The following is a 72089-nucleotide window of genomic DNA, read 5'->3' on the forward strand; positions in this document are numbered from 1 at the left end:
TGACTTTGTTTGTGTATGTGGCAAGACAATAGCAGTCTCCAATGCCCCACCAAACCAAAATTCACAAAAAGGAAAACTAACTAATTAATGAAAAATAAAATGGAGGGGAAGGAGAATGAAAATCATAAATGTCTGGCATTATCAAGAATATATTTTAATGCCTCGTATTTGCCTGCACAATTATTATTAGCCTCGAAGTGCTCTCCTTATATAAGCATAGCCGTCACTTGTTTTATTGGCAACGCAAAGAAAAGAAGCACTCTTGTGTTTTGTCTCTCTACCTCTCTCACTACTCTATAGTACTCTCTCAATTTCTGTTCACATTCTACCAAAATGAGTGGCTTGAGTTTCAGGGGCTTCACATACATGCTCCTCATTGCATTTCTCATTTGGTCCTTCAATTTTGAAGCCTGCATTGCAAGAAGAGGCAAGCACTGGAGACAAAGCAGGGATGTCTCAGCTTCTGTGTACAAGAAAAAAGGCAAAAATTATGGCAATGCTCACAACAAGTACCATGGTGGAGGATCAAAATCAAAGCCTCCATCATCACACAAAGGCACACCAACATTACCAAAGCCTCCGCCACAACATAAAAACACTCCCTCACCACCATATCCAACACCACCAAGTGATGATACCCCCACAACTCCACCACCAAAGGCTTACAATGGTGGTGGCCATTCTTCCGCCACCACCTTCAATGTGCTAGATTTTGGAGCCAAGGGAGATGGAAAATCTGATGACACCAAGGTAAACTCTTCCTGAACCTCATTACACTCACTCAGCAAATGGTTTTAATGTACCTTCTGCTAACAAGTTTAACATGCAAGACCAAGAATTTTCAGTTTATCATAGAATTCATTGTTCCTTCTGCTAACAAGTTTAACATTGCAAAGGTATGATGAAATTTACTAGGAAAGTAAAGGGGAGAATATTTTATGATGTTTGACTGTTTGTGGCTATAATTTTTTCTAAAATATTATATTTTAAATTTTCAGTATTCCTATGAGAACTTTTGGGAGTGCACTTTTAGACAGCTTTTAAATTTACTTTTGTGCTCACAGTTTGGCTCATGCAATTACAAAGGTTACAAAAAAGTATAGCGGGGTCAAAATTATAATAATGTAGCAATTACATAAATCTTCAAAACTACAATATTGAGATTAGAATTAAGGTTATTGATTTCAGTTTATAACCCTGCCCATAAATAAGAAGTTAGAATTTTTCTTTTACTAACTTGAAATGATCTGGGTTCAGCTAACCAAGTTAATGGTAATTGGTAAAATATAGGCCATTAGGAGCATAAAGAATTGTTTTCTTCTGTCTTCTCTGTTTGGGATGTTGCTTATGCCATTAAAGAAAGTTTACCGTGACCATAGAGTAAGAGCAAAACAGGTAGTGAAAAATACAGAAAAGTGAAGACCCAAGAACAAGCCAGAGGGGTAGGACCCACTTGAAAAATGATTCTCGTTACGACAGTTAAGTCACACTTTCTACAACAATTTTTAGTTTATAGAACACAAAACGCTGGTAAGCTATGTTTTTCCAAATAGGACAAACCTAGTCTGGAATCAGTGATCTCTGCACCACCTAGTATTTAATATAGTATCTTTTTAACGTATAGAAAACGTATTTTAATTGTGAAGCTATTAAATATGCAAATAAATTATGTTTTTAAATTCAATACATTATATGCACACACATTTAAGTGTTAAAAAATTTATAATATCAATCAATTAGAAATCATCATAAATATAACTTTTAAAGTAATTATGATAAAAATTGATAAATTTGAATAAAAAAATGATAAATTTACTACACATAGCAACTTGTAATTGAATGACAGTAAATAATTCTAATTAAATTGTTATCTTAAGTTGGTACTTGGTATTGTATTTTTTTATTATACTTATTATTTTTTGTGGAAGTTGCCAAGTTGGTACTGTAATAGAAGCATCTGTATATACATTGAAATGCAATGCAGGCATTTCAAGAGGCTTGGGCTGAAGCTTGTAAAATTGAATCATCAACCATGCTCGTCCCAGCAGACTACGCATTCTTTGTAGGGCCCATTTCATTCTCGGGCCCATACTGTAAACCCAGCATCGTTTTCCAGGTAACATATCAAACCCAAAGAGAGAAAGTAGCAGGAATAAACAGAGAGAGAAAGAGAGAAAATAACAGGAAAAAAATGAAAAGAAACTAAATAACATGATAGCCCACAAGTGTGTTCATAAGCCAAATGTGATTTGGCATCAGAAAATAACGTCAACTTTTTTGTCATTCAGGTAAAGACAGAACACATGTCTGTCATTTTCGCATGAATCATTTTACATTTAGTTAAAATTTTAAAATATCAATTAAAATATTTCAGAAAATATTTATAGTTTATTTAAATAAAATATAAATAATAAATAAAATAATAGTATTTTAAATGATAATGAGAATAAATTTAATTTATTTAAAAGAATTTAAATTTTAGAAGTAAAGAAGTTAAAAATAACGCATCATTTTTAAGAGAAAAGAAATTAATAAATTAAGTATTTTCCAGGATAGTTATCTTGTTTTTCGGTGGACAAATTAACATATCGAGATGAATCTTCGAAAATATATTATAATTGTGAAAAAATTATAAAGACATATTGATTAAATAAATAAATAAAATCATGTAAACAATAAAGCAATTGATTAAGTGAACTTCACCAATTTAAAAATTATTTCAGTGAAGTTCATTTGGAATTATTGACAAAGATAAAAAAAATAAAAATAAAATGAGAGGGGGAGAAAGCGACTTGTAATGTGAAACGATAAAAGACAGTTAATCTTTAACCAAGAAATCGTACGTATGATGGAAAAATATGGTTAAATAAGTTTAGCATAAACGACAGGATTACGTGACCAAGGACAAACTCTTCTACACCACCACTTTAAGATAAAGTAAAATAAAATAAACAACCTATTCCTATTATCCTTTATATATTTTCACATATTTACCTCTACACGTGATTGTCCCTGTTCATTATGCATTCTGTAGCAATCGAGAATTCAGTTGAAGTGATGTTAATAAGGTTTATATTTGTGTCAGCTTGATGGCACCATTGTTGCACCAACAAGCCCCAAAGCTTGGGGCAAAGGACTTCTACAGTGGTTGGAATTTTCCAAGTTGGTAGGAATTACCATCCAAGGAAATGGCATCATTGATGGAAGAGGCTCAGTGTGGTGGCAAGATAATCAATATGATGATCCTATAGATGATGAAGAAAAGCTCATTGTCCCTTTAAACCACACAGTAGGGAGCCCAAGTCCCCCACTGCCGGTAATTGTTATTTTTTTCAAGCAACACACTCTTTAATGTACTTTTTTTTAATACTTTTTATTGTTGATTGAAATTAACTATTTGTAGATCTCACTTCTTATTTAACAAATCTTATTCATAATTTTGTAAGTTTTAATAAATTTTAATTATCACGGGCTATGTTGATAGTACTCCTGATTTCCTTATTGCTTAGAGTATCTTACATTGAAATTTTTTTACTCACCTGAGCCTAATTATTTTTATACCTATGTGATTGTACTAGATTCAAAGTGAGATGGGAGGAAAAATGCCATCCGTCAAGCCAACTGTGAGGACCTTTTGAAACCTTTAACAAAACCAATTTGATTCATGTTTGGGAGTTATTATTGGAACATAACGAAGGTGATTTTTATTTTTATTTTTATGCACAGGCATTGCGGTTCTATGGGAGTTTTAATCCAACAGTTACAGGCATTACAATTCAAAATAGTCCACAATGCCACCTCAAGTTTGACAACTGTAATGGGGTCATGGTCCATGATGTGACCATATCATCTCCTGGGGACAGTCCTAACACAGATGGAATTCACCTTCAGAACTCCAAAGATGTGTTGATATACAGCAGCTCTATGGCCTGCGGTAAGTTATGGAATATTTCCATTTCATTTGAACATTCATAGGGCAATGTAGGAGATAGAGACATTAGCTAAAATGAAAATGAAAGTTCAAGACAAGAAGAAAACTAAAAAACAAAGTTCTATGCATTTTCTATGATTCTCAAAATGGCATGGCATTATCTTATCTTATCCACAACCATGTTGGACACATATCAACAAAAGTACCTTCCAATGCCTGCAAGTCATATGCTACATGGCACGTGTCAACCGTAAAATCCACACTGCATCACCCAATTGAATAGTACTCTGTTAGTTCCATAAACAAGAGCTTTTGATTTTGTATTTCTCGCCATCAATCTTGTCTCATTAGAAGTTATAACTTCTGCCCCACATTTCTCGAGTCCTTCGCACCTTAGGCTGGATGAAAATGGCACAACCTGTGGTCCATTATAAGCTGAGCCAAAACTTTGGAGGGGGATGATTGCAAATGGACAAAAAATTAAAGTAAAACACATGATGTAGACTTACTGACATAAATGGTCCAAGTTGGCTCAATATATTTAAATTTCAATTATTTTGCAGGAGATGACTGTATTTCGATACAAACTGGATGCTCGAACATATATGTACACAATGTCAACTGTGGACCAGGGCATGGAATCAGCATTGGAAGTCTAGGAAAGGATAACACCAGAGCCTGTGTCTCCAACATTACTGTCAGGGATGTCAACATGCACAACACAATGAATGGTGTCAGAATCAAAACATGGCAGGTAAAATATGAGTAATGCAATGTCTTTCCCAAGTTACAAGATAAAGTATATGTTTTACGAGTTAACCAGAAAATTTGACTTCAAAATCAGTTTATACCATTAAGTGGTATTAGAATGATTAGCCATTACAATGACAAGATAATCTGTTCTGAATTGGTTGTGAAACTTCTGGGAGCTCAAATGAGTACATTTGAAGTCAATTTTTAACCTTGAACTGCTTTCTACATAATTTTTCAGGTAATGAGAAATTGCAAAACCGAGTAGCTATTCCAAAATGCAGTAAAAATTGTATTTTTCTAGTAGTCTTTAATCCAATTAATTCAACATTTCTGTGTTATCAATGCTAAATATGATTCAATCAGAAGTCCCAAACTTCATTTCCATTCTAAAACTTGATAGAAAATTATGATCTCTTACAAGTTAACATGTATATCTGCAGGGTGGATCAGGTTCTGTACAAGGAGTGCTATTCTCAAACATACAAGTTTCTGAAGTTGAACTCCCAATTGTGATTGATCAATTCTACTGCGACAAAAGAACCTGCAAAAACCAAACGTCAGCTGTGTCTCTTGCCGGAATCAACTATGAAAGGATAAGGGGGACATACACCGTTAAGCCAGTTCACTTTGCCTGCAGTGATAACCTACCTTGTGTAGATGTTTCTCTAACCTCTGTTGAGTTAAAACCAATTCAAGAACAATACCATCTATACAATCCTTTCTGCTGGCAGACTTATGGTGAATTGAAAACTCCAACTGTCCCACCAATTGATTGCCTACAAATTGGGAAGCCAACTAACAATCGGATTCAGACAGATCATGATTTATGTTGATCAGATATGAATTCAAGTGCTTAGCCTGCTAGATAAATATGTATATTGTAAAAATCCTACTATATAGGAAATTTTCTTCATTAGGGTGATACTGATTTATCATTGTGAGAATATACCGGCCCTGCTATTAGCAAGAGGTCGAGAATAGTATAATAGGCAGTCTTCTAGCTGTGGCATATTGCAAGAGTGTGAGATATTATACAAGTTTTAGCATCTATGAATAAAATATCTTTATTTATACAATGTCAGAACTATGGAATTTCAATTAAAGGAAAAGTCAAAAACAACATAATATGCTGCAGTCAGTCAGCATTTTAAGTTGCAGTCTGCAATGCTATTGTGGCTCACAGTTTGAGAGGTTACATTGGCCACATTTGCCTGTAATTTTTCACAAATTAAAACCAAGGCTGCAGTATATAGACAATGAGAAACATATTGTAAAGCAAATAAAAAGTAGCCACGCATAAACACACACACAGATGACATCAAACATAAGTAATGGATAGTGAGGAAAATTCAAAATACTTATTTTCAACTCCTAGGAAGCAAATAAGGTTAGTTGAGATAGATAAGAACTCGGTTTCCTACAAGAAAAGAGGAGGTATCTTTTCTAGTGTAAGATAGAAACTGGTTCAGGTTGAGCACACAAAGAACACACTGTTATTGATGAACAGAAAGAATGCACAATTTCCATGGATATTCAAGAGATCCAGGACTCTCCCTAGCCACAATACTAACTCTCCAATTGGCTAATTACTACTCTCAAGTGTTAACCCCTATTCCTATTTATAGGTAACATGCTTTATTTTTCTAATTATTCTAGCCCTCAACTAACTAACTAACTCCAACTATTCTAGTATCTAACTAATGGGTATCTGTTAGGAGCTAGGAAGAAAAAGCCTGGCTTCAAGGGCCAGTGGCCTCCTTAGAACAGAAAAAGAAGAAAAACAAGCTTTTTTTCATTCCTGCTTTATTACATGATTCTGCTATTTATACTAGTCTGTCTCTAACAGAATTTGGCATTTTGTGCTATTACAGAATCCTAGGAAATCCTAAATTGCAACAATGTGGCCGACAAGGACAGCTCAGCAGCAGAGGACCGTTAGACATAGTCCGCAAGTAGCCAGGTATGGTGACCTTTCTCGTTGATTTCTCCCTTGGTATTGCTGGTTCTGTATTCTTCTTATCATTCCCGCCAACTTCAAAAAGGACCTTGTCCTCAAGGTCGCAGGCTGACTTTAACTAGTCCCAATCCTCCCAAGTGGTGTCGTCCGGAGATAAGCCTTTCCATTGGACCAATACCTGCACTTTCGAGTCTGCACCCGAGGCTTCGTGGCGAGTTCCCATGATGACCAGGGGTGTAACTACTGGATGTATCTCTCAAACTTATCTCTACCAAAAAATTACAATTTAGAGCTGAAAACACATCAAAGATGTGGTTCTTGTTTTTGAAAGATGTGGTTCTTGTTTTTGAAGTAACTCGTACATAAACATATTGCGTCTTGAGTCTTGCCCCCATAATCATTGATCAAAGCACAAGAAGACTCCATGAACCTAAAATTTTGGCCCTCAACAACTTGTAGCCTTTATTTTCATTTTTCAAAAAAGAAGATAGCAAGACAGCATAACAAAAAATAACAATCCCTTATTGATTCCCTCTCACTTTTTATTGCTTTCCAAAAATCAGTTTAAAAATGTTGTGCTACCAGACACCTGCCTTCACTCTGGCACCTCAATCTTATGAAGAAATACATGAAGATGCAAAAGGAAATAAGAACCATAATGGCATGAAGAAAGCAATAATAGAGCCGCAAAGGAAGTCAATTCCATAACAGCATGGAATCCAGAGCAAGAATATCCAACTCTACTTTGTTTCTAGATATTTGAAAATTTACCTGAAAGATTTGTAAAATCACCTCCAAACCCTAAATCTATGGCTATGTCTAGATTGATAGAAAGGGAAAAAAAAATGGAATAGTCGTAGTAAAAGGGTACTGTCACCTATGTCATACTTTGGAAGGAGTTAGGTGAGGAACCTTTTCTGAATTTGTTGAATTTGTGGAAAACGGTATAGTGCCACCTGAAGTCAAAAGTTGTCATTTGTCAGGTCCCTTGTTTTCTGGTTTGCTAAATGCTCATTATGGTTTTATGCTTGGTGAAGTTGGTCAAGGTGAAACATTTTCAATCCCAAACTATTGATTGCCAAGAATTTTGGAGAATCCCTCATGTTGAAATTGAAGACCACTAATTATCAAACATCCCAAAATTGGAAATTTTAACGCAAACATACAATACATATTTATGTTCATAGTGTAAATTTTTTTAAAATGATAAAATAATATAAATAAAGGGAATTAATTAAAAATAAAAGTTAGAGAATATAAATAAGGATATTAATTCTAAGTAGTATTTTAACATGTGTATTTGCACATAATAATAACAATTTATTTTATACAATTAAAATTATAATACATAAATACTTTTATTATAAAATTATAATATAATGAAAGTGTGAGATAAAAAAAATATTATAAAATAAATTATATTTTATATGTATGATAAATATTTCATATTGTGATATAATTTTTTTTAACCATTGATGACTTATTTAAAAATATATTTAAAAAGAGATTAGAAATAAAAATGAAAATAATATATTAAAGAAGATAAGAAATTGAGAATATCCCTAAAATCACTCTAGTTAAAGAAAAATAGCTAAAAAGATCCCGTTAAAGAATTCTTTCTAAAAACAATCTCGTGTTAGATGATTTTTTCTAATTTATATATGTAGAGTGATTTATATAATTAAAGCATATAATTTCCAACAAAATTAAATACATTGATAACATAAATAGTAAACAAAAAAAAAAGAAAATTAAATTGTTTGACTAGAACTTCCAAGACGGTGAGAACATCTATTTTTTTAATGACCTACTAGTCGGTAGATTAAGCAATGTTTTGGTTGACCTCTTTCTCTCTCATCCATATTAGTCCGCATTCTTGTTGATATTGGTTGACATTTTTTATTTCTCCTTATGACTGGATTGACACATAATCATGGTCCTTCATATGGTAGTCAATAATTGTGATGACACATGCATGCTAACGAGACTTTGTACACACTTGACATGTAGTCCGATGTGTACACTGGATGTACATATTGCAAGTAATTTATATTGATGTGCTTACATGCAGCAATCACACGTGCACATGTCATGTGTAGCTTTTGAGGCTTCTCATAATCACATGTTCTTTGATCCTGCCTCAGAGGGAATTTTTACATGTGACACCTCTCTCTCGAATTCACCCTTTCTTCAACTTGAAACTCAAATCTTTGGCAGTCAAATTGCTGAACGAAATGAGTGTTATACTTAGTTTCTTCTTCATTGATGAACTTGGCCAGAATCAGTGTGTAAACTTGTCTGGAGGCAATCATTGCATCAGCTTGAGTCCCACGGTCGACGAAATATTTGTTCAAATTCTCATACGTGGCTTTGACCAAGGCATAGATTGAAAAATTTCTCATTTTTTTAGAACCGACTTCACTAGCTCTGCCAAATTAGTGGTCAAGTGTCCCCACTGCTTTCCATCATCCCATGCCAAAGTCCATTGCTCCCAGAATTTGATCATAATGCTATATGGGTTGTCTTATTGTAACAGGTAATAAGGACAAAATAACTCTGGTTGGGTCATGGCATACCCTGTTGTTTGAAAAAAATGTAAATATGATTGTCAATTTAATTTTAAATAATAAAATAATGTGAATTTAAATTTTAAAAAATATATTACTCATACTCAAGATGCTTTTCCTTTCGTCTTCACTTTTAAATTGTTTTTTGTAATTTTTCCCAATGTGTTGAATGCAGAACACATGCAATGAGTTTTCTGTTGTCCACCAACTATCTGGTTGTTTGTATGCACTTCTGATGGAATCGTACCTATCAAAGATTAGGCATATACCTTATTGTGGTATGATGTGGGTTCTCAAGTTTTGCAAAAAAAAAAAAAGTGTCTGTAACATCCCAATTTTTGTAATCTAGTTTAAAAAGAATTGTTATTTATAAATAAATAGAGTTTTAAAAAAATGATGAGATTTTATAAATAAATAAATAAGGAGATATAATTATTAATTAAAATAATGATTTGAGAGAAAATAAAAAGAATATTTCATTTATTTGTTAGGTAGAAAATAAAATAGAGTTTTTTTTATAAAATAAATAAATAAATAAATATAGAGCAAATAATAGGCTAAATACCCTAGGTATAAATAGTTATGTTAAGTCAGGTGTCTCTTTTTGGCCTCATTTTCGTTTTTCTCCGTCTCCTCTCAAAACCCTTTCTTTTTCCCGCAGCCCACCAAACCTGTCTCAGAAAAACGATGATCTCGGATACGTTCACCGTTGGATCGTTGTGAAATTTGAGTACCATGTTTGCAACCCAATTTCAAACATTCTCACCGTTGGGAATTTCAAGATCATTTCTGAGCTTAGAGCAAAACCCTTCGCATTGTAGCATTTCAATTTCCCGCAGAAACCCAAAACTGTCTCGGTAAAACTACGATCCCGATTTCGTTAACCGTTGGATTTTCATGAAATTTGGATATGTTGTTCGAAATTCAATTGTGAACACTTTCACCGTTGGGATTTTGGAGATAATATTCGTGGAGGGAGAAAAAGGAATCTCATGAAGACAGTACAAGTGGAGGTTTCAATCTCTTCTCCGTCTCTCTGACATTTGGGAATTCTATCGGAGCAGTCGGAGGAATAACTGAAGGAATCTCAGGGAACCGCTATAGATGTTACTATCATTGGCTAAAGACACGTGAGTCCGCTCAGAGGTAAGGGATGAGTTTATCGCAATTGGGGATTTGAATGAACATGTGTAGGGATCCTTAGAGAACTAAATTTGGATTTATTTTGGAATGTTTATTGAATTATAATTTTCTCTTTATGATTATAAATATAATATTATTGTGTTCTATGTACCAATTGATGTCTTGATGAGAATTGATTGATAAACTTGAGTGCTCTTGATGTCTTTGTGTTTAACCCATGAATTTGATTAATTGATTTTGATATAATTGTGAGAAACTATTTCAGGGATTTTACACCCCATGTTGTGATGAAATCTTTTGTATAAATTGTTATGTTGAGGTTATGAAATGATGATTCAAACTGTGAGTATGTGATAAATTGAACATGTGACGGATGATGAAATACATGTGTATTGAGATGAGACGTGTGTATTGAGTTGTGAACTATGAACTGTGCAATCACACAATTGTAAGACCCTTTAAGGGCGACGAGTATTGTGATGAGATCCACTGTGGGAACCCGACGAGTTAAAATGATTTTGAAAACAATTGTGTAGATGTGTGTATTGCATAATTCATAGGTAAAGTGTACATGATTCATGAGGTGTGATAACATGTTAAATTGAGATTATACCATTGTGATTGAGATTAAGTGTATGTGATAAATTGAGTATGTATATGATTGAGATATATATGTGCATTGAGTTGTGAACTATGAATTGTACAATCACACGATCATAAGTCCCTTCAAGGGCGACGAGTTAATGCTAAGTCCCTTTTAGGGCGACGAGTTGATGTTAAGTCCCTTTTAGGGCGACGAGTTGATGCTAAGTCTCTTTTTGGGCGACGAGTTAATGATAAGACCCTTAAAGGGCGACGAGTTAAAATGATTTTGAAAACAATTGTGTAGATGTGTGTATTGCATAGTTCATAGGTAAAGTGTACATGATTCATGAGGTGTGATAACATGTTAAATTGAGATTATACCATTGTGATTGGGATTAAGTGTATGTGATAAATTGAGTATGTATATGATTGAGATATATATGTGCATTGAGTTGTGAACTATGAATTGTACAATCACACGATCATAAGTCCCTTCAAGGGCGACGAGTTAATGCTAAGTCCCTTTTAGGGCGACGAGTTGATGTTAAGTCCCTTTTAGGGCGACGAGTTGATGCTAAGTCCCTTTTTGGGCGACGAGTTAATGATAAGACCCTTAAAGGGCGACGAGTTAAAATTATTTTGAGAACAATTGAGGAGTCGTGTGTTTTGTATAGTTCATAGATAGAGTCTGTGTGCTAAAATAATTTTAGGGGTTGGACCTGAATCAGGAGGGAGAGACCCTGACGGACTCTTCGGAGTGTAGGCCTTGGGGGTCACCAGGTTTGAGTGCTCCTTTAAGCCTATGTTGATCCCATATGGTTGGAGCATTCTCGCAAAACATCGTGACCCTGACTGGTCTCCCTATGATCTTACGTAGTGAGAGTGACCTGACAAACCCATTGTGTGGTGTGTCTTGTTATGTACTCCTAAGCGCCCCAGGGTGGTTTTTCACTGACATGGTACCACATTGCATATAGGCTTGAGTCTTAGCATAACTGTCGCATACGCTTGCTCATTGTTTATTATGAAATTGATGTGTTATTATGTCTTGATCGGAGTGTGTGATTCCTGTGTATAATGATTGATGATTGAAAGGTGTGATTGATGGATGAAAAGTGTGATTGATGAATGACAAAGTGATTAAATAATGTGAGATATGCTAAGTAAATTGTATTTGGCTACTATATGTTGTGTTGTTTCTCCCTAGTAGTTAGCAATGTGATAACTCACTCCCGGTTTGCTGTTTGTGTTTGGATCCTGTGATGATCTTGAACCTTGTGTTCGGGGGAGTAGATGAATAGGCGGATGACTATGAAGAACCTCATGCTAGAGGATACGGGAACACCACGCTCTGATAGGATGTGACATTAGGATATAGGTTCTATATTAATTGTATGAGACTTATATGACTTTCTTTGAGTCGAGATGACTTTATTATTTATTTGGACAAGTTTGAATATGATGTAAAAGAAAGTGAATGCGAGCCTTTTACTCATTTGAAAAGCTTGTATTTAAAAATGTTTTAAAAATACTTTTAATTAATATTTGAATTTTTTATTCCTTTATTAATATATATGTGAGGGGTAGAGGGTGTCACAGTGTCAACCATCTGTTGTCTTGCCCTAAACAATGACAAATGCTAATGCAAATATATTATTTGCCCAATCTCGTGCAATTGCTATTAATAGTGTCCCTTTGTATCGTCCATAAAGTCATGTTCCATCGATTTGCACCATGAGTTCATAGAATGCAAATGCATCGATGCATGCCTTAAATGACCAAAAAAGTCAATGGAATATGACCTTGTTTGGAATTGGTTGTCCCAACTCGTCTAGTGCAAGTTTTGGTTGAAGTCTGACAATTATTCCATTGACGAATAGTTGCAATGCTTGCAGATATTTGGGAAGTATGTTGTATGAATCTTCCTAATTACCATATACCTTCTCGAGGGCCCATTGTTTTACTAGGCATGTTTTTCAATATGTAATGGTTTAGCCGAATTCTTGCCTAATGAATGCGATGAATGTTGGAACGATTAGGTGCTCATTTTATTTAACCATTGGAAGGATATTTTGGCATGAGTTTGGAATCCATCTTATTGTGATCTTGTGAAATGGTGGGCATGATGCATATGTGAGGCCCTTCAATCATTCTAATTTCCCAAAGTTTTAAATTTTTTCATTTTGACACTCTAAGTTTCCATTGGCACCCCTCAACTCGACCAGACAAGACCCATGTACCCTTCGCACACCTCTTGTGTTTGAAAGTGACATGGTTCTTAATGTGCCACATTTTTACTGTGTGTTTGAGGTCCTTCAATTGATGGAATCGCTAACCAACATATAGCTCGCCATCATGCGATTCAAATTGTTGTGGTAGGTCCAAAAAATGCCTATAGTAAGGGTTCTCTACCACTTGGTTGTCACCAACATCAATGCAATTTGGATATGGACGATAGAAATTTTCAGTTGTCATCGGTTGAAAAAGAAATTGGATGTCATTATCGTCATTTTCATTGATGTTGTTGTCATCATTGATCGTCATAATTTCGTCTTCATTGTTACTGAAGTCACCAACTACTTCATCTGACAACCTGTTTTCACCATGATAGTTGTGTGACATTTCGTTTCTTTGAGATTGAGTAGTTGGTTGGGCATCTAGGTTGGGGGGCTCATTTAAGTTCAAAAGTTGTAGAGCTGTCACATAGTAATCTGATGATCCACTAAGCAGTTGTGTATATGAGCTAATGTGTGCACCAAATTTAGTAGGTTCAAAATGAGGATGTAACAATCATTTTTGGGCATGCATGGTTTTAGGGTGTAAGAACATGGACCTTTGTGTTAGTATGGTAGTTAGTATATTGTGTTTGTTGAATTTGTGGTGATAGATTAGTTGTTTCGACATTAGTGGTAGAAGAAGGTTGTTGTTTGTATTGTACGAGCAACTCAAAGCAACTTATGCATTCATGTCGGTTATAAACATTAAACATGTCGTCAATATCCCCATCGTCATTGACGGTAACAGCCTGGTAACTAAACATGCCTAACCTGACAGTTACGAGATGTCGATAAATGACTGTTGTGATGCTTTGACCTCGATTTAGACCCATCTTTTGTTGGATTTTATTTTCAAGGCATTCAAGGTCATGCCTCTCTTCATAGAAACAAGTACATTTTTTTCGCTCTTAAACTCTATGCCAATGTTACAATCGGCTACATAGGCATTGTAGTGGACTACAGTAGAGACTGCTTGATTTATGCTTGACATGGTTATACTAAGCTGTGATGTATGTGAATAAGCTATATATTTGATAATGAATCAAAAGTTATCAGGTGAAGGGGTTGATGTGTTATGAAGAATATGTTATGAGTCTAATTTATAAGGTGATGATATGACAATATTGTTCTTATAGATCCAACATTGTTCATCACTCCAACTTTTTTAATGGTCGAGATTGCACCAATAATTTCAACTATAGTACCATGAGTAGTGTTTGTACCACGTCTGCATAGGAATCTTTGATGCATAGTACCATGAACAATGTTTGCTCAATGCCTTGGCAGGATTCCCCATGCACACAGTATTTGCACAGTGTTTCACATAGTGATCTGGCAGGATTCCTGACGCGTACAGTGTTTGCACAATGTCTCGACAGGATTCCAGTTGTGCACAATGTTGGCACGATGATCCGGCAGGACTCTTGATGTGCACAATGTTCACACAGTGTTCCAGCAGGATTCTTGATGTGCACAATGATCCAACGGGATTCTTAACGCGCACTGTTGTTGCACAGTGTCTCGGTAGGATTCCTGACGTGCACAATGTTTGCATAATGTCTCGGTAAGATTCCCAATGTGCACAGTGATTCAGTAGGATTCCTGACGCGCACTGTGTTTGCACAGTAAATTGGCAAGATTGTAGACACACATAGTGTTCTCATAGTGATCTAGCAGGATTCTTGACACGCACAGTGTTCATACGGTGATCCGATAGGATTCATAGCATGCATAGTATTCGCACAATGATCTGGTAGGATTCCTGATGCACATAGTGTCTCGACAAAATTTCTGACGCCCATAATGTTTGCACAGTGTCTCGGCAGGGTTCCTGACACGCACAGTGATCCGATAGGATTCCTGATGCGCACAGTGTTTGCACAGTGATCCAACATGATTCTTGACGCAGACAGTTATTGCGCAGTGTCTTGGCAAGATTCCTGACACACACAGTGTTTGCACTGACACTTCTTCACGTATATAATACTTCTTGATGTCTGTAAATACCCTACACCAACTTATTTAAAATCACAAATTTTTTTTTAACAACTTTCATTGTGCAAAGGGGGAATGAAGCCAACAATGATATAATGGAAACAAGATTATCATAGATCTTCAAAGATACAAAACATGGTGAGTACAAATAAAATTATATTATAACCTTCTATTTGAACACAATTTTTATTGTCGTGGTAATTAAAAATTGTAACTTCGAATTTACAAGGACAACAACCAATAATCATTTCTTATTGTCATTCCATGCCCCCTTCTCATCCTTTAATTGAGTCATTTTTAAGTCATACTGGCTTTGCTGATGTTGCCAAATTATGACGTGTCAAAATTGATCATCATCTAGTCACTGCACTTGTTTAGCAATGGAGACCAAAGATCCACAGTTTTCATCTTCCTGTTGGGGAATGCACAATTACACTCGAGGATGTAGCACTACAACTTGGAAGAAGGGTTGACGGTAGGCCAGTAATGGGTGCAACGTACTATGACTGGGAGGATATGTGTCAACAATATTTGGGTGTGGTTCCGTCAAAGGGAGAAGCACTAGTCGACTTTGCCATTAAAATTTAGTGGCTGCAAGATAATATGCCAATGCTTCCCACAAAACCAATACAACAACAGTTAAAAGCACATTGTAGAGCTTATATTTTATGGCTAATTAGTGGGGTTTTAATGCTAGACAAGGTGGGAAATCGAGTTCATTTGATGTACCTAACTTTGTTGGATAATCTCAAACGAGTTAGGCGCTATAGTTGGGCTCTGCTTGTCTTGCAATACTATACAAGGAAATGTGTAGGGCCACTGACCCTGAGGCGAAAACCATGGGCGGGTGTGCGTCATTGTTGCAATCTTGGGCATGGTATCACATGCCCTTCATTGCAACAAGAGTTAATCACAACCCAACGTATCCATTGGTTATGAGGTAAGATGAATCTCAAATTCATTGTTATATGATTAGTATAATATCTATTAGTTTAATATTATTCCATATACTAGATGGAGTGGCAGTGGGTTAAGCTTTCACTACTAAAACATTAAGTTTTAACATCGTCCTATTAACACCGGTTATGATAAGAACCAATGTAACGTAATACGCGGTGACATTTTTGAAAATAAAATATCTTTATTAACATCGATTATTTGAAAACCGATGTTGTAAGTGCTTAGACGACATCGATTTTCAAATAACCGATGTTAAAATCACGCTAAATCGTGCTGTTAACATCGGTTATTTGAAAACCGATATCGTCTAAGCACTTACAACATCAGTTTTCAAATAATCGATGTTAATAAAGATATTTTATTTTCAAAAATGCCACCGCGTATTATGTTACATCGGTTCTTATCATAACCGATGTTAATAGGACGATGTTAAAACTTATTTTTTTAGTAGTGTTATATTATTAATTTTTCTTATTCTGTCACTTTTTTATTAATTGTATTAAATTTTTAGTTTTTGTTTTTTATTTATTACATTTCAAACTAAGAAAATGAGAGGGATCCCTCTCTTCCCCAATAAATATAAAAGGAATGCTAATAAAATTGTTCAATTATGAATGTAATTATTTATAGTTTTAAAAATATAAATAATGAATTATAAAAGGAAAAATATTAATAATTGAAAATTTATAGTCAAATATTTTATAAATAGATAAAGAAATTATCTTCACAATGAAGACCATAAAAAAGATAATTATAATATTTATCTAAAAGTATTATTATCTTCAAAATAAAAATTATAAGTGGATGAAATATTTTTTAAAGATAAAAATATTCTAAATTTAAAATAACATATACAATATTAATAAAAAAAACTAGGGCGGGCAAGCTCCCTCCACACCCATTCACAGATTATATTCTTTCTTCTTTCATAGTATATATAAATTGAATTGTAAACATGATAATAAGGTAGGTCCGTGACGAATTTGACTGTTTTGAAATGAATCCACACAAACATTCCTTCACAAATAAATGTATATAGATCTAGAAATGAATCCAAAATAAGAAACAAGGAGGGAATAGTAAGGGTAAAAGATTAATATGGGTAGAAATGTAATATACATAATATAAAATAAGAGTGATTTAATATATATATATATATATATATATATATATATATATATATATATGTATATATATATGTATGTATATATCAAGTATGAGTATGAGAACACGTGAGTAGGTATATATCGATTTTTGTCCCCGTCTCTCAATTAAAAAAATTAGGTATTATCCATATAAATGTCTATGTTTAGTTAAAGTGAAGATTTTCCGTTAAAGTTAAGATGTGCGGGTCGTAATTATTCAGGTCTAATCTAAACTCTTTTTCTTTAATTATTTATATATTTTTTTAAAAATCATATATTGAGTTATTAATTATATTTTAATTACAAAAATATAATAATTAATAAAAAAATAACAAATTCAAAAGGTAAGCATTTAAAAATTAAACTAAAATTTTAAAATAAATTCTGTAATTTTAATTTTATTATTTCAGAATTATCATTTAAATATAACACACATTTATATTAATTATTGCATATTAGTTCATTTGAAAATAAAAAAAAAACTGTTTTTAATAGTAGAGTTTAACTTTTATAAAATTTTTATAGAATGTTGGTCAAAACAATTATATCTTCAAACAATTAAAATTTATTATTAATATATTTTATTTAATTATTATAAAAATAAAAAATTTATCATACAAAACATTTATTTAGACAATGTATATATTATTTATTATAAAAATGTCTAATAAATATTTAATAAGTATATTTTATGAGATATTTGTCACCATTCAATAAATAAATATTAAATCATCATTATATTTTCATGTAATGAATAGTTTTATTTTTATTTTCCTAACGATTCTCAAAATTAGGGATCAATGTTTATTATTATAATACTTAATTTACTGCTTTGAAAAAAAAATACTTTAAATATCGTTATCATTTACTGATTTATTAATCCAATCTCTTATTTTTAATAATATACTCAATTTTTTAAAAAATAATTAATATTTTTTATTTTATAAAAATGATGAATACAAAATATTATCATTATGTAATTTTATTTTTATTTTTATTTAATTTATTGAACATAATTCTAAAAGACACAAGCTTTTGTGCCTATGGTCTTGAATTGTAAACAGCCCGAGACTCCTGAACATGTGCCATCTGGAACCTAATTGGGACACATTTGGTGGTTCTGCTTTTTCTATCTTGGTCTTTATTACCAAAGAAAAATCTGCACTCCTCTAATTCTCTCTATTTTGTATATTCCGTTTCCAACACTCTCGCACCTTCTCTACTACCTAAATCATGCTAAATCGTGCTGTTAACATTGGTTATTTGAAAATCAATGTCGTTTAAGCACTTACAACATCGGTTTTCAAATAACCGATGTTGATGTTTTTAAATAACTTCTCGCGGCGAACCCTTTCTCGGCCACGAAAGTCATTCTCTCTCTCTCTCAACTCTCTCTAAACCCTTGAAGTACAAGTGCATTGGAGACAAAGGGGCCACCTTGTGTGGGTCTCTCGCTAGAGACAAAGGGGTCGCTATCGGTTGCATGCGCCACCGTATCAGAAACGGAAGACGCGTACACGCGTGAGCTAGAAACGGTTGGAGAAGCAAAAAAAAAAGCGTCAGAAAATGTTGCGCCACCTTGCTTGCTCTCTCGCGGAAGACAAAGGCTCGGTAGGGTACATAATTTTGTTGTTATCTCTACCCACTTTAATAAATAACTTGGAATGTGAGGCTGGTAAGAGTTTTGGTATGCTTCGATTAACTTCATTGATGTGGTAAGTGGAGTATGCACTCAAGGTGTTTGTTTAAATGACTGATTCATTGATGATCGTTAGTTTGGTTCAGTATAGATGCTCGTTAGTTTAGTTTTTCTTTCCCCCTTCTGTTTCTTAGTATCGGTACATGCTTCTCTTCTTACCTTAACCCTAACTACACTATTTTTTTTTCTTTTTTGCTCTTTTGGGTCGATTCTAGGTTTCTCTGGTCGTGTACTTGCAGTGTGCAAATGGGTTTGTTTTTATAAGGCTTGAATGCTAAATGGGTAGGGAAAAATCGTAAGTTTTGTTCCCTAATATCATCTATGTCTGTTGTGAAATAAATGACTTTTTTATTTCATGAGATTGCATGAAATGGCTAAATCATTTGAAAAAGAAAGTGTTATTGTGGCAATATGTGAAAATAGAAAACCAAAGCATATATATCATGTCTATTCAGTATTCACTATTACTTTTGTTCACCTTTTTAATTCATTTATTATGTTACAATTTTTCTCTATTTCCATTAGTTGAATTTACTTTATAAGATCACCCTTGAAGCACAATTGTGACCCCCCCCCCCCAATTCAAAAAACTCCATTCGTTTACTTTATAATAGAAAACAAATGTTGTTAGTGCCAGTTAACATCGATTTTTTAAAAAACTGATGTTAACTGTGGAGGTTAACATCGATTTTTTTAAAAAACCGATGTTGATATATAGATTTATAACTTTCTTTTTTGATAGTTCTTATCATATAACATCGGCTATTTAAATAATCGATGTTGTATTTATTCGTTAACATCAGTTTTGGAAAACCAATGTTAACGATAATACTTTCAACATTGGTACTTTTAACATCGGTTAATAATCTATGTTGAAAGTCTTAAATAACCGATGTAAAAACCTCATTTTCTAGTAGTGTTTACTGACACACCACATGGAGATGTCGTCGGTTATAGAATAAGCTTAGACAACATGACCCCTGAACATGTAATAAATATTAAACTATTGATTACGTAAAAATTTCGTTGAGGTTTGTGTTTTTAATAATTAATTAATTATTCAAATGTATTATTTCAGTTCTTGTGGAATCCATATCTCTAATTTTTGGAGCTTATTGAGTCAAGAGCTTTCAAAGACTCCTCCATATGGTCAACCTGCACCACACTAATTTGTTTCTCAATAGTAAAATGACAATAAGTGGATATAGTTAAACTTTAATTCTGGCTACAACAAAGCATACCAGATCCCTCAAAAAACATGGACAAACTTTACAAAATCGACATGCGTGGTCAAACTGACACAAGTTGGGCTGAAAAAACATGCAAAGTGGATAGGGTATTGGCAACAATGTCAATCAATGGTTTTAGAGGGACAACCAATTATAGGACATGCAAAGCTTTTTGAAGAATACCTGGCATGGTATCGAAGTAATTCTGTTATTTTTTTATGTATGCAATCGCCAACTGGAGCGTCAATAAATGTAGAATTTGGTCAATCCTCATGGCCAACAAACATGATGCAAACAAAATCTAATCCTATATACACACCAATTCCCCCCGAACACGGATTACGTTCCACCTTGTCCTTCGAACATGGACTATACTCCACCAATTGTCTAACCTGATGAATTCATGACAAGGCAAAAAAGATATATCGTGTAACAATTTTATCAAGAAATTTATAGTAAAAATAAAAAAAACTATGTTATCGACACTTAAAACAATGTTTAAGTGACCATGTTTTGCAATTTATAAAATTTATCTCCAATATATTAAAAATATCTATGGCAAATTTATTTCATATTTTTCACGTCAAAGAATAAAAAATATATATATCATGTAACAGTTTCATCAAGAAAGACCTCAAATGAATAGTAAAAAAAAACCTGTCATCGACACTTAAAAGAATGTTTAAGTGGTCATGTTATGCAATTTACAAAATTTATCTCCAATATATTAAAATATCTATGACAAATTTATTTCATGGTTTTCACATCAAAGAATCTAAAAAAGTATATTGTGTAACACTTTTATCAAGAATGACCTCAAATTAGTAGTAATAAAAAAAAACTATGTTTTCGACCCTTAAAACAATGTTTAAGTGATCATGTTATACAATTTATAAAATTTGTCTCCAATACATTAAAAATATCTGTGACAAATTTATTTCATAGTTTTCACGTCAAAGAATCTAAAAACCTTGTGCGAACGATTCAAACTATTTTTTTTATTATTACTGCTCAACACAATGACCCTTACCACATCTCGAGGCCATGTGCTGGACAAGCTCACATGTCATTTACCAGTGCATGTGACTGCACAGTGAACACCTAAACGCAACTGAGAAATTCTATAAATACCACTACTAGCTGAAGACATTCGTATCACTTTCAAATATTCATCTGAACCCTTATCACTATATGTCACCTAACTGCATGTTTTTGTTTACTACAACTGTTAAATGTGCAACACTAATTAGGGCACCACCTTCATTAGTAACAATACAAAAACTTTCATGGTCAACAAGGCCATATCCAACATCTACTCTTTTGATACCTCATGGTCAACTTTCATGGTTGAACTTGTTTAACAAAAAATAAACATTAAACCACACCAACATATCCAACATCTACTCTTTTGATACCTCATATTTGAGCCAGGACAACCACATATGTACACGTGTTTTATTATGGGAAATGATCTTGATGTTCGACAAATGTTCAACATTTTTTACAACAACCCAACACTACCATTTGTGGAGTTATTTGCCATTATTTTTAACAATAATAACCCACCAAATAACCAACATGATTCAACCTCCAATCTTGAGGACCTATTAGATGAATATGAGAGCAGTGCAGATTGTTGAGTGAAAGACCATGGTAGTGATAGTGACTCTAGGCCGGAAGGATGTAACATGTCTCCTTCCCACAAACCAATATTCAAACAAGTTTGGTAATATGAGAATGATCCATGTGTTAGTTGTTTCTGCTTTGTGCTTTTCCTGTGGTGTGCTATGTCGGTGTTCAGTGCTTTAACATCATGTCGTTGTGAGTTTGCATTGCCTACTACATTCCGTTGTTGTTGTTTGTAGTACTTATTTTACGTAATAAAATAAATCATTTGTTTCAATTTATGTTAACAACAAAAATAAAATAAATGACAACTCCCTAAAACACAGACACTTGAAATTTATAAGTTTGTGCAAATTAATCATGTTTCTATTATTTACAGAAATCTAACATTGAATTGACAACTCACAATTTAAATTTAAGTCTAAAAGTAATAATGCACATCTAGTATACCATGTACCAGAGTAAAATGACATTCGCAATTGGCAACACTTTGCAATTTACCTAAGTCTCTGAAAAAAAATAGATGTTTCACCAACAAAACTGACATTGAATTGATAACTCATAATTTAAATTTAAGTCTAAAAGTAATAATGGACGTCTAGTGCACCATGTACTAGAGTAAAATGATATTCTAAATTGACAACCCTTTGCAATTTACCCAAGTCTCTAAAAAAACAATAAATGATTCACCAACAAAACTGACATTTAATTGACAATAATGGAATGGTACACCAGGTAGTAGAGTAAAATCACAGTTGAAATTGACAACACTATGCACTATATCGATAAAAGCAAAATTAGAATAATGACATGTCTCAATCAACATTGGATTCCAAATAAGCCTCTACCAGAAAGATAATTCTAACCTTAAGAGATTCCAATACACATCAATGGGGAAAATATTCAAACAACTATAAATAACACCAAACACCCTCAATACAACCACACACTTCCACACAACATACCTTCACAAACCAAATTCAATCTCAATATTATGACATTCTTGGAAAAAACAAGCACTCAGACCATTGGTAACTCGAAATTAGCATTCATTTTTCCAAATGGATCAATCAAACACAACCAAATTGGTGTTTATTTTCAATGTCCTACTCTAATACCAATTTGAGTTCCTAATGAGTGTTCTTTTGAGACACTCAAGAGTAGAATGCACAACACCTTTTAGCTAATCAATGACCAATTTGTGCATGAAATCTACTACTGACAGTCATCCATAGATGCAAGTCACCAATCTTTTTTTCATTCTCAGCAATTGAAAAATGATGATGATGTTTGCACAATGTTAATGTGTAATGAGCAATACCATTTTGTTGGCCCTATAGAATTATTATGTACCATCAATATAACACCCGATGGTATACTCAACCTACTTCGATCCACCATCAGTCTTACCCATGATGCAATGTTGTATTACAATGGCAAGTGGAAGGCACCACGACAAGGTAGTTTTTTGGGTTAATCTTTCACTAAAACAAACCCAATAAGATTTGAAATTCGTTTGCGATGCAACATTGAAACACTCAAGGATGTCATCAAGCAAGTTGCGCCTCTAGGGGCTCTCTCTAATGGAATTCACGAATCATAGGTGGTCAAACAACTGTTCTTTCGACAGACAGACCATGCAAAATATTCAAAAAAATTAATCAAATATGAAATAACAGAGTTAAAAAATGATGAAAACATGTTAAAGGTGCCAACATGTTGCGATAACCGATTCAGATGTTGCACATGATGAACAACTCACTAGAATGATTCAAATGGAAGAAGACATATCCATTGCACAACATCTTGCAAACTATGATTAGTTTCGTCATTTTTGTGTTTTAATTGTTATTGTTAGTACGTTCCATTATTTTCATTTTATTATGTTCTGTTTATTATGTTTGTCTCTTTGTATCTCATCACAATTACCTTAGTGTTCTAATTTCTATGTATAATATAACTGAGATGACCTAACTATTTATTCGTTGTGTTTTTAATCAATTTATTTTTTTAATCATTTCCCATTTTTTAATTTATTTTAAGAGTGCTAATTAATTTTTCTCATTTGTAATTAATGTACACAAGGAAAAGAAACCGCCAATGAAACAAAAATTGAACGTTAGAACAATTCACAACATGTTCAAGTGTCTTAACTTTGCAATTTATTTAAGTACCTATATGGTAATTAAAAAATTATATCATAATTTAATCTAATTATTTTCATGTCAAGGAATCCAATGAAACAAAAATCAAAGCTTAGGAAAATCCACAACATCTTTATAATCGTAGTAGGAAAACAAAAAAAAATTAATTTTAACCACTTAAATAAAAGTCCAATTGCGTTAGTTTTACAAATTATTTAAGTATCATTGTGAAAAAAATATATGATAAATTAAACAAATATAAATATTAATTTGTGTTAAATTATAGTTTTTTATATTATACATTTTAATAAAATTATTAAAAAATGGCATAAAAGGAAAAGAAAACATTTTTTTTATTATTATGTGCAAATACACATGTTAAAATACTACTTAGAATTAATTTTTCCTTAATTATATTCTATATTTTTATTATTATGAATTTATTCCCTTTATATATATTATTTTATTATATTAAAAAATATACTTTTCTTAAAAAGAACAGTTAAGAATTCGGGTTTGGGGGACCCAAGTTCTTTACTTGGCTTTGCAGAATTTTTGAAATATCAATTTAAATTCGGGTCCCCCAACCCAAATTTACATTTTGAACTGTAAACACGTATGTTTCTGTTAATAATAAATGCACATGTATGTTTATGTATATATTATATATTTTTGTATGTTTATGTGAAAATTTCCTCAAAATTGTACACCTGACTACATTCACTCAACAAACATGATTAGTAACATTAGTAACATGGTTGATTTTGTTTTAGAAGTACTTAATTATTACTAGGGTAAATAGTCGTTTTCGTTCCTGGAAGTGTAGGACAATGATAAATTCGTTCCTAAAAGATGAAAAATTAAATTTTAGTCCATAAAAGTGACAAAAATGTGACAAATCCATCCTACTGTTAACTTTCTTTTGTTAGTGTTAATAGATCCACCTATGTGACACATAGGGATGAAAATGTCACAAAAATGTTGTCACATCGCTGCTGAGTGTGTTGGACTAATTTCCATTAAGTTTTGAATGGACTAATTTGTCAGTAAAGATTTCTTTACGACACCCATTATTCTTAGGAGAAAAGAAGCACCTAACCATCGACATCCTAGAAGTTAAAGCTTGTTCCAAATCCCTTCAATTCAATCTCTTTTACCGCTTTTGAATTCGTTTCACTTCCTAAGCAATCCTAAACAACTTTGAACATAGATCAAATATTTTTTTTTTAATTTCACAATCAATTGCATTGAAAGTACAAGTATGACATTACAAACACACTAGTAATTCAGTAGCTATCACATTGAATCAAATGTTAGCCATAATCAACGGGAAGGCGTAGAACAAGAGATAAGACCCTTTCTGAACAAATATGAAAACTGAAAATAAAAACACCTAAGCTATGAAGCACCGACACAGACACGGACACGTGGACACCTGTAATGTTGAAAATGTAGGACACGAACACAACTATATATATATATAATTAAATAAAATAAAATTACATAAAATTAAATATGAGCGATATGCATAAAAGATCTAAATTGAAAATCAAGATTTATATATTCATCATCATCTCAAAAAAACTTTTCCTATGATAATGAGTCACAAAAAATACTAAGAGACCTCATTATACAATTTGTACACTTTGTTTCTTTACAAAAAAAAAATTATAAAGCAAGATGATGAATTAGCAACTTCAAGTCTTCAAGAATTCTACAAACTAGCAATCATCATTGAAAAAGACACCCTCTAACTCTGGTTCATCTAAAGACAAATTAGAAATTTCAAGAATACCACAATCATTAAGTAACCCAAAATCATCTCCAGCTACATCTCACATTTTAGTTTCCTCTTGATGATATTGTGGAGTATTCCTTGAGAGAAGTCGTAGGTTGCTATGAACAAATACTAAATCTTCAGCTCTAAGTGGTGCCATCTTGTTTCTCTTTAAAGAATGAATAAATGAATATGTACTCCAATTTCTTTCACAACAAGAAGATGAACAAGGTTGCGCAAGTAGCTTAAGGGCAACCTTTTGAAGTATTGGAGCATTAATGCCATGAACTAGCCACCAAGCTTTTGGATCCATTTGACCTCTATCATTTAAAGAATCAAGATCATCAAAACCTTCTCTTCCATCCGAGAAGTTGGCAAACTCAATATTCACTTTCCTCCTTACATCCACATCAAGAAAGAACCTCTTGAAGCATTTTAATCTTTCACGAATGAATTCCATGTCTTGATGTGGAGGAACTCGATTAGAATCTTCACTTAGCCATTCATGACTATAATATCTACAATTAAAAAAAATATATACATGATTAAAATTTATGTAACTCTAAAAAAAATGTAAGTAAAAAAGTATAGAGTCAATTACCTAGGATTTAAAGAATGAGCTAAACAATGGATATGAGTGCTACTCTTAGTCCAACGGTCAATTAATATGGAGTGCACTACCTCATAAAAGGTTGATCCTTTACTCTCCTCCTTTCTCTCATACTGATATATGGCATTCTTCTACTTTTCAATCATTGAATCCCACATCTCATATACTAGATGGAGAGATGAAGCTTCCGTATCCGTTCTTCTAAGAACATCATAGATAGTGCTAGTGAAAGAAAGAATATAATCAACATTATCCCACCATTTATCATCCAACAAAGTATCTTTCACAAATTTAGCCTTTGCAACATCATCTTCCCTATAAGAAGACCATTGGTCACTAATGACCATCTCTTGGAGTCCTTTCTTCAATTGCTTGAATCTCTTGAGTATTACAATAGTGGAGGCAAATCTTGTTGGAGCAATGGATAGTCTCATAGAGTGACTCATTACAAAGTTTTTCACAAACATTGCATCACCTGTAATTTGGGTGATCCAAGAACATTCTTCATAAGTAACATTGTTTTTTTTTTTTGTATTCTTGGCTGCACATATGTTCTTCAAAGCAAGATTTAATGTATGGACAACACATGGAGTCTAATAGATGGAAGGAAACTCAACCTCAATTATTAAACCTGCTGCTTTACAAATGGCTGCATTATCCGTCACTATTTGCACAACATTTGAGTGCCCAACCTCCATAATTACCTCCCTCATATGTTTGGCAATGAAATCCTTGTCTTTGATCTCATTTGAACAATCAATGGCCTTCAAAAACATAGGTCCACTCTCCGTGACAACCATGAAATTAATAAGAGATCTTCTTTGCGGATCACTCCATCCATCACTAACAATGCTCACACCCTTCTGGCTCCATGCATTTTTAATTGGTTGTAACAAATTCTCCACATGTCTTCTATCATTTTGAAGTAATGTTGTCCTTAATTTATTATAACCTAGAGGTTGGTAACCATTGATCTGATTGTTGGCAGCATAGGCAAATGCCTTCCTATAATGAGGATTTCTTGCTAAATGAAAAGGCAGCCCCGAAGAGTAAAACATCCTAGCAATTTGATGATCAAGTGTCTCTCTAGCTTTCAAATTAAAGGCATTTTCTACAGATGATGTCTTTCATCTTCAACAAACTCTAAAACATCCTAGCAATTTCATGATCAAGTGTCTCTTTCTACCTTTTGACAAACTCTAACTCCCTTTGCCGTCATCTTCAACAAGTGTGCCCCCACTCTAGTGTAAGACCCATTAAAGGTAAAATCACAAATATTGCATTTTATCTCATAATTTCCACCACCACCTACACTTTTTATCTTTGTAACATAGGTCCATAAAGGTTTGGTATCATCATCTTGTTCTTTAGCTTGACTAGGACTAGAGGCACTCATCTCTACAACAATTTAAAAAAATAAAAAATGAATGTAAACAATTTCAAAGTAAAAAACAAACAACAAAAAGAAATTTCTAATCAATGTTGTTCTTGTCTTATTGGCCATGTTGTAGCTTAATTTTATTCAAAATAATTTTAGTTTTTGTAAATTATTTTTTTTTATTTTTTGTTTTTTAAACAATTTAGATACCTTTTTTAGAAAATAATTTTTTAAGAATAAATAGGAAAATAAAGAAACATTTAAATTCATAGAGTTACTACATTCAAATTACTTTTTATATTTTTTGAACAGCACAAAGAAAGAGAAAGAGTTAACACATAAAATAAAGAAGCAGCAGATAAAAAAGAAAGAAAGAGAAATTTGCTTTTTACAATAAAATAAAGAAGTGGGGTACATGCAACAATCAGCGGATAACAATTAACAACACAAAGAAAGCCAATGGATAACAACACAAATATAGAGAAAGAGAGAGAATGTGTAAAAAGTTTAAAGCCATTTGAACAAAGTGGAACCACACTAAACACAGACAAATCAGAGGTGAGGGACCCAAGGCACATCGTCATCAACCCTTCAAAGGTAGCGAGAAAAACCAGAGGCAGCGAGAAAAACCAGAGAAGAAATAGGGAGCAAGGGCCTACCTACACGGGGAAGGAAACGGACGTGGCACTGTGCAACAATGGAGGCGCTTGCGGGAACAGCAAGGAGAAGACGTAGAAGAGCTATTCTTTTGGTAAGCATTTTTAAATAAATAATAAAAATACCTAAGGCTTGTTGGGCTGCGACGCGTGTGTCTACTTGGTGGGAGGCGTCCAACCGCGTGTGTTTTACTGTTCAACAGTGTCCGGTGACGGCGGAGATGGCGGAGGCAACGGACACCCCGTCGCACCGGAGTCGTACCCGCATGTGTGTCTGGTGCGAGTCCGACCCGGGACACGTCGATGATGAGCCACGTCTGTGCTTCTTAGCACCTAAGCCTCTTTTGTTAATAAAGAGCTCCTTCATGGAGTCGAGCCTGTAAAGGACAGTGGTTGGGTTGTCTCTGAAGGGGATGGCAGCAATGTCGTTGATGAGTACGAGGTTGGCGAGGTAGCTACAAGCGTAGTTGAGAGGGGAGTCGAGGGCTGAGTGGATGGAAGTGGAGATGAAGCCAAATATGACATCATCTTCAAAGGGGGTAGATTTGGAATTTTAGGTAGGGGAAGGAGGTGGAGAGGTTGTGGTTTAGGAGGAGGCTCGGGAGGCGACAGTGACAAGGTGGAAGATAATGTTTTCGGGGGTGGGAGGAGTGTTGGAGGACAAAGAGGATGATGACCATGAAAGGAGGCTTGCTGTCAAAGGAGAAGGTTGCTGTCAAAATATATTTGCCGACAAATCAGTGCATTCAAAATTTATTGACATATTAGCCGAGCATTCAGTATTTTCATGAAATTTTCATCCTTAGGTGCCACATTCATAGATCCATTACCCTTAAGGAAGAAAGTTAATGATGAAATATATTTGTTGTACTTTTGTTTCTTTCAAAAGTTAAAATTTAATTTTTCATGTTTTAGAAACAAATTTGTTATCATCTTATACTTTTAAGGACAAAAATAATTATTTATTCTTACTATTATTAGAAATTTTGATAATCTTATAACATTATTAGCCTCTTCTAAGATCAAGTCAATCAGCATTAGACAATTTAATAACCTCTTTCACTATTGATTACCTGTAGATAATTGATTCAATAAAGTTCATTTATTCTTAGAGGCATCTTCAATGTGTTTATATAAATAATCTAATTTATGTCGCTTCAATCTTAAGTAATTCAATTAATTTTGTTTAATGTGTATTTCTATTAACAAGTTGTTTAACTCATAAATATTCTATTTTCTCTCCTATATTTAATATAAAGTTAAGCAACTCATGAGCAATAATTCTTTATATAAGTAATTGGATTCTTTTATATATATATATATATATATATATATATATATATATATATATATATATATATATAAAAGGACTTTCATATCAATTTATAAAAAATTGTATAATTCTATTATTTATTTTTATTTTAAAAAATCATATTATTATAAATAAAATGCATTATGAATAACATGAAATAATAATACAATAATATTATAAACATTGAAATTATGAGTTTATATGACTGTAGTGAGAGATTTGCGAGGGATGTATTCCTTAACTATATCATTTATCCATTTAGTGAGGGAATAACGACCACATATTGATAGTTATCCAAATCATCGCTAATTAGCAATGGATTTGCGAAAGTCATGTATCCATCACCATTTCCTCGCTAAGTAGTGAAGGATTTGAGGGAAACAATGTTCCTCGCTAAATCACGATTTTCTTGTCGTGAAGGTATGTTCATCTATTTTTCTTCCATTTCATTACCTTCTCAATCAACTTAAATATGTCGGAAAAATTCTCATGTGTGTGTGTAAGTAATTAAATCCTTGTGTTGTAGCTATATGTGTGTGTAAGTTATGCAACTGATAGTCATTGCTTTAATGTTTATGTCTGAAACTTATTCATAGGCGAGTATTTCCATGGCAAGCATGGAAGATTAACATATGGAGTTGATTTGAGCAAGGTACGTTGACTTGGTGTATTTCAGGTAGCTGAACCAGTAAAGTTGTTAACCCTTGCTAACTTATCAGGCTTTTCTTCTTTTGGTTATTTCTAATTCAATAGGTCTGGTTTTATTGTTGTACATGATATTTTCTCTATGACTTTCTTCATGCCTCTGACAATTACCAATTTCATTGATGTTTTCTTAAAAAAACTCATTTGGTTGATCTATGGTTTACAAGTATTTTGCACTTAACATCGTTATAATGCCACTTCTTAATTGTTGTGTTGTCACTTCTTGGTGTACTGTATTGGGGAAGTGAATACAAAGTTTTCTTAGTAATGTTTTAACTTAAGGATGGTTATAGATTTGGGATAAGTTGTAAGAGTCATTTAGTCATTGAAATTGGTTGTACTATGATAAGGCATAGTTATTTCTACCAAGAAAAAATGTCAATTAAGAAAATAACCAATTAGCATTTGCTTTAGTTATTTCTTCCAATCAACACTAAGAATGCTAGATTGCTTGAGATATTTGTGAGCAAGGGTGTGTAAAAAAATTGGGCCGAGATGAATCGGATTGTAACCAACTCGGCCCAACCCAATTTTGTGTCCAAACGAGGTTGCAACAAAAACCTGTCCTAATTTAAAAAGAGTTTGGGTTTGACCTACCCTGTATCTCCATAGGCAACAAGTGACCCGAATTGCACTCTCTCGTGTGCCCTGGCCTGTTGTTGTCAATTGCATCTCCTCTCTTCTTAGCTCTTGCATTTGCTGTCACAACTCTTGACTCAATCTATCGTAGACTCGCATTTTGTAGACTCATGCGCTCTTGGTTTCGTTCGCGTTTGGCTTTGTTTGTTGACTCATTGTCTCAAGTAATTTCGAATATCCTTTTTCATTTTTTTTCTTGTGATTTTGTGATTTCTATTTTTTGAAGACCCTTTTGAGTTTTGCTTAATCTGTGCTTGAACTTAAGTCTTAGAGGGTTTGTGTGTGTTGGCAAAGTGTGACGAAGAAGTGAAAGGAACAAATCTACTTTACTGGGGAATGTTTATGTTCAAATCTTTATAAAATTAATCTGTTTCATGACCATATTAGAGGTCTTGCTGCATATTTTTTCTATTTTTTGAACTTATGGGTGTTGTAGTAATGCATTGGTGGAAACTCTAGAGCTGATATATTCAAGCAACATGGTGAGACTTTCTTTCGTAATAAGGAGGTCAGTTGGAAAGCATTATGATTTTAGTTGTTATACTCTTTAGTGTTAGAGAGTGTGTTTAGTTGTATTGAAATTCTAGATTTTCCTGTTTGTTTAATCTCATCCAACATCTTCATTGTCATCTATCTTCATATTATCTTATATTATAAGCAGCAGTGGTGCTAGATTGTTTTAATTGGATTGGCCACATAGGAAAAATAGGCTTGCATATTTTTTTAGTCCTTGAAAATATGAATTTTCATTTTAGTCCCTTTATTTGTTTTTAATTCTTACATTTAGCAATGTGTTTTTGGTCCTTTATTAGAGACTAAAAGCACATAATTTTAAACCAATTGAGATCAGATTTGGTGGAAGGGGCTAGTCATCCTCAAAGTAGCAATTCAAGTAATTATTATCAGTGTCTTTGATGGCCAGACATGTCTGTAATTGTTGCATGACACTTCCTTGATTTTATAGACTAGGTAAAAGTCACTAATTCACGTGTCATAAGCATACTAGGACTTAGTTGACTCTGGTAGATAACTTTTACTATGGATATATTGGTAAAATTTTATGAGGTATGATTAGCATCGACATGCAGTTGTTAATATATATATATATATATCTAATTTTTTTAATTTCCTTAATGTTGAATTGTCTGAAAAATGTGATGTCTACTCTATTGCTTTGGAATTGTGACACTAGAAACATCTGCCAATGCCATCTAGTCAAAACAAAATGGATAATGATGCTCAAGGTTATTTTCCCATATGAATTGAACCTGAATATTACCTCTACATTTCTCTCCATCATGAAATTAAATTTTTTTTCTTCATATTTTGGTAGCTTCATATGCAATTGCATTTGACTTTCATGCCTATAGTAATTAGGTTTAGAAAATTCTAGTGTACACAAGGGGAAATCATTTCTATTTGCTAAAGCGCGCTAGTGTTTGAAGTGTTTCTCTTGGCATTCATAGTATTGCTCCATACAAGTTAAAGGGCATCGAGAGGGCATCAGAACTTTCAGTTTGCTGGAACAACAAAGTCAATAATACTGGTAAATACCTATTGTGGGTTTTTTTTTTTGAATAACTAGCTGGACCAAAACACTTTTGCATTAGCATTGCCATTGTTTGTGTGATACCGCCTCTCATAATGCATTAACAGGAGATTAAGGAAGCCAATTTTGATTTCTTGCTTCCATTTTTATTTCTTTTATTAAAATGAAGAAGTATTACTTGTAGATGAGGTTACATATATAATTATGCTTATGGTGCTTATTATAGATCTTGTTTTGTTTGTTGTTATTTATCAACATGGAAATATGGTGGCAACTCATATAATTATGCTTATGATTCATTGTAAAAACAAACAATTTTTTTTTAAATTTGCAAAAAAAACATTGGTTGATCTAAAATCGATGTAGAAAGTGTCTTTACAACATCAGTTTAGGCTAAAACCGATGTTATAAAAGCACTCAACATTGGTTTTGTCAAAAACCAATGTTGTAAAGACATTTTCTACATCGGATCTTCAGAATTGGTGTAGAAAGTGTTTCAGGATTTTTTTGCCACATTTCTACATCAGTTTTAGCCATAGTCAATGTAGATAATGATTTTCAACATCGATTTTAAAATCGATGTTGAAAATGCCTACTTTCAACGACAGTCGTTTCAACATCAGTTTTAGAACAAATGTTGAAACTCTTCTAAAATTGATGTTGAAGCCCTTTTATGTAGTAGTGGAATAAAGAAACTTCATTATCCTGTGGCTTAAGCTTTTGTCTTCAAAATTAATCCAATCTCATGAACATTCCTGATATCCAAATGGTCATGTTTATGTATCTAATTCCATTAATTGAATGTCTATTTGTAGCTTACATATAACATACAACTTTGTCAGAGGTGCTTACTCATACTGGACTTTGGAACTCCATGACCTAGTTGCTACATTTTCAGGCAAGACTTTTAACATTTTTTTCCTGTTTATTTTCAGCTGAGATAAGCAAGTTTTTACTATAATATGGGGATGACTTGTCAATATATTAAGCATGTTTTATTATAATTCTGTATCAATTATTGATCTTCATTGGGTTAAGTTTAGTAACCTAGGAATTCTTTTAATTAGGATGAAGTGAGGAACACTATTAAGGCGGTAAATAATATACTTGTGTTCTTTTCAAATGTAGAATCACTGGATCGTCTAAATGGATGAACATGATTGTGACACCTTCTACCTCACACACATATATGTAAGAAATGAAATGTAAATGCGGAACTAATTAAAAGTTCATCAAACACATAGTATATAAAAACATTTTTAAGGATAAAAGGTTCACATTCACTTCTCAAGTTTCAAAATAGAATTAGCTCAAATAAGAAAATCGAATTGTCTCGGCTCAAAACACGACAGACCAAGTTTATGAAAAGAAATTCAACAAATAACGAAAATCATAAAACAACTACACTGTTCATGGAATATAACATGTGAAATAAAAGCCCCATGGCCTAATGTCACATCTATCAGAGCATTTCCTTGAGAAAGACTAAACCTTTCCACTGCTAATTATGAGTATATTTTGGGATTAAATTATATAGAAATTTATAATTTTTCTCTCCTAATTTTTTCTTTTTGAGCAAATAATTGTTAAATTAACATCATTTAAGTTTTTGTCCAGAGAATCTTAAAAGTGACGAATTTATGATGCTTAGTGAATAAAATAAAGCCCAGGAAAGCGAGCTAATTAATGAAAGCAAAGCTAATTAAGATAAACAAGCTAATTGAGGAAAACATGGCTAATTAAGGAAAGACAACTAATTGAGGAAAAAGGCTAATTATGGAAAGAAGACTAGTTGAAGAAAGTATGACTAATTAAGGAAAGAAGAATAATTAAGGAAAGATCGACTAATTAAGGAAAGTAAAGGCGGGCTAAGTGCAAGAAGTCCGCTAATTTGCACCTATAAAAGAAGAAGAGAGAAGAAGGAAAAGACATACAAAAATTCCAATAGAATACAATTCCTTATAGAAGAAAAAAGCTAAAAGAAGGAGAAGCAAGCATTGAGAGTCATTTCTTCCTTCCATTCCCTTTCTTATCTTTTTTCCTTTTACTAAATATTTTCCTCTTGCAATTGTAAAATCTCCACAACAATGAGAGGCTAAACCCCCTTTGTTGTAAACTTGAGAACCAATTATTCTTGATATAATTTCTCTTCTTATCTATTTATGAATATTGCATTTGCATTATCTTTTTCCGTGCTTAATATTATTGTTTGTGGCTTGATCACCCATTTGCATGGTAAGTTTTAGAGGTAGCGTTGAAAAATGTTATTTTTTAATAGAACTGAGAAATGATATCTAAATAAAGTCATCATTAGGAATATGTTGATATTTGTTTAGCCTGTTATACATATTTATTCTAAATGCAATTTACTATTTTAGTTATGCAAAGAGATTTAGGAGAGAAAATAGATAAATTAAATTCTTTCATGCGAGGGACCAAAGTTAGAGTATACTAGTAGATGCATGTGTAAATTGGAATAATTATAAATAAAGAAAAATCATTAATATTGCATCAAGGAGTAGTTCTGGTAGGCTAAGTTTCCAACATTCTCATCTTTTGAATTTCCTTCTATAATAATATTGGATTTTCTCATTATTTTTGTCTTTAATTAATTATTTTAAATTATTGTTTAATTTTTTCTCTTGTTTGATTTAATTTTCTACCAATTTAAATTACTGTTTCTCTACAACCTTTCCAAATATTTTTTTAATCAAATATTCATCTATATAAGTACAAACAAAGTCCCTATGGATACGATACTTGAATTTCCATTTTAACTTTACTACTTGGGATACATTGCTGCACTTGTTAATCCATCAACAAGTTTTTGACGTCGTTGTCAGGGACTTTGTTCTTTGTACTTGGTATTTTGGATATTCTATTTTTAATTTTTAATTTTCCTTAATTTTTCAATAAAAATAAATAAATAAATAAATAAATAAAAATTCAATTTTTAAATTTTCTTTTTCACTCTTAATTTTAATCTTTAGTTTTAAATTTTTATTTTTCTATGATAACGTGCATGGTAATGTTTTTCTTTCTTGTATGTGAGGAAACAATTTTGTTCTATTGGATCTAGAGATTGAAGCAACGTGTAGAAGAAACAACGCTGCAAGAAGAAAGAGAGAACAACAAGGGAATCAAAAACCATCATCCTCTATATCATCTTCTTTTCCACATCCCAACTTTGAAAAACACATCATGACAGAAGATCGACTACAAAGGATCACCTTCGAGGACTACTCTAGTACCTTTACACTTTAGTATTTCACAAGCATAGCCCAATCCAAAGTTCAAGCCGCCAACATCACTTATCCACATTCTCTTATCTAGTTGATTCAAGGTAATCTCTTTCATGGGCTATCCAATGAAGATCCATATGCCCACCTTGCTACATACATAGAGATTTGCAACACAAGGGAAATAGTTGGATTTGTTGAAGATGCCATCCATCTCAACCTTCTCCTTCTCCTTAGCTGGTGAAGCAAAAAGATGGTTGCACTCATTCAAGGAAAATAACTTACGGACATGGGAAGAGGTTGTTGAGAAATTTTTGAAGAAATATTTTCCAAAGTCCATGACCGTTGAGGGAAAGGTGGAGATCTCTTCATTCCCCCAATTCCCCGATGAATCACTAAGTGAAGCTCTTGACCGCTTCCATGGTTTACTCTGGAAGACTCCCACCCATGGGTTTAGCGAGTCGGTTCAACTCAATATCTTCATTGATGGTTTGTGGCCCCATTCAAAGTAGTTATTTGATGCCTCAGTTGGTGGGAAGATCAAACTAAAGACACCTGATGAAGCTATGGAGTTGATTGAAAATATGATAGCCAATGGCCTTGCCATCCTTCATGATCGAGCCTACACACCTACAAAGAAGAGTCTTCTTGAGCTCACATAACAAGATGCACTACTAGCCTAGAACAAGCTTCTAGCCAAGCAACTAGAGACCCTCACAGAGATGATAATCAAGCTTCGTCAATAGTTGCAGGCAGTTCAACCTGCTCATTCTTCAGTCATGCACATTGGGGGATACAACATTTGTGGTGAGGCCCATGAGTCAGGCATGTGCATAGTCCAAGACGATGTATCCAAAGAAGTCAACTATATGACCAATCCACACCATCAAGGGTTCCATCAAAGAGAACTTATAGGATACAATCAGGGGGAAATTTCTCTCAAGGCCAAAGTTGGAGATCCCACCCCGGGAATAACTTCAACAAAAATCAAGGAATTTCATCTAAGTGGCCTTCCAATCAAGGGCCTAATTTATATGAGAAAACCACCAAGCTAGAAGACACTTTGAATCAGTTTATGTAGGTTTCTCTATCAAATCATAAGAGCACTAAGTCTTCCATCAAGAATCTAGAGGTACAAGTGGGCCAATTAGCTAAGCAATTGGCTGAAACATCCACAGACAATTTTGGGGCCAACACGGAGAAGAATCCCAAGGAGGAGTGCAAGGTAATTTTCGCTAGGAGTCAGAGGAGGAAGAATGTAGAGAGAGAAAAGAGAGTCGAGGGAGTATTGGAGGATGTGAGTAATGAGGAAGGAAAGAATAATAAGAGAGAAGATGGTGATGAAGAGAAAGAAGAGAGCAAGGAAAGGGGTGAAAAGGTCTTACCCACTAAGACCAAAAGTCAGTTAGCAAGGGAGGCTAGGAGGGAGACACCCATAGCCCCAGTAAAAGACATCCCTTATCCTTTGGTGCCATCAAAGAAAGAGAAGGAGCGCTACCTTGCCCACTTCCTCGACATATTCAAGAATCTGAAAATCACCATACCCTTCGAAGAGACTTTGTAGAAAATGCCCATGTATACACAATTTTTGAAGGACCTGCTCACAAAGAAAGAGAAGTATATCAATAATGAGAGCATCATGGTGAAAGGAAATTGCAGTGTTGTGATCTAGATAATTCTACCACAGAAGTTCAAATACCCAGGGAGTGTAACCATCCCATGTTTTATTAGGGAGGTGTCAATGGGTAAAGCTCTCCTTGATCTGGGGGCAAGCATCAATCTGATGCCCCTATCTATGTGTCGGAGGATTGAGAATCTAAAGATTGCTCCCACTAGAATGACGCTTCAGCTAGTAGACCGTTCGATAACCAGACCATATGGTGTAGTTGAAGATGTCCTTGTCAAGGTTTGCCAATTCACTTTTCCGGTGGACTTTGTGATAATGGATATAGAAGAGGATTATAATATTCCTCTAATACTGGGTCGTCCATTCATGCTTACTGCAAAATGTGTTGTGGACATGGGGAATGACAATTTGGAGATGAGTGTGGAGGACCAGAAAGCCACCTTCAACTTGTTTGAGGCAATAAAACATCCTAGTGATAACAAGACTTGCTTTAAGGTGGAGGCAATTGAACAAGAAGTTGACCTTGCTACGTGGCACTTGAAGTCAGTGTTTCTAGAACAAGATGAAGTCAAACCAGTTATGAATCCAGCAGCCCCTTCCATTTTCTTCCCGAGGCCAAGGTGAGTCAAGGCCCGAACCACTCCAGACACTCCACCTGCTCCACCTCCAGTAATCCCTCCTCCAACCACCTCTTCTACAACCAATAAGCCTTTTTCCTTCTCTTCCCAGCAAGAGCATCTAGTCCAGATGATGTAGAGCCTCCATCATTGCCATCTCCCCATCATCCAGAACCTGCACCAACTATCCATTCACCTTTTTATGGAGCCTCTATTGATGACGCCAGAGGCTTTTCTACAGTAGCTTGCATGGCTAGGAATCCAACCCTCTTCTGTAGGGGGTGACACCTCTGGCGTGGGTAACGATGAAGCTGATGATGATTACATTGTGGACATCACTACTGTACAAGAAGCTTGGGATCTAGGGCCCACACAAGATTGAGGTCTATTTTGATCATGATTTTTCTTTAATTTTATTTATTTGTCTATTTATTTTGTTTTGTTTTCATTTTCGCATATTTTATTTATTTTCATTTTAATTTCTTGCATTTAGGACAATTTAATTTCAGTAGTTTAAATTCAATCATTTAATAGTTTCAATTTAGTTTGAGGAATGATAGAGAAATAAGTACTTATTGATTGGTTGCACCATATTTTGAGTGAATCGATTGCATGAGTGAAACTAACTACATACTAAGGGATATTTTTGTGAATTATTGATTCTCGTGCAAGCAAGCATCAGTGTAAGTGATGAAGTGTGAACTAACAGTACAAGAGTGAAAATGCTAGTATTTTTGACAGAAAAGCATGGAATGAGAACCTTTATACTTCAATGAAAACCGGTAAGTTGTGTGAACTTTCAACTATGAGAGAACGACTGGTTTTAATTTTATGATTTTTCCTGATTCTTGGATTACTTGAAATGCATGTATGGTGTGGAAATGATCAAGGCCTTGCTTGTTATTTTATTCAGCTACTTAGCCAAAAAGTCATCCTGTGAATGAATGCATCCCTTGCACCCTTTATGAGCCTAATGTAAATTTTTTTTCATTGGAACCCAAGCCCAAAAATGTGATATTTACTAATTACCCTTTCTTAGGTTGTAAGAGAGTACTCATGGATCCAGACAAATTTGTCCCAAATTTGGGAGAATGTTTTTGAGTGATTTTCTATTGCAGGAAAATAAATATACAACACAAGTTAAATTGAATTAAAAAATATGGTATTCCTCCAGTCTACTATGAATGTTTTTACATTTGCAAAAGAAAAAAAAAGAGAGAAGATTTAAAAAATAAAAGCTGGGGTAAACCATCATCAAAGAAAATAAAGGTGTTGAAAAGAGTAACAAAGCAATAAGGTTGGTGTTGTGAAAAATTCTGAGTTGTGGTTTGTAAATAATTTGGGGGAATGAATGCTCTCCTAGATCCTGATCTTTGATTCCTAGAAAAACCATGATTTCTTTATTAGTACAACCATGTTACAAGCCTAATAAAGTCCTTAGTGATCCACATTGTGCATGTATGATAGCATTGACTGAGATGATGTGCAAAGTTGGAAATTTTATTATTCAATTGTTATAATTCAAACACTTTTACCACTTGTGGGATTGAGAGAAACACTAGCCTTATGAGGACTGAAGTTTGGAGATTATTCCCTGTGATTTGTCATTCTTGCTAACCATTTCATTTGAAGTACATCTTGTTCTGCTCCTTTCATGAACTTATGACATCTATGAAGAGAATTGGCAAATGAAGCTTTTTGGAATGTATGAAGTTATCTCATGAATTGTGATTGGTAAACTTTGAACTTTTTCCTTTTGCTTGAGGACAAACAAAGATTTAAATTTGGGGGAGTTTGATAACTGCTAATTATGAGTATATTCTGGGGTTAAATTTGGGAAAGTAAAGGCGAACTTAGTACAAGAAGCCTGTTAATATGTACTATAAAAGAAGAGAGAAGAAGGAAAAGACACAAAAATTCCAACAGAACACACACTACTAGAAAATAAGGTTTTTACATCGGTTATTTAAGACTTTCAACATCGGTTATTAATCGATGTTGAAAGTAATATCGTTAACATCAGTTTTTCAAAACTGATGTTAACTAATAAATACAACATCGGTTATTTAAATAACCGATGTTATATAATAAGAATTATGAAAAAAGAAAGTTATAAATTTACATATTAACATCGATTTTTTTAAAAAAAGATGTTGACTTCGATAGTTAAAATCAATTTTTTAACCGATGTTGTTTTTAAAACTTTTTTTTAATATGCTATCTATTTTTTCAATAAATTTAAAATTAACCTGCAAATTTTAAAACCAGACCACATAACATATAATTTTCATTATGTTTTAATTATACTCTTTTAAACACACACACACAAAAACGTTCAATATGTGAAGGAATTGCAAGATAGATGGAAAACAATTTTTACTATTCAAAGCCTAAATTTTTGCTTGACTCGGATGCTCTGCATTATTTAACATTTGCAAATAAAAATTGAATTACCCTAAATTCATCTTTAATCATAAACCATAGTTTCTTTATTGCAACAAGAAAGACGGAAAAATGAAGTATTTAAAGCAATTACCACCATCACTCGTTAAAATAACCAGCCAGAAACAGGCTCAACTACTAACAAACTTTTGCTATCAAATCTCAAGTAACAAAAATGCAAAATGTATTCCTGCTCCTGCATATGTGCAACTGTATTTAATTTTCATGAAATTTGTTGTGTGGTCAAAGCTTTCATGAAAATTGTTTCACAAATAATGTGAGTAAAACCATAATTCCAAGTTAAAAGCAGACCTTGATAAATGACAACTAATTATGCATGAACATTTGTTGTTTGACTACAAAAACTAGAATACCCAACGAGCCAATGACCACAAGAATAATGAAGAAGACCTCCAAATCCAGTATTACCAACTAACATGAATATGAGGCTTGCTAGTCAAAATATTAGAATATTAGAACATTTTAGTTTTTGCACCTCGTTATTAATTTTAAGTATTTATAAATGAGTGATATTAATTCATATTAAATTTTGAATATTTACTCGTAACAATTGCACTCTTATATGCACCTCTTCATTAATTTTAACTATTATTTTAAAATTATTCTCATTTAAATTAAATAATTTTTTTGTTGTTTCTTTCCTAATTAAATATTTTGAAAGGGAAGTTAATTCATTTCGAAATTAAATTCAATATTTTCTTAAACTAAATTATTGGAATTAATTTCTATATTACTTTTAGTATCGACGTAATTTCATAGGAAGTGTTTGGGCTGACTTTTTTGGAACTTAAAAGTTACTTTAAATTTTTAAAATTTGATGTTAGAAAGGAGCTTTAAATTTAAAATTAAATATATTTGGTAATTGTAGAACATTTTATTTTAAGTTAAAACTTGGGTAACGTGTTAATGGATTTTAGGATTTAAAAACAAAGAAAAAGGAGAAATAAAAGCTACAAGCCCCAGAAACTAACCTATTTAAAAGCTTCTTTTGTTAAAGTTTTCCTCATAAAAAAGAAAAAGGAAAACTTTTTTAAAAGCTCATTTTCTTAAAATTCTATTTTGCTCAATTTCTCCTTTTAAGGAGAAGGGAAGCCCAATTTGAGCTGGGACAAATACTACCTTGACATGACACGATATCTGGAACCTACGTAACAATTTGTATCCAGTGTTTATGATATCAGGGTTTGCATCCATCTTTGCAAGAACTATATGTTTCAAGCTATATTCAAAAACAGACATGTTAAGCACTAACTTAGCTAGGGGAGATTTCAAAACTTTCAGTTTTGAAACTTTTTGGAAAGGACACATTTCAAGATTACCACACCCTAGAAATTCACAATAGCGCCTGGTACTTAATCCTCTACATTGTTATTTTAATGAAGAATCTTGTGTTCGGAATGGTAATTATTCAAAACCAAAAATAAAAAAACCAGACAATTAAATGAAATTTTCTCACTAAACCAGGAGAGTGTACGTAGGCATTGCACAAACAGCAGCACAGAAAGTCACAACAGAAAGATATTTCCAAATTAACCAGAACCTAATTGCATTAGATGTGATGGTAGTTGTTCTGTTCAGCATTAATATCAAATGTTCAAATCATTATACCAGAAAAAACTAGAGAGATCATGAGATTGTGCAAATAATAGAGTATGGATAGTCTATGATATATCCATCTATCTGTCATTCAAGCATTAAATGTTCATATCGGGATGCATCAATTTATTATACACCAAAACAAAGAAAGTATAGAGAGTATGTTATACTGACTGGTTATAGATTTTTTTGAAGCATCACTTTATCCCTAGTAAAATTAAAATTATAAAAAAAATGGGATCCCATCATCATGCAGGTTGCAAGCTGACAAAGTCACAATCTGACCTAATGAAACTACATCATGAAAAGAATTTCACCAGTTTATCCAATAATTTGGGAAACAACAGTCACAGTAGTCCTAGCCCAAGGCACCAAGCAAATAGCCAACAAACACTATCACTTTCATGATGCTAAAGAGGGATAAAAAGACAAAAAATTATATATGAAGGGTACCCGGAGTGCTATATCAGCTCCAGTTTCTATGCGTTCTTTAGGTTCATGAAACTCTTCAACATGTATCTTCTCCTAAAAAATATCTTCATCTTCCTCCGAAGCCGGCGAGGCATTCAAGTCTATAGCAACTATCATCAAGCATCAAGCAACAACATTCGCCCGCCACGAAATAAACCTCAACACCCTACAACAACATTTGGTTCGTGTTAGTGATTACAACAATCCTTTAGCCTGCACCATTCAAAAACAACAATCTTATCAAGCCAGCTAGGTACAATTTCCACCATTCAAAACTCTACCAGTTTATAGTCCTCGACAAAAATGCAAAATGGCTTCCACTAAGAAATGCTCAAGTAATCATGAAAATCAACAAAATTAATAAAATAACTCAAAATTCAAACTTCATGGAATAGGCCCTAATTATCCAAACACCAATTTTCACAATTTAAAAAAAATGAAATTCCCACCTCGCTTCGCTTTGTCTCACATTCACCTAGCTCCTAGGAGCAACAACTCTAAAGCAGAATCAAAACTCTCGCACACATCAAATTTATCGAAAGCGCCAAATTTAACAAAAGCAGGGGCGGGGAAGAGTCGAAATTCACTAACTCGAGGAAAGGGAAGAATCAAAACTCGGTCGATCACAGACTATGATGCAATTCGCGTGAGGATTGGAACCCTACAATTGTGACAAGCAGAGCGAAAGCAAGAGTGAGAGTTCGCGACAAAACCCTAGAGAGAGAAAGTAGAGGTGGTAGAGAGAGAAGGGGTTTGTTTGTTGGGGTTAGAGAGAGAGAGTGAGGTCTGTTTGTTTGTTGCTTTGTGCTATTAATTGATGAATGAGATGAACAGAGACATGGAGAGAGAGAGAGAGAAAGAAAGAAAGAGCGTTTAGCATTTAGCACTTAGCAGGAAGAGGTCGCAGACGAAGAAATACGCGATTGAAGTAGTACGTGGTGCCAATAAAATATCTTTATTAACATCGGTTATTTGAAAACCAATGTTGTAAGTGCTTAGACGACATCGATTTTCAAATAACTGATGTTAACAGCTCGATTTAGCGCGATTTTAACATTGGTTATTTTAAAACCGATGTCGTCTAAGCACTTACAACATCAGTTTTCAAATAACCGATGTAAATAAAGATATTTTATTTTCAAAAAGGCCACCACATATTACGTTACACCAGTTCTTATCATAACTGATGTTAATAGGACGATGTTAAACTTATTTTTTTAGTAGTGACAATTCCTTATAGAAGGAAAAGGCTAGAAGAAGGAGAAGCAAGCATTGAGAGTCATTCCTTCCCTCCATTCACTTTCTTATCTTTTCCCCCTTTACTAAATATTTCCCTCTTGCAATTGTAAAACCTCCATGACAATGAGAGGCTAAACCTCCTTTGTTGGGAACTTGACAACCAACTACTCTTGATGTAATTTCTCTTCCTATCTATTTATGAATATTACATTTGCATTATCTTTTCTTGTGCTTAATATTATTGCTTGTGGTTTGATTACCCATTTGCATGGTAAGTTTTAGAGGTAGCGATGAGAAATATTATTTTCTAATAAAACTGGGAAAATGTATCTAAATAAAGTCATCACTAGGTATAGGTTGATATTTGTTTAGCCTGTTATACATCTTTATTCTTAATGCAATTTACTATTTTAGCTCTGCAAAGGGATTTGGGAGAGAAAATAGATAAATTAGGCTCTTTCATGCGGGGGACCAAAGTTAGAGTATACTAGTAGATACAAGTGTAAATTGGAATAATTATAAATAGAGAAAAATCATTAACATTACATCAAGGAGTAACTCTAGTAGGCTAAGTTCCCAGCATTCTCATCTTCTAAATTTCCTTCTACAATAATATTGTATTTTCTCATCATTTCAGTCTTTAATTAATTAATCTAAATTTTTGTTTAATTTCTCCTCTTGTTCGATTTAATTTTTTGGCAATTAAAATTGTTTCTCTACAACCTCTCCAAATTTTTTTCTTAATCAAATATTCATCTACATAAGTACAAATAAAGTACTTGTGGATACGATACTCGGACTTTCGTTTTAACTTTACTACTTGGGATGCATTGGTGCATTTGCCAATCCATCAACAATCATCATCATAGGTTGGCTCACCTGAAACAAAATGACAATCAACCCAAACATAAACGCACATTGAGAGTGAGTTATCATATTCATATATAATAAAACACTAGAGCATGCGAAACATATAATACTTAGAGCTGGATTTAGATAAACAACCTCACTACACAAAATCACATACATTATTCACACGTATTCAAGTTCACACACTCCAAAAAATAACACCAAAATTTCAGTCACTAACTCAATGAAAATCAAACCCAAGCGTTATGCAACAAATACACTAGACTCAAGCTTACATGCAATGTGGTACCATTTTGAGTGAAAAACCTCATCGGGCGCCTAAGAGTACATGACAAGACATGTCTCACAACGGGCAAGTCAGGTCACTCTCATTGAGTGAAATTATAGGGAGACTAGTCAGGGTCACCCTCTTTGCGAGAATGCTCCAATCATGCTGGACTAGTACATGCTTAAAGGAACATTTAAATTGAGTGTATTTACTCCCAAGGCCTAAACTCTGAGAAGTTCGTGAGGGTCTCTCCCTCCTGATTCAGGTCCAACCCGTAAAATATTTTAACACACAGACTCTACCTATAAACTATGCAATACACACAACTACTCAATTGTTTTCAAAATCTCAATTATTTTCAAAAATTATTTCAAGTCATTGTGCCTCAATTGATTAAGCTTGTTGGGTCCCCATAGTGGAACCCATCACAAGCTCGTCACACATTAACTCGTTGCCCTTAAAGGATCTTACAGTTGTGTGATTATACTATTCATAGCTCAGAACTCATTGCATACAACTCCTCAATTTATCACTTAATCCACCTCACATTCATTATACATGTTCATAACATTTATAACAATGTTCATAGGACACAACATACACATACACATATATAATGATCAAACCATAACGTTCCAATCCATGACAATAAGCATTTTCAAAATCATGCTATGATAACACTATGATGTTTTAAATATCAATTTATAATATAAATAACTTAATGTACACGTATAATAAAAAAACATATATATATAGTAATAATAATAATAACTAAACATATAATAATACATTACGATAATATACACGCTAATATTGTCATTATTTTTAGAATGCGATGAAAAGAAACGCCTTTGCTTTTTTATTGACTCAAATTGTAGGTTTTCACTTTACATAGCGTATATAATGTCTTAGTAATGACTTATATAGTACACACTACTACAAATTGATCATTCAACATCGTCAAATCTACATCGGTTATTGGAAAACTAATATAGTAAAACATGAAGTGACATTTTTGTAATTTAAACAAACTTTTTGAAGGCGTTAACGACGGTTTTTATAAAACCTCCTTTGATTTGAATGTTACAAAGACGGTTTTTTTATAAAAACCGTCTTTGTTTGTAACCTTACTACTATGGTCTTAGCTAGCACTGTCTTTGAATTCATCATATTTTAATTTCATTATTTTTCATTTTCTAAGCTGAAATAGGGTTTATCGAGGGTTTCGTTTTGTTCCTTCCTCACTGCTATAACAATGGTGAAACTTGGGCGAGGTCGTCGCTCTCCCTCCGATTCCATTTTTGGCTCCTCCTCTCGCTCCTCTTCCCCCTCCGACTCCCGTTCCTCCTCTCACCCACGCACCCTTTCTCGGTCCCGCTCTCCCTCGTGCTCCAAATCCTCTTCCCCCTTATCCTCTTCTTCGTCCCGAAGCTCACGCAGCCGCAATCCTCCCCCGCAGAGGCGTCGAAGGTACCGCTAATTTCCTCGATTGGAGAGCAATTTGATTTTATATATTTTTTTCAATTTGAAAGCGTGCATTGTAGTCTTAGTTGTTGAGTGCTGATTGATGTTGAAATTGAGAACTCTTTGTTTTCAGTTTTAGGACTTTGTGTTGTTGAATGTTTTCGCTTGTGGTATTGACTTTTGAGTGCGGTGTGATTGAGAGCCTGAAGGTTTCGCTAATTTCTATGATTAGAGCGGGGAAAGCACTCTGCGTTTCGCAATTGCATTGTGTCTTTTTTTCTTCAATTTGAAAGCGTGTGTTGTTCTCTTGGTTGTTGATTGATGTTGAAATTGAGAACTCTTGCTTTATGTTTTTGGATTTCACGCTAAAAGTTTTTTCATTTCGTGTCTGTTCTTCAAATTTAAAAGCATGGAATGTTCTCTTAGCTGGGGATTGATGTTGAAGTAGAGATCTGTGTTTATTTTCTTTTTAATTCTTAGATGCTACGCTTGAAGTTTTTGAGTGTGGTGTGATTGGGAGACATGTGGAAATTGAATCTTATCAAGCCTGCAACATTGATTGTTCATTTTGGGTCGTTTCTGAAGATGATTAATGGTCAAAGTTTTAAATTATGCCACAGTTGTGGTTTTGCCACGATAAATGGACATAGGTGATGAGAGTCTCATGTTCCTTTAGTCCATATCATATCCTTCAAACTATTATAATAATTATAATTATATATTTTAATTTTAATTCTGGATGTGATCTATTAACAATATTTTTCCCTTTTGTGTTACTCGTACTTCTTGCTTATGTATTTATCTCCTGTGTTTGAACTCAGGAAACCTTCTCATGTACACGAATCACTTGTTCTTCATGTAGAAAAGCTTAGCAAAAATGTCAATGAAGGGCACTTGAAAGAAATTTTCTGTATTTTTTTAATTATTTATTCCTTGTAGTTTTATCTTACATTTTGAATGTAGTAATATATTATATGCTCTATGTTATCCCCATAGTTGCCAAATAGTTGTAAGAGTTATTACTTGGAAATTCATATGAAATTGGTCTAGTCTAGTGGTGGAGTAAGCAATGTTTCATGGAGGTAGAATCCATGAATTAAGCCTTGTGTAACTTCTCTTTTTGTTCCATTTTCATTTATTTCTCATTAAACTATGACTTTCAATCATTGAGGCTTCAACTTAGCAATTTTAATATTAATATGATTAACTGTTGAGACATATTGGCTTGATGTCTTATTGCCTAATTTAGTGAAGAGACATTTTAGTGACCTTAAAGAATTAATATCAGTAATGAAAGAAAGCTCTTAGTAACCTTTATAACTTCAAAGTACACATGCTTTTGTTGACCTTTTAGTAATCCCCCTTTATGCATTAACTTTTAGGTAACTTTGGTGAGGTTATAAGTGACGAGTTGGAAATGGATTGAACTGTAAGTTTGCATTTACTTTGGCATCATAGCTATATAGAGGAATTTAATGTGATATGAAATTTCATTTTTTCCTCATTTCCAAATCAATCTTCCAAAAGGTATGGATATGTGCAGTTCTAGACAAGAAGGGATGCTGAAAAGGCATTATTGTACATGGATGGTGTAGGTTTCTGTGACTGAATAGGACTGTTTGCAATAATCAAGCTTGTTGGCTGCTACATTTGTAGATTTATGCCTTTGCTTTTTGAAATGCAGGCCCAAATAGATGGCAATGCCATGAAGGCAAGATTTACTCTACCTCCAAGGCAGAAAGTTTCACCACCCCCAAAGGTTTATGTTGACACCCCCAGGACTGATAATGCTAGTGCAAATGTTGACAAGGATGGACCAAAGCGGCAAAGAGAATGTATATATGTGGTGTTGGGCATTTTTTTGTTTGTATTTATAATATCCATTCTTGCTGTGTCTGACTGCAGTAGCTAAGAGCCTATTTCATGCATCTTATTTTGCATACTTTAAGGGTGGTTGCTTTGCTCATTCTAATTGCTAAAAGTCTGAAACCTTGCAATATTCTCCCTTCCCCTTTTTTGCATTTGAATTTTTTAGATTTTTATAGAGAAATCCATGGCTAAAAGCCTGAAACCTTGCAATATGCTTAAAGGTGTGTGCTATGATCACCTAATATTGTTTTCCTTTGTTCATTGCATGCAGAGACATTCACATGCTCACACACATACATGCAACATCTTGCGGGCAATTTCTGTACTGACCCACTAAAATAATTTTAGAGGCACGCAGTAATAATAAATGCTACATGCCTAAAATGGTTAAAAAACACACATTTTCCCATTAAGAAAGCAATGTGGCAAAATGGGGGAATGGATCATCTCACGTGAGCTTCCTTGTTTTTTTATCCTATCATAAATTTCCACTTAGAGTTTTGCTCTTGACCTGTCTTAATATGTGTGCTTTTTTTAATTTATTTTTGCTTAAGATCTGACTTACATTTATATGTTAAAATAAAGAAATTTTACTAACCTTACCGTTGAATTGGGATATTTTCATGATTATCATGCATGAAAAATAAAACACCAAATAATTTTTAAATTCTCTGAAATTTCTAAGTCTAGTTTAGTGAGAAATGAGATCTTTCAATACACATTGGTTGTATTGATGACATTTAGTATAGATATAAAATTGTTCAATTTAGCAGTGTGTGAATGATATAAAAAGGCTGATTCTAGGGCATTATGCATACACTTTGTAGGTAATTGATGCAGCAAATGAGGTTATTAACAATATTGATAGAGAAGAGTTACCAAAATTTTTTGCACTAAAAAATGATCCAGATGATGAGGAAGCGGAGGTGCTTATCCATGTTCCCTTTTCTTTTTGTTATCTTTGCTTTTAGTTATCTTTTATCAAATAATGACACTTGAATGTTCCTTTAAAAATCTGTAACATGGATTTTAATGCAAGTTATTTAATATTAGAAAGAACATTCACGTGCCATTATTTGATAAGAGAACTTGATGCAAAAGGTAAGGAACTTGATCTCAGTTTTTTCCATTGAAAAATATGTTCAGCCTGCTCCACTTGCCATGATAGGCTATCTTGAAATTTTGTTTAATCTAGTAGCTGCTAAAAATCTGTTTTGATCCCTCACTGGCTAGGTAAATAGCCAAAGTAATTGATGGTCTAAGCAATCCATCTTTTGATCTAGCTTTTGAGTTTTAGTTAGACCTAGTTTGTTCCCAACTCTAACATGCATTGTAGCATATGAACTTCATGCTCCTTATGTCTAGGTATATGATTTTTCTAGACATCTTGTCATTCTGTTATAGGGTTGAACTAGAAGCTAGAGATGAGAGCTATGATGTGATAATTGGTGACTTGCCAGACCCAATTGATGGAGGTCCTTGCTATAAACTTTACACCAAGTGTTGAATCAAGTGGCCTCGGAATAATTAAGAAGGGGGGGGGGTTGAATTAATTATTAATGTACCTTGACTAATTAAAACTTATCCTTCTTAATGTTACTAGATTTAATTAGGATTTTACTACCAAGTTAAGAAAGTAAAGAACATTAATTGAAACGTAACCAAAAGTAAAAGCGATAACTAAAAGTGCATAGCGGAAATTAAAAGTGTAGGGAAGAAGAAGACAAACACGAGAGTTTTATACTGGTTTGGCAACAACCCGTGCCTGCATCCAGTCCCCAAGCGACCTGCAGTCCTTGAGATTTCTTTTCAACCTTGTAAAATCCTTTACAAGCAAAGATCCACAAGGGATGTACCCTCCCTTGTTCTCTTTTAACAACCTAGTGGATGTACCTTTCGCTAGAACTGATCCACAAGAGATGTACCCTCTCTTGTTCGCAGTCACAACAACCCAAGTAGATGTACCCTCTACTTGTACCACAAAGGATGTATCCTCCAATGTGTTAAGACAAAGTTCTCAGGCGGTTAGTCCTTCGAAACTTTGTGAAGAGGGAAACAAAAGAATTCTTAGGCGGTTAGTCCTTTGAAATCTTTTGTTTATGGGAAAGGGAAGAATCAAAAGAATTCTCAGACTGTGTCATTTTGAATTCTTTGACAAGGGAGAAGGGAGACACAAAAGAATTCAGGCGGTTAGTTCTTCGTTCTTTTGGAAAAGGGAGAAGAGAGACACAAAAAGAATTCAGGTGGTTAGTCCTTGGCGAATTCTTTTTGGCAAAGAGAGAAGGGAATGAAAAAGATGAATAACACACTTTTGTTTTCAAGGTTTAGAAAACCAGAAAACTTTAGAAAGCTTTTGGCAAAGGAAGAAGAAGACGAAATTCAAGAAGATGCTTAAAGAGATTCAAAGGTTGTAAAGGATTATAATAATTGTTATGAATGAATTATAAAATTCAAGTCAAGGTCTTGCTTTTATAGACTCTTCATGTCTGGTCAAGAAAACCATTAGAAGAGTTATAACTTTAGAAAAACTTGAAAACCATTGGAAGAGTTACATCTTTTGACTTTTATTCAAAACTTATCACTGGTAATCGATTACCAAATCATTGTAATCGATTACACAAAGCATTTTTGTGAAAGGATGTGACTCTTCACAATTGAATTTGAATTTCAACGTTCAAACACACTAGTAATCGATTACCAAAATCTTGTAATCGATTACACCATTTTGAAATTAATTAGAACATTGTAAATTCAGTTTGAAAGCTTTGAAAACAAATTTTGATACTAGTAATCGATTACAGTAAACTGGTAATCGATTACTAGAGAGTAAAAACTCTTTGGTAAAAGCTTTTGTGAAAACTTCATGTGCTACTCATTGTTTTGAAAAAACTTTTTAGTACTTATCTTGATTCTTGAATCTTGAGTCTTGAATCTTGATCTTGATTATTCTTGATTCTTGATTCTTGAAATCAAATTTCTCTTGATTCATGAATTGTTCTTGACTCAATCTTGAAATCATTCTCTTGGGCTTTTTGTCATCTTCTTTGTTATCATCAAAACACCTTGAATCAATCTTGATTCATGACTCAATCTTGATTCAATCATGAAGCTTGCTTCTACACCAAGTCCTTCTATGAGTTGATTGTCAAGCCTAGACTGAAGCAAGGTGGCATATTTGTAACACAGGTATATATGAGTCAGTAATACTATGTATCAATACTCATAAAAAATGAAACAATTAAATAACGTGTGTGTTAGTTAAATTCTTATGCCTTTTCAGGCAGGACCAGCTGGAATATTTAGTCACACCGAAGTCTTCTCATGTATCTACAACACCTTAAGACATGGAAAATATTACTGATAATTAATTTCAAGTGGTTGTTTAGTATTATGTGTTATGTATGTTAAGATATATGTGATAAGAAAAGGAGGCACAATAAAAAAGAAGTTCGACTTAGTCAGAAGAGCTAGACCTGAGTGTGGATATCTTGAATGGGCTATAAATAGGTCCTATCTTGTGCTTCTCTATGAATCTATCAATATTCTGAATTTGAATCACTTAGTCAACTACTTAAAAAAAAAATCACGGTTGAGTTACTACTACTTTTCACCTTTCTCCTCTTGTGAAGTGTTCCAATGGGGTTTATTTAATATGATGTTATAACTTATAACGGTGATGATATATTTTTTTCACGTAATTTCTTTACAATTTTTATTTTTGATACAGTCTATCTTTTTTTGGGTAGTGCAAAGCATTATTATTTTGTACGAGTATAAATAGCATTATATCTATGAACATGACACGTTTAGTTCTAAGAGAGCTACACCTTGCTGGCAGATATAGCTGGCCAAGCATGTATGCGTGCATGCTTTTGTTCTTATTGGTAGGTAGTAGTTAATAGTTGTGTTTAACTAACTACTTTTTTATGGACATGACTAGGTTATTGAAACTAAAATTCATAAGTCTTATGTCATGATCATTGGACATTCTTGTGTGTTACTTATTTGAGCTCTGTTTGGTTTTGTTACAATCTTTGAGAATAGAATTTTACTGGCAAGGATCGAAGAAAATTTCTACTTTATCAAGTTTGTGGATATTGTTCATATAATCAAGGGACAAAAAATAATAAAAGAATACATCTCAGGAATTTCCACAAGATTATTTGTTTTTTCTTGTCAGTTATCATTGTAACATAAAATAAAATCATAAATGACATGGTCTAAAGAACTAGTTATTATTCTCTGAATGTCTTTTACTTACTGTCCTAAGTTAGACACTTAGACATGGGCATAAAAAGTAGTAAACCCAAAACTAAAATTAAAAATTAAGCATAAAAAGTAAACCCAAAACTTCCAATATCAACAAAATCAACCAAGTCCTCAAACCAGTCCAAGTCCTCAAAATAAGACCTCATTTATTAAACTTCATTCTTTTTTTGTTTTTCTCTTTTTTTTTTTGAAGCATAACACGAAAATTTAAAAGCATTTTGAATATTTGAAAAATAAAGCAACAATTAGGCAATATATGTATATACATAAAGCATGGCAAAAATACATCATTAAGCATGGCAAAAAAAAAACATATCATCCAATGAAACATACCCCTCACACTTATTTCCAAAACAATTCCAAAGCTCCAAAATTCCTTAAGGGTAGGGTGAGATCATGGTTTTTCACTTAAGGCTTGTAATGAGCTTCAAAACAAAGAAAGGGGAACATAGGCTCAAAAGGGCTATCAAAGGAATTAATTCAAGGTAGGCTCATTTGGCTAGAGGCTTATAAAAACAAAATGCCTAAATCATCTCCCAACATGCATGTGAACCAAGAAGTATCAACAAGAGTCAAGCCAAGGCTATTGTGCAAGCAATCAATGAGGCATAACACACCGAATAAAATAGATGATGATGGCTCAAAATCTCACCAGGGGTAAATCTATCACTTTCAATTCAACCTTTCAAAACTAACTTGACATGTAGAGAAAAACAAGGATTTCAATTCACAAAATGCCAAGAAACTCCTATTTCAAAAACAATTACCCATTACCCGTACATAACCTAGAATTCAAAGAGAAACATGCAATGTTGTACACAAAACATAAAACCAAAAATAACAAAATTAACCTAGAAAACCCCAAAAAAGAACAATCTCCCCCCCACACTTAAACAACACATTGTCCTTAATGTAGCACAATCATAAGATCAAGAGCAATAAGAACAATCAATAAATTTGGACAAGTGCAATAAAAGTAAAGAAGGAGACAGAAAAAGAAAACTCCCTAAGTCATGACGGAAGAGAAGTAGGGTGAAGTAAGGAGGTCTCCTCCACTACTACATCCACCAAGGAAGGATTTGTGAGGAATGGTTTCAGCCAGTGTCCATTGACCTTGAAGCTCTTATCTGTGGATTCACGTTTGATCTCAACTGTACCATAAGGAAAAACATTAGTCACCACAAAAGGACCAATCCACTTTGACCTCAACTTACCACTCATGAGTCCGAGCCTAGAGTTATATAATAAAACTTTCTGTCCAACCACGAAGTCCTTCTTAGCTATCAAGTTGTCATGGAACTTCTTGGTCTTCTCCTTGTAGAATTTGGAATTCTCATAGGCTTCTAAAAGGATCTCATCTAGCTCACTTAGTTGCAACTTCCTTTCCTCTCCAGCCTGATCAATAGAGAAGTTGCAGGTCTTTACAGCCTAGTAGGCTTTGTGCTCTATCTCTACAGGAAGATGACATGCCTTGCCAAAGACAACCTGATAAGGAGGCATTCCTATGGGTGCTTTGTAGGCAGTCCTATGCGCCCAAAGAGCATCATCCAACTTGGTGCTCCAATCCTTTCTGTTCAGCTGCACAATCTTCTCCAAGATCCTTTTTATCTCCCTGTTTGAAATCTCAACCTACCCATTAGTTTGGGGGTGGTAAGGTGTGGAAATTCTGTGCACGACCCCATACTTTTTGAGCAAGGCATACATGGATCTATTATAAAAATGGGTGCCTTGATCACTAACGATGGCTCTAGGGACTCCAAACCTGCAAAACAAATTAGATCTAACAAAATCCACAACAACCTTAGCATCGTTAGTTCTGGTGGCTTTGGCTTCCACCCATTTTGAAATATAATCAACAGCAAGGAGAATATAAACAAAACCAAAAGAGAAAGGGAAAGGCCCCATAAAGTCTATACCCCAGACATCAAACACCTCACAAAACAACATGGGTTGTTGAGGCATTTACTGTCTCCATGAAAGTGAGCCGCCTGCTTTCTGACAAGGCTCATAAGTGCTACAGATTCTCCACGCATCCATGAAGATGGTGGGCCAATAGAAACCGTAGTCAAGCACCTTGCAAGCTATCCTCTATATGCCAAGATGGCCACCTGGTGCGGAAGAATGACAAAATTGTAGGACCGAGTCAATCTTATGGTCTGGAATGCATCTCCTAATAACCTGGTCACTGCACAACTTCCACAAATAGGGGTCATCCCAAATATAATGCTTAGTATCACTCTTAATTTTATTAGTTTGAGCTTTAGATGCTAAGGGAGGAAAAATAGAAGCAACCAAATAATTCACAATATTAGCAAACCAAGGAGTGGGGAAGGAATCAGAAATATTATACAAAATGTACAAATGGTCATCCAGAAAATCATCCCGAATGGGTGAGTCCTTAGACGCACGCTCAATCCTACTCAGGTGGTCAGCCACGAGGTTCTATGCACCGCTCCGATCACGGATCTCCAAATCAAACTCTTGGAGCCAAAGTATCCACCTGATCAATCTAGGCTTTGATTCAGCCTTCTTCAACAGGTACTTCAGAGCTGCATGGTCAGTATAAACAATAACATGAGTACCAAGCAAATATGAACGAAATTTATCAAGAGAAAAAACTATTGCTAATAGCTCCTTCTCTGTGGTAGTGTAATTTGCTTGGGCAACATCCAAAGTTCTGGAAGCATAGTAGATCACCCGAGGCAGCTTGTCAATCTTTTGAGCAAGGACAGCCCCCAATGCATAATTGGATGCATCGCACATCAGCTCAAATGGGACTGTCCAATTAGGTGCCTGAATGATAGGGGTGGTAGTCAACGCACGCTTGAGGCAATCAAAAGCCTCCTTGCATTGGTCATCAAAATCAAACTCCACCTCTTTTTGCAGCAGATTGGATAGTGGAAGGGCCACTTTGCTAAAGTCCTTGATAAAACGCCTATAAAACCCTGCATGGCCAAGAAAAGAAATTGTGAAGTAATAGCTATCTTTGCAGGGTCTATCTCTATGCCCCTACTGGAAATGATATGCCCTGAAACTATACCTTGTTCTACCATGAAGTGACACTTTTCAAAATTCAGCACAAGGTTAGTTTCAATGCATCAATTAAGAACTCTATCCAGATTATCCAAACATGCATCAAAAGAGGATCCATAAACAGTAAAATCATCCATAAACACCTCTATGAAACTCTCTAAAAAGTCACTAAAAATGCTAAGCATACACCACTGGAAGGTACCAGGGGCGTTGCATAGGCCAAAAGGCATCCTCCTATAGGCAAAAGTGCCAAAGGAACAGGTGAATATGGTCTTTTCTTGATCCTCAGAAGCAATATGAATTTGTAAATAACCAGAAAAACCATCAAGAAAATAGTAATGAGACTTACCTGCCAAACGCTCAAGCATTTGATCAATGAATGGCAAGGGAAAATGATCTTTTCTGGTTGCCTGGTTCAGCCTCCTATAATCAATACAGACTCGCCAGCTGTTCTGCACTCTTGTGGGGATAAGCTCATCCCTCTCATTCTGGATCACTGTGAGGCCTGTCTTCTTAGGAACTACTTGGACTGGACTCATCCGCTGGCTGTCAGAAATAAGGTAGATGATTCCAGCTTGCAAGAGCTTGGTCACATCCTTTTTCACCACATCTAGAATGATGGGGTTGAGTCGCCGTTATGGCTGCCTCACTGGCTCAGCTCCATCCTCTAAAAGTATCCTATGCATGCAGGTAGATGGGCTAATACTAGGAATGTTGGCTAAAGTCCATCCAATGGCTTTCTTGTGCTTCTTGAGCACTAGCCACAACTTCTCCTCTTGCTCAGCAGCAAGGGAGGCAGAGATGATCACTAGAAATTTTTCCTTGTCCTCCAAGTAAGCATACTTGAGGTTTACTGGTAAGGGCTTCAACTCTGGTGTGGGTGGTGGCTGAATAGTGGGAGGAACCAGGGTAGGAGAAGAAGAGGAGGGGTCCTTAGCCTGTACCTTATAAAGCAAGTCAAGGATATATGTACTTCCTGCAACATGGTTAGTGCATTTTGACTCTAAAAAATCAACATCAAGAGGTACAATACCCAGAAAATCAAAACCAGACTCAAATTTAAATTCACTCTCAGCATAAAAATCAGATACAAGATCAAATTCAAACTCAGATTCAGATTCAATGCATGAGGAATGACAAGTATGCAGATTAGATAAAAATGGATGTTTTCTACCATGAAGAGAATCAAAATCAAACATATAATCATCAACAATCTGATCAAGTATCTCAACATGAAAAACAGAATGATCCTCAGATGGATGTTTCATGGCATCAAGAATGTTAAAATGAACAACAATATCACCAAATTCCATAGACAATGTGCCAGCATAAACATCTATCTCGGTTCAGGCTGTTTTCATAAATGGCTTGCCTAAAATAATTGGAACTGAACCATGGGAAAATCCCTCTTCCATATCAAGAACATAAAAATCAGCAGAAAAAATAAGTTCACCAACCTGACCCAACACATCCTCTATGAAACCTACGGGGTAAGCAACACTTCTATTTGCCAAATGAATCACCACATCCGTAGGTTGAAAAGGTCCAAGAGATAAAGACTTGAAAATGGACAGAGGCATGACACTAACTGATGCTCCTAGATCTAGCATGGCATTCTCAAATTTGTTGTTCCCAATAATGCAAGGTATACAGAAAGTACCTGGGTCCTTACATTTTTCAGGAATGTGAGGAACATATTTACCTATCAATGCTGACACATTTCTACCTATGTTAATCCTTTCATTGCCCTTGTGCCTCCTTTTGTGGGTGCATAGCTCCTTTAGAAACTTGGCATATCTTGGAATTTGCTTGAGGGCATCTAGCAGAGGTATGTTCACCTCTACTTTCCTGAAAGTCTCCAAGATCTCCACTTCTTCCATCTTTTTGTTTGGAATTGCTCTAGGTGGAAATGGAAGAGGGATAGGAGGCTGCTACAAGTCAGAACTACTAGAAGAAGGTCCACCTGCATGAAAATTTTTGTTAGCTCCTTCATGATCAGGAAGCTTTCTCTTTTGTATAGCTAGCTCATCCTCTTTTTCAGGTGTAGAATAAAGCTTGACAGGTTCAGGTGCAGGTGCTGCTACTGGTGGAGGCACTTCAATTTGCTTGCCAGACCTCAAGGTGATGGCACTCACATTTTTCGGATTCTGCACAGTTTGTGAAGGCAATTTGTCAGAATTTTGGGACTGAACATGGTTCAACTGAGTAGCCATCTACCCCATCTGATTTGTTAGACTCTGAATGGAGGCTCTTGTCTGTTGCTGAAATTGCATATTCTGGATGGTCATTTGCCTCACTAACTCCTCTAAGGAATGTTGAGGAGGGGCCTCAGTTGCTTGTTGTCTTTGCTGTTGTTGCTGTTGCATTAGAGGAGGAACATATGGCCTGCTTGGACTAGCAGTATTCTAGAAGGGAGGGACATGCTGTTGTTGTTGCTGTTGTTGTTGTGGAGGATTTGCCCATCTTAGATTTGGATGATTCCTCCAACCTGGATTGTATCTGTTACTTGAAAGATCATAATTATTCGGCTGTTGTTGGTTTTGCTGTTGAGGGGGTCTATTATAAATGTTTGCAGCATAGGCTTTAGGTTGCTCATTGACTCCAGATTGTTGCAAAGAAGGACAGAGATCTGTATGGTGTTCAGCAGAAGAACATAGACCACAGACTCTTGCAACAGTAATAGGTGCAGATGCAAATTTTTGATTTATGGCAAGCTGAGTGACTAGGTTGACCAAGGCATCAAGTTTTCCCTCAAGCTTCATATTTTCAGCAGATGAAGATGAATCCATGGCCACATCATGGACTCCTCTAAGGACAATAGCATCATTTCTTGCACTGAATTGTTGGGAGTTGGAAGCCATCTTCTCAATCAGATTCCTAGCCTCAACAGGGGTCATATCACTAAGATGTAGACAAAGGATCAAGCTAAAAGCTGAATGTTTTGATGATGCCAAAGGATCACATGAATCACATGCTTCTCAAAGATTTATTCAAAACAAAGATATTCAAGATGAATGATCAAGATAGTCTCTAGAGTCTTAGGAAGGGTATAATAAATAGGAAGGGAATTCTAATTGAAGTCGCAAAAGGTTTGGCCAAGAAATCTAAGTTCAAAAGGTTTTTTCAACAGATTTACTCTCTGGTAATCGATTACCAGAGGATGTAATCGATTACCAGTGGCCAAAAACGATTTACAACAGCTATTAAATTTGAATTCAAAATTTGTACTGTGTAATCGATTACACATATATGGTAATCGATTACCAGCAGTTATTGAACGTTTTTAATTCAAATTTTAAAGCTTGTAATCGATTACACACATACTGTAATCGATTACCAGAGAAGTTTTTCAGAAAATATTCTCAACAGTCACATCCTTTTACTTGATTCTTGAATGGCTGTCAAAGGCCTATATATGTGTGACTTGGGACACGAATTTGCTAAGAGTTTTTCAGAACAAAAAGGTCTTATCCTCTTAAAAAGCAAATCATTTTATCCTCTTACAAATTCCTTGGCCAAATTACTTGTGATTCAATAAGGAATTATTTGAGTGCTCAAATTGTTCAATCTATCTCTTTCAAGAGAGATTTCTTCTTTTCTTCTTCTTCATTCTGAAAAGGGATTAAGAGACCGAGGGTCTCTTGTTGTGAAAGAATTCTAAACACAAAGGAAGGGTTGTCCTTGTGTGTTTAGAACTTGTAAAAGGAATTTACAAGATAGTGGAACTCTCAAGCGGGTTGCTTGGGGACTGGACGTAGGCACAAGGGTGTGGCCGAACCAGTATAAATTTGAGTTTGCATTTTCTCTTCCCTTAAACTCCTTTATTTATTATTGATTTATATTCATATTCGAATCAATATTTAAGAAATTCATTATTAAGGGAATTTATAACTTGAATAGAAAGTGAAATAGAATTTTAATTGGGGAAATAAGTTGTAATATCTTAATTCAACCCCCCCTTCTTAAGATATCTGAGGCCACTTGTCCAACAAGTGGTATCAGAGCTTCATTCTTGTATAAAGTTTAGAAGCTTCAAGAATTATGGCCTCATCAAACTACTTGTTTCCCGAGGGAAATTCTATAAATAGACCTCCCATCTTTAATGGAGTGGGTTACCACTACTGGAAAACCCGCATGCAAATCTTTATAGAGGCAATAGATTTAAATATTTGGGAAGCCATAGAACAAGGACCTTATGTTCCCTCTATAATAGCCGGAAGTGCAACAATAGAAAAACCTAAAGCAGATTGGACTGAGGAAGAAAGAAGATTAGTACAATATAATTTAAAGGCAAAAAATATTATTACATTTGCCTTAGGAATAGACGAATACTTTAGGGTTTCAAATTGTAACAGTGCTAAGGATATGTGGGATACACTACAAGTAACACATGAAGGCACAACAGATGTTAAAAGATCTAGAATAAACGCTTTAACTCGTGAATACAAACTTTTTAGGATGAATGTAAATGAAAGTATACAAGACATGCAAAAGAGGTTCACACACATAGTTAATCATCTTGCATCTCTAGGAAAAACTTTTCAAAATGAAGATCTAGTAAATAAAGTCTTAAGATGTCTTAATAGAGAATGGCAACCAAAAGTAACAGCCATCACAGAATCTCAAGATTTATCTAGTATGTCTCTTGCTACATTATTTGGAAAATTGCAGGAGCATGAAATGGAATTACTAAGATTAAATCAGCATGAAGAAACTGATAAGAAGAAGAAAGGAATCGCTCTTAAAGCCTCATCTGCAATCCAAGAAGACAGTGATAAAGAAGATTCAATTGACTTGGATAATGATGAAGATATTAGTCTGTTTGTAAAAAGATTCAACAAGTTTCTGAGAGTCAGAGGAAATCAAAAGCGACCCAATTTTAAACCTAAAAGAAGGACAGAAACTTCATCCTCTACTCTAAAATGCTTTGAGTACAATCAACCTGGACATCGGAGGGTTGATTGTCCCATCTTCAAGAAAAAGATGGAGAAGTCTGAAAAGAAGAATATTAACGAAAAGAAATTGAAGAAAACATACATTACATGGGATGAAAATGATATGGAATCTTCTGAAGATTCAGAAAATGAAGAAATAAACCTCTGCCTTATGGCAAAAAGTTATGAAAGTGATGAAGAGGTAACATCTTCAAACAATTTATCTATTTCTTTTGATGAATTACAAGATGCATTTGCTGATTTGCATAAAGAGTCAATTAAACTTGCAAAGTTAGTTTCATCTTCAAAGAAAAAAATTTCAAATTTAGAAAATGAAATTTTAAAATTAAACAAAGAATTAGATCATCTTAGAAATGAAGTCTCAATTTCTAAACCAAATGAAAAAGTTCATATCTCTACTATTTCTAACAAGAAAATGTCAGATTCTTGTAGTTGTTGTGAAAAGTATGAAAAAGAAATCAAAGAGTTGAAAAACTCACTTGCAAAATTTACTTATAGTAAAAATAATTTAGATGTCATATTAGGAAAACAAAGACATGTCTCTAATAAGGCTGGACTAGGATATAAATCTGAAAAACAACAAAAATTTCATAAAAACTTCTCTACTTCCACACAAAAATATAATTCTAGTTCTATCACATGTTTTTACTGTGGAAGAAAAGGGCATGGCACATCTACATGCTATTTTAGAAGAAATTGTAACAATATTAAAATGATTTGGGTCCCAAAAGGATCCTTTATTCATACTAACACACAAGGACCCAATAAAGTTTGGGTACCTAAGTTACAACCTTGATTTTGTAGGAACCCTTGAGGAAAAAGTGGTACATAGATAGCGGATGCTCAAAACATATGACGGGAGACAAATCAAAATTCATACATATCTCTCCCAAGAAAAGCGGACATGTAACTTATGGTGACAACAACAAAGGTAGAATTCTTGGAGTTGGAAAAATAGGTACAAATGCTTCAACCTCCATTGAAAATGTTCTACTTGTTGAAGGTCTTAAACATAGTCTGCTTAGTGTGAGTCAATTATGTGACAAAGGCTATCTGGTATCATTTGATTCTCAAAAGTGTGTCATTGAACAAAAGCATGATATGAATATAAAGCATATAGGGTTTAGAGTCAACAATGTTTACATGATAGACTTAAGTCAAAAACTAGATAATAATCAATGTTTTCTTAGTAAAGATGATGATCCATGGTTGTGGCATAAACGGATTGCACATATAAACATGGAACACTTAAATAGATTAATATCAAAAGATTTAGTTGTTGGTTTGCCAAAACTAAGATTTGAAAAAGATAGGCTATGTGATGCATGCCAAAAGGGAAAACAAACTAGAGTTTCTTTCAAATCTAAAAACATTGTTTCAACTACTCAACCCTTACAATTACTTCATATGGATTTGTTTGGTCCTTCCAGAATCATGAGTTTTGGAGGAAGTTACTATGCTCTTGTTATAGTTGATGATTATTCTAGATACACCTGGACTCTTTTTATCACTCATAAGAATGATGCATTTCAAGCATTTAGAAAACTTGCAAAAATCATTCAAAATAAGAAAAATATAAAGATTATATCTATTAGGAGTGATCATGGGGGTGAGTTTGAAAATAAAGAATTTGAATTATTTTGTGATAAGCATGGGATTGAGCATAACTTTTCTGCACCAAGAACCCCTCAACAAAATGGTGTTGTTGAAAGGAAAAATAAATCTTTGGAAGAGATTGCTAGAACTTTATTAAATGATACTCCTCTTCCAAAATACTTTTGGGCTGAAGCCGTTAACACTGCATGCTACATTTTAAATAGGGCTTTAATAAGACCCATTTTAAAGAAAACTCCATATGAATTGTTCAATGGTAGAAAACCAAACATCTCACATCTTCATATCTTTGGTTGTAAATGTTTTGTATTGAATAATGGAAAAGATAACTTAGGAAAATTTGATGCTAAGTCAGATGAAGGTATTTTCCTTGGATATTCTCTGCATAGTAAAGCTTATAGAATATACAATAAAAGAACAATGACAATTGAAGAGTCTATACATATTTCCTTTGATGAGTCTAATGCCATTCTTCCAAGGAAGGATTTTTTAGATGATATTTCAAATTCCTTAGAAGATACACATATTCATGGAAATGACTCTAAAGAAAAAGATGAAGGAAGCAATGAGGATTCTCAAGATAATAGGGCTAGAGGAAATAATGAACTTCCAAGAGAATGGAAAGCCTCAAGAGATCATCCCCTCGACAACATTATTGGTGATATATCAAAAGGGGTAACAACTAGACATTCTCTTAAAGATTTATGCAATAATATGGCTTTTGTATCTATGATTGAACCTAAAAATATAAAAGAAACCATAGTATATGATAACTGGATAATTGCCATGCAAGAAGAACTTAATCAATTTGAAAGAAATAATGTGTGGAAACTAGTAGAAAAACCTGAAAATTATCCTGTCATAGGAACAAAATGGGTTTTTAGAAATAAATTAGATGAACATGGCATAATTATTAGAAATAAGGCTAGGTTAGTAGCAAAAGGGTATAATCAAGAAGAGGGAATAGACTATGAAGAAACATATGCTCCAGTTGCAAGATTAGAAGCCATTAGAATGCTCTTAGCATATGCATCCATAATGAATTTTAAACTCTATCAAATGGATGTTAAAAGTGCTTTTCTAAATGGTTTAATTCAAGAAGAAGTATATGTTGAACAACCCCCAGGCTTTGAAATCCCTGATAAACCAAATCATGTTTATAAATTGCAAATGGCTCTTTATGGTTTGAAACAAGCCCCTAGGGCGTGGTATGAACGCTTAAGCAATTTTCTTCTAGAAAAAGAATTCTCTAGAGGAAAAGTGGATACCACATTGTTCATAAAGAGAAAGCATAATGATATTTTGTTGGTTCAAATATATGTTGATGATATAATTTTTGGATCCACTAATGATTCATTGTGCAAGGAGTTTTCCCTTGATATGAAAAGTGAATTTGAAATGTCAATGATGGGAGAACTAAAGTACTTCCTGGGATTACAAATCAAGCAAACTCAAGAAGGTATATTCATCAATCAAGCCAAGTACTGCAAGGAATTGATCAAAAGATTTGGGATGGAAAGTGCAAAACACATGGCTACACCAATGAGCACTAGCTGTTACTTAGATAAAGATGAATCTGGTCAATCTATAGACATGAAACAATATCGAGGTATGATCGGATCTCTTCTCTATTTATCTACTAGTAGACCTGATATTATGTTTAGTGTATGCATGTGTGCTAGGTTTCAATCCAACCCCAAACAATCACATTTGAGTGCAGTTTAGAGAATCATGAGATATCTATTAGATACAATAAATTTAGGATTATGGTATCCTAAGAACTCAACATGTAACTTAATAGGATATTCTGATTCTGACTTTGCCGGATCTAAAACTGATAGAAAAAGCACAAGTGGAACTTGTCAATTCATTGGATCCGCTCCTGTCTCATGGCATAGTAAGAAACAAAATAGTGTTGCTTTATCCACTGCTGAAGCGGAATATATTTCTGCCGGCAGTTGTTGTGCACAGATTTTATGGATGAAGCGACAATTATCTGACTATGGTATCCTTCTTGATCGTATACCTATTCGGTGTGATAATACTAGTGCCATAAATCTATCCAAAAACCCTGTTCAACACTCTAGAACCAAACATATAGAAATTAGGCACCATTTTCTTAGAGATCATGTCCTAAAGGGAGATTGTATATTAGAGTTTGTTGATACAAAGAATCAGCTTGCTGATATCTTTACAAAACCTCTCCCAAAAGAAATATTTTTTTCAATAAGAAGAGAATTAGGCTTTTTAGACCTTAGTGATTTGGATGGGTAATTTTTTTAATGATTGATTGTGTTTTGATTGAGTATGACGCTTGTGTTGTTTAATTTACTTTACTTTTTGTTAGTTAATTAATTATTAAGATAGTATAAGTTTTTAGACTTAGAAATAAGTTTTTCTTTTAGGAAAAGGCTATTTTTTGTTCTGGTAATCGATTACACTAGAACAGATGGCCTGTAATCGATTACAGTATTCATGTAATCGATTACCAGTAGGCTGCCTCCTCCTGTAATCGATTACCATTACTTGTAATCGATTACCACACGTCCTGCTCTATAAATATCACATTTTCCAGAAATCCCTGCGCAGCCCCTTTTCTCTTACGACGTTCCTCCATTCCCAAACCTCCAAACCTTCGTATCTCACTCATTTCTTCATTAAATCAACTCCCGTAAATTGCAACCTTCTTCTTCTTCATTTTTCTTTTGATTTCACCGATTGAAATCTGCAAAAACTCCTTCAAATGGCAGAATCGTCAAAGAAACGAAAGGGTTCTTTCGCCTCCGCTTCGACTTCAAGAGCTCATCGTTCCGGAGCCACTAGTGCATCCACAGCACCAATTCCACCCTCATTGTCCTCTTCCCCATTGTTTTCTTTCGACGAACAGCAGAAACGGTACTCCAATCTTTTCTCATCTCATTCCATTATCGACCCTAAGTTTATTGATATGGAATTCTTTTCTGATGAAACCTTTGATTGCATTCAAGCCTTTCAGAACTTAGGTCTTCTACCTTTTATGTCATTACAATTGCCTATTTATCCTGAATTGGTTAAAGCTTTTTATTGTAATCTTGAAATTCAGGACATCACTCTGATTTCTAAGGTTTTTGGAATAAAAATGGTCATTGACCAGTCCCTTTTCCATGACTTAACCAAATTACCCAGTGACGGTGTACCATTTGAAGGTACACTGGATGACGACTGGAAATTTGATTTCTCTGCACATGATGCCCGCCAGTTGGTTTGCACCAACAATGCGGATATGACCGGACGCCTTCTTGCCGGGTCATTGGCTTTTGAAAGCCGCATCCTTCACTATTTAATTGTGCGTATTCTGCTTCCACGGTCTTCCAACCTTGCCCAGGTTTCTGAGGAAGATCTAATTATCATGTGGGCCTGTCATGCAGGGCGTCAACTTGACTGGGCACACTTAGTCAGATATCGCATGCATAAGGCATTGCGATTAAATGCTCCACTACCATATCCACAGCTTGTTACTCTCTTTCTTCGTCATTTTGGAATTCCTCTTGATTCTGAATCTTATATTCCAATCAAGAGATCTTTTTTAATTGGTGCTGCTGTGATTGCTTCTTTTGGTTACCGCAAAGAGCATGATGGCTCTTGGGTCAAAAAGGGCGCTCAACCCGCTGATGAAGAAGGCAACCTACCAGTTGAAGATAATTCCACTCTTCTTCGAAGGCTTATGGACAAGTTTGATGGACTTCAAACTTTTGTTGGTGACAAGTTTGATGCCATGGAATTGCAAGTCGACATGCGGTTCGATGCCATGGAATCAAGGATCACCAAAGTTGAAGAAGATGTCTCCTTCATCCGTACTTGCTTTGATCCACCACCACCGCTTCCATCATCGTCTTAGCTTAAGTATTATGACTAAGTATTATTAGTAATTAAGTATTATTAGTACTTTGGTTTATCGCCGTGTATTTGGCTTATTATTGCTTAGTTATTGTAATCTTGCACTATTATTATAATTCTCGCTTTTGTTTTGGTTAATTATGACGCTGTATGGATTTATTTTGATTTAATGGTTGGCTTTGTTTGGATATTTATTGTGTTAATGATTGGATAATGATTGTTTTGCTCTAGTTCTTTTTGATGTTGCCAAAGGGGGAGAGAACTTGGGAGAGCACATATGGGTTATATGGGTTGGAAATCAATTAGAAATTTATTAGAAATTTATCAATAACAAAAGTTAGGCATACATGCCAAAAGATAGGGGGAGTAAGGGTTGTGTGAACGTGCTATCATCTTGTATATAGCCTGTCTTGATTTCAGGTATTGTCATCATCAAAAAGGGGGAGATTGTAGACAAAGGATCAAGCTGAAAGCTGAATGTTTTGATGATGCCAAAGGATCACATGAATCACATGCTTCTCAAAGATTTATTCAAAACAAAGATATTCAAGATGAATGATCAAGACAATCTCTAGAGTCTTAGGAAGGGTATATTAAATAGAAAGGGAATTCAAATTGAAGTCGCAAAAGGTTTGGCCAAGAAATCTAAGTTCAAAAGGTTTTTTTCAACATATTTACTCTCTGGTAATCGATTACCAGAGGATGTAATCGATTACCAGTGGCCAAAAATGATTTACAACAGCTATTAAATTTGAATTCAAAATTTGTACTGTGTAATCGATTACACATATATGGTAATCGATTACCAGCAGTTATTGAACGTTTTTAATTCAAATTTTAAAGCTTGTAATTGATTACACACATACTGTAATCGATTACCAGAGAAGTTTTTCAGAAAATATTCTCAACAGTCACATCCTTTTACTTGATTCTTGAATGGCTGTCAAAGGCCTATATATGTGTGACTTGGGACACGAATTTGCTAAGAGTTTTTCAGAACAAAAAGGTCTTATCCTCTTAAAAAGCAAATCATTTTATCTTCTTACAAATTCCTTGGCCAAATTACTTGTGATTCAATAAGGAATTATTTGAGTGCTCAAATTGTTCAATCTATCTCTTTCAAGAGAGATTTCTTCTTTTCTTCTTCTTCATTCTGAAAAGGGATTAAGAGACCGAGGGTCTCTTGTTGTGAAAGAATTCTAAACACAAAGGAAGGGTTGTCCTTGTGTGTTTAGAACTTGTAAAAGGAATTTACAAGATAGTGGAACTCTCAAGCGGGTTGCTTGGGGACTGGACGTAGGCACAAGGGTGTGGCCGAACCAGTATAAATCTGAGTTTGCATTTTCTCTTCCCTTAAACTCCTTTATTTATTATTGATTTATATTCATATTCGAATCAATATTTAAGAAATTCATTATTAAGGGAATTTATAACTTGAATAGAAAGTGAAATAGAATTTTAATTGGGGAAATAAGTTGTAATATCTTAATTCAACCCCCCCTTCTTAAGATATCTGAGGCCACTTGTCCAACATAAGAGCTCCACCACTGGCAGCATCAATCATACTCCTCTCCAAGTTGCTAAGTCCCTCATAGAAATATTGCAGAAGGAGTTGCTAAAAAATTGGGTGGTGAGGACAGCTTGCACACAATTTCTTGAATCTTTCCCAGTACTCATACAAGCTCTCTCCACTAAGTTGCCTGATGCCTAAAATGTCTTTTCTGATGGCGGTGGTCCTAGATGCAGGGAAAAATTTCTCCAAGAACACCCTCTTAAGGTCATCCCAGCTGGTAATGGACCTGAGAGCAAGGTAGTACAACCAATCATTCGCCACTCCCTCCAGAGAATGAGGAAAAGCCTTTAGAAGGATATGATCTTCTTGGACATCAGGGGGTTTCATGGTGGAACAGACAATATGGAACTCCCAAAATTGGTAGTTGACTTATAATAAAACCTAATTTTTTATTTGTCAGACGGAATTTCAAATCCCTAAAGCTTCTGACAGTAGGACAAAGAAGAAAATTCTTTAGACTGTTGGTGAGAGGTGGCAACAGTTTAAATCGGACTTGACTAGGAAATGACCCTTGCAGCCGACCAGGACGGTGTGGATGACACTGTCTGTGAAAAATACAACATTAGCAAGGAGAGATGGGCTTAGTTTTGTCAGACACGCAGAGACCCTTCTTGGGAGGTATGTACTTTGTCATTTTAGTTGTTTTCCACAAAAGATTCAGGTGTTATAATTCATTTTAGTAATTTGTATCATTAATGTTTGATTTTTTTCAAGATGTACAAAAAATGGCACAGGCCATCCAAAAGCAAAACACTGCCCGCACGTGTTGTCTCGTGGGGGTTATGAATATTTAGAACAAAAGCTAATGGCTAAGAAGGCAAAAAAGAAACTGGAGGAAGCTGTCCAGTCTGGAACCACTAATGGTGTCATTGACCCTCCATCTCCCATCAGACGCCACGTGAAGTGGAAGATGGCCCGCACCAAGAAAACTGGGCAAATGACGTCTGAGGCAGCAAAGGAAATCGCTGAGGAGATCGTAAGTCATTTTCAATTAAGAATTCTAACTATGTTTGTTTATTCTGTGAATGCCGAAGACAAATATATTTGTTCTGTACAGGATTCTTTGGAGGAGCAGGCTTCACAGGGATCGTTTGTCCCTCATGGACATCAGGATGTCCTGACTGCCGCCATTGGGCGAGCAGAGCACCCTGGCCGTGTCCGTGCTGTTGGAGTCGGCGTCACCATCAAGCAATATTTTGGATCGGCTCCACGAACATCCCACAGCTCTTCCTCCCTGCCTCCTGAAGACCTACAGTAGATGACCCAACAAATCAGCGACCAACTAGAGAGGAGTCGATCACATAAAAAGTGACATAGCAACTGATGGCATCTTTCAGCCAGATGCAGTCCCAGTTTCAATCCCAGATGCAATCTCAGGGACTTGCACTACCTCCAGAGCCTATGGTTGGTCCATCAGGTCCTCGTGTCAGCACAAAGGAGACTTATGTTGATCCTTCAGGGAACAATCTTGAGATGGGTGACTCAGACAAGTGCGGGTTGTACATCGAAGCAAATCCTCCCCGCCTGGTTGCCTTAGGAAGAGTTTATGAGGGATCAACAATTCACAACATTCCTTTGTTGCCTGGCCAAGTGAAGGTTGGTGTTGAGGAGGTTAAAGATGCACAGGCTCTCGTTCCTGTACCCACTGATGAGGTTACCTTAGTGGGGCAGGCACTTAACACCTTCCTTGCTTGGCCGACACATCTCGTGAAGCCTTTATCAGAACATGTATTTTACTTTGATTATATGCTTCTTTTTTAATTAATTTATTCAGTGTAATTATTTAACTATGTTTGATCAGCAGACAGTTGTTTCTCCAGCAAAACCTCTACAAAGGCCAGATCCTGAGTCGATGATCCGCTATATCTAATGATATTGACCATCCTAGAGCTTTTCTAGAAGCCTTTCCAGGTTAACTGGGATGCTACCATGTTCGAGGTGTTTAATCCAAACTTCCTGTTGTACATAAAGCATGAAGATCTCTCTGAAATCGCACACGGTAGTCAATGTCTCAGCATATTTGTCATACAGTTGTGGATTGTGTAAGTCAATTTAGCTTACTGTTAATTACCTAAGTTATTGCTTTAAATTCATACATAATTAACTTTGTCTTAACAACAACAGGCATTTGACTAAAACAACTATGCGAGCGGGGAATTCCGATGAGTATGGATTACTGGATGCACAGTCTATTCAGAGATCTGGGCAATTGCAGTTTGACTCCGAAAGTTACATCAAGAGTTGGATGCAGAGTTCAAAACGTGATGTCTACCTTGGAGCCTAGTTAAATGAGTAAGTCAAACAAAATAACTAAATTTAAATAATGTATACTACTACAATAACCCATATTTGTCTCCACTGTAGCGGACACTGGCAAATGGTGGTCATTCTGCCCAAGGAAAACCTTGTTGTTTGGTTTTGTTCCTTGCATAACAGGCCAGACAACTACCTTAAGGGAATAATTAACATGTCAGGGTTGTTTTCAATACATTTGCATTGGCATTACTCAACAACATCAATTTTTAAATGTTCCTGGTATTCAACAGTGCTTTGAAAGGACTTGATGATACTCCAAAGCCTAAATCCAAGGCTGCTGCTAGGTGGATTGTCGTTAAGGTACGTCATTTAAATAAAACTTCTACTTATATATACTGCTTATGTATGTGTACACTAATTGTAGTTAACATTTAGTTAATATACCAATTTCATTATGTATTTAGTGTAATAGACAAAAAGGAAGCACTGAGTGCGGCTATTACATCATGCACTGGATGTCCACCATCATCTTAGGAAGTTTCAGGAAAAACTGGGAAGCGGTAATTGTTTATTTCAACTTGAACTGAGTCAAACCTTAAATGAACTAAGTCATAAGCTTTTGATTTGTCCAACTTATTTCCACCCCTAATGTTATAGATACAAAATAAAGAATTTTTATCAAAAAAAAAAAACATATTCATTACATCAAAATGTAAAAGGCATTTATTTTCTTTTTCATCAATTAAAACCTTTCTAATTTTGTAATTTTAACAAAAAAAGAATATTAAAGAGAAAAACCTATGATGTATTTTTTTATGAGACTATTATGTATTTTTATATCTGTGTTTTGTAAATACAAAATTAATTTTGGAGTGACATGGACCCAAAAGTTATATACTAATATAATTGTTTTTTTTTCTAATATACTTTTAGAGTTAATCTCATAATATTGTCATTTCAAAAATGTGATCTCCCCCGTTCTTTCGGCGTGAATTAATGTTTTAATTACATTATTTTGGTTTATTTGATAATGCGGCATCCAATATTTAATAAAAATATTGCTTTTTATAACCATAGTATCGGTGGACAGACTATCAATTATTTTTTTATTTTTTGTTTTACAAAACTATCAACCAATTTTATTGGTAATTCATTTTTATGGTAAAACTTGACTTATCATTTTAGTGAGATCGTTGATCTTAAAACATTTTATTTTTATCATAATACTTGAATTCAAAGACTTTCCTTTAAGAAAATCAAACTTAATTCCACTCAAACTAATAACTTATTGGTGATAAATTTTTTAATATAACATGATTTTTCTACCATGTTAGCATATTCATGCTATTGTGACATTTTATTGTACTGTGACATAAATATTTCTGTAAAATATTATATGTGAAGGTAATTGTGGGCTAAAATTATATAATTAAAATTGTGGAGATCAAATTTGCAATATGATGATTGTAAATGCACCAAAAGTACAATATAATAATAAAATGTTTCAATCTATTTTTTATATATATAATTACACTTTTGATCTTCTAATATTTTCAAATTTTAAATATCATCCTTCTAAATTTAATTATTTACTATTTGAATTGTGTAATTAATTTTGGTCTATTCATTAACTCAATATTTAATATTTGATAAAAATATTAAATCACCGATCACATAAATTAGCTTGCATGTGTTATTCTCTTGTTAATATGAAGTCTTGAATTTGAGTATTAGGTTAACATAATTAAAATTGTGAAAAGAAAAAATTTGAAAAATTAAAATAGAGAAACTAAATTTGAATTTTAAGTAGTGTAGTTATATTAATAAAGACACCAAAGTAGAAGTAATTAGTTTTTTTTTTTTGAATAAGAAAACATGTGTCTTAGGAGTATTGGTTAAAGAACTTATAGTAGAAATATTTTTATCAAAGGATAAAACATATTATTTATTACCTATTTTATATTCTCCTAGGGCTATGCAAAAACCGGTTCGGAAAAAAATCAAACCGAACTGGTTTAACCAACTTAGTTTTTAATCCAAATTTGCAAACTGCTTTGCGATCTGATTCAAAACCAAACTAGTTTTAGAAAACCAATTATGAATTGGTTCTAAATTGGTTTCGAACTAGTTTAGTTTTTAGAGCCAAACCGGTTT

The 72089-nt window shown here is 34.2% G+C and overlaps 3 protein-coding genes and 1 long non-coding RNA gene across 7 annotated transcripts; 2 read left to right on the top strand and 2 right to left on the bottom strand.

Annotated features, from left to right (window-relative positions):
* The first annotated feature begins 219 nt into the window (after positions 1-219).
* Positions 220-5765, top strand: LOC114396686 (polygalacturonase At1g48100-like). 2 transcript variants are annotated; one of them, XM_028358785.1, is made up of 7 exons: positions 221-750; positions 1985-2116; positions 3086-3316; positions 3579-3623; positions 3727-3934; positions 4495-4685; positions 5125-5765. In XM_028358785.1, the coding sequence occupies exons 1-7, from the start codon at positions 334-336 to the stop codon at positions 5515-5517; spliced, it is 1617 nt and encodes a 538-aa protein (XP_028214586.1). In that variant the 5' UTR covers positions 221-333; the 3' UTR covers positions 5518-5765. The 2 variants fall into 2 exon arrangements, with proteins under 2 accessions (XP_028214587.1, XP_028214586.1); XM_028358786.1 differs by lacking the exon at positions 1985-2116 and having other exon boundaries at positions 220-750.
* LOC114396687 lies at positions 3973-7654 on the bottom strand. Of its 3 annotated transcripts, none has more exons than XR_003663321.1 (5): positions 7530-7654; positions 5333-5460; positions 5103-5225; positions 4441-4626; positions 3973-4349 (listed from the first exon to the last, which is right to left on the bottom strand). It is a non-coding gene; the product is annotated as an uncharacterized LOC114396687 (long non-coding RNA). The 3 variants fall into 3 exon arrangements; XR_003663320.1 differs by having other exon boundaries at positions 7519-7653; XR_003663319.1 differs by having other exon boundaries at positions 7413-7544.
* Positions 7655-26528: 18874 nt separating this feature from the next.
* On the bottom strand, positions 26529-27455 carry LOC114397084. The gene is made up of 2 exons (XM_028359208.1): positions 27029-27455; positions 26529-26872 (listed from the first exon to the last, which is right to left on the bottom strand). The coding sequence occupies exons 1-2, from the start codon at positions 27453-27455 to the stop codon at positions 26529-26531; spliced, it is 771 nt and encodes a 256-aa protein (XP_028215009.1).
* An 18826-nt stretch (positions 27456-46281) lies between these two features.
* On the top strand, positions 46282-49866 carry LOC114397085. Its single transcript, XM_028359209.1, has 3 exons — positions 46282-46496; positions 48147-48314; positions 49764-49866. Exons 1-3 carry the CDS (start codon positions 46282-46284, stop codon positions 49864-49866), a joined length of 486 nt encoding a protein of 161 aa, XP_028215010.1.
* The last annotated feature ends 22223 nt before the right edge of the window (positions 49867-72089 follow it).

This window comes from Glycine soja, chromosome 18, assembly GCF_004193775.1.
Source record: "Glycine soja cultivar W05 chromosome 18, ASM419377v2, whole genome shotgun sequence".
Taxonomy (NCBI): domain Eukaryota; kingdom Viridiplantae; phylum Streptophyta; class Magnoliopsida; order Fabales; family Fabaceae; genus Glycine; species Glycine soja.

Bases quoted from the DNA above. Each gene is read 5' to 3' on its own strand.
- LOC114397084 (XM_028359208.1), bottom strand. From the start codon at position 27,455: ATGTTTTACTCTTCGGGGCTGCCTTTTCATTTAGCAAGAAATCCTCAT. The intron at 26,873-27,028 runs GTTTAATAATTG...CCCAAATTACAG, and splicing joins AGCCATTTGTAAAGCAGCAG to GTGATGCAATGTTTGTGAAA.
- LOC114396686 (XM_028358785.1), top strand. From the start codon at position 334: ATGAGTGGCTTGAGTTTCAGGGGCTTCACATACATGCTCCTCATTGCA. The intron at 3,935-4,494 runs GTAAGTTATGGA...ATTATTTTGCAG, and splicing joins CAGCAGCTCTATGGCCTGCG to GAGATGACTGTATTTCGATA. The intron at 4,686-5,124 runs GTAAAATATGAG...GTATATCTGCAG, and splicing joins TCAGAATCAAAACATGGCAG to GGTGGATCAGGTTCTGTACA.
- LOC114397085 (XM_028359209.1), top strand. From the start codon at position 46,282: ATGGTGAAACTTGGGCGAGGTCGTCGCTCTCCCTCCGATTCCATTTTT. The intron at 46,497-48,146 runs GTACCGCTAATT...CTACATTTGTAG, and splicing joins CCCCCGCAGAGGCGTCGAAG to ATTTATGCCTTTGCTTTTTG. The intron at 48,315-49,763 runs GCAAAGAGAATG...ATTCTGTTATAG, and splicing joins GACAAGGATGGACCAAAGCG to GGTTGAACTAGAAGCTAGAG.